At 37.8% G+C, this 53,058-nt stretch overlaps 3 protein-coding genes and 2 pseudogenes across 17 annotated transcripts; 2 read left to right on the top strand and 3 right to left on the bottom strand.

Moving 5' to 3' along the window:
• Positions 1 to 8,294: 8,294 nt before the first annotated feature.
• LOC104609176 (protein FAR1-RELATED SEQUENCE 5-like) lies at positions 8,295 to 30,612 on the top strand. Of its 13 annotated transcripts, none has more exons than XR_016079390.1 (5): positions 8,295 to 8,597; positions 9,296 to 11,468; positions 16,410 to 16,533; positions 27,237 to 27,405; positions 27,671 to 30,612. XR_016079390.1 is itself a non-coding variant. In XM_010275414.3 (3 exons), the coding sequence occupies exons 2-3, from the start codon at positions 9,299 to 9,301 to the stop codon at positions 16,460 to 16,462; spliced, it is 2,223 nt and encodes a 740-aa protein (XP_010273716.1). In that variant the 5' UTR covers positions 8,295 to 8,597; positions 9,296 to 9,298; the 3' UTR covers positions 16,463 to 16,851. The 13 variants fall into 13 exon arrangements, 4 of the variants coding, with proteins under 4 accessions (XP_010273716.1, XP_010273714.1, XP_088749015.1 ...); XR_016079387.1 differs by having other exon boundaries at positions 8,296 to 8,597; positions 16,424 to 16,533; XR_016079392.1 differs by lacking the exon at positions 27,237 to 27,405.
• On the bottom strand, positions 23,875 to 25,829 carry LOC104609174 (ubiquitin carboxyl-terminal hydrolase 14-like; annotated as a pseudogene). Its single transcript, XR_016079707.1, has 4 exons — positions 25,698 to 25,829; positions 25,012 to 25,417; positions 24,564 to 24,676; positions 23,875 to 24,476 (listed from the first exon to the last, which is right to left on the bottom strand). The product of XR_016079707.1 is annotated as a ubiquitin carboxyl-terminal hydrolase 14-like (transcript).
• Positions 29,882 to 33,082, bottom strand: LOC104609173 (putative folate-biopterin transporter 6). Its single transcript, XM_010275410.3, has 4 exons — positions 32,131 to 33,082; positions 31,931 to 32,026; positions 30,691 to 30,864; positions 29,882 to 30,609 (listed from the first exon to the last, which is right to left on the bottom strand). Exons 1-4 carry the CDS (start codon positions 32,809 to 32,811, stop codon positions 30,007 to 30,009), a joined length of 1,554 nt encoding a protein of 517 aa, XP_010273712.1. The 5' UTR covers positions 32,812 to 33,082; the 3' UTR covers positions 29,882 to 30,006.
• A 9,646-nt stretch (positions 33,083 to 42,728) lies between these two features.
• On the bottom strand, positions 42,729 to 46,394 carry LOC104609172 (Tetratricopeptide repeat (TPR)-like superfamily protein). The gene has a single exon (XM_010275409.2). The coding sequence runs from the start codon at positions 46,003 to 46,005 to the stop codon at positions 43,210 to 43,212; it is 2,796 nt and encodes a 931-aa protein (XP_010273711.1). The 5' UTR covers positions 46,006 to 46,394; the 3' UTR covers positions 42,729 to 43,209.
• A 4,551-nt stretch (positions 46,395 to 50,945) lies between these two features.
• LOC104609171 (mitogen-activated protein kinase kinase kinase 20 pseudogene) lies at positions 50,946 to 52,848 on the top strand (annotated as a pseudogene). Its single transcript, XR_016079885.1, has one exon. The product of XR_016079885.1 is annotated as a mitogen-activated protein kinase kinase kinase 20 pseudogene (transcript).
• Positions 52,849 to 53,058: the final 210 nt, after the last annotated feature.

The raw sequence follows: 53,058 nt of genomic DNA, 5'->3' as shown, positions 1-53,058 counted from the left end.
TGAACTAGCAAGAAACCCATCCAAGCTGCAGGAACACTACTTGATGAAGATATAGAGAACAAGAATCAATGGGGTACCTTCTTACGAATTTAAGTTGAAGTCGATATCACAAAACCGCTAGCTACTGGAGCTAGTGGTGTCATGAAGAATGGATCAAAATTTTGGTTCAATTTTTAGTATGAATGTCTTGCCTCTCTATGCTTTTACCGTGGGATGCTGGGGCACGAACACCATAGATGCATAAAGAAGTTTGAAGATGAAGAAATTGCTTTGAAGGATGAGAAACCATTCCAATTCGAACTAGCAATTAAGGATGGCCCTCGAGCTTATGGACCTTGGCTTTTACGCTCCTTTATCCCCCTCCTCACCCAGAAAAGAATCCCAATAACCTCAAGCTGTGGCAGATACTCAGGATGGGGAAGAACTCCCCCCCCCCCCCAAATCTCCATGGAAGTGGTGTCTAGTCATCCAACAGATGGAGAAGGATTAGTTGGCCGTCGCCTATGGAAATCTCACCAACGAGAAACTCAAGTACCATCAGCGACGACAAAGGTGGGAATGACAACCTAGAGGTGGGCCTCTCGAGGAAGGAACGTTGACAGAGCATGTTGACCCAGTGATTAGAGCTAAAGCCGAAATAACTGCTTTCCACATTACCATTTCAGGAGGTTACTACTAAGGGAAAGATGTGCATGAATTATCAGTTATAGGGCATGTTGAAAATCATCCAGACAAGATCCCTAGCACCTGTAACCTACAAGATGGACACAAATCTCAAGGTCATATGGGGTCAAACTCAGGAAAATTAGAGATCAAAGCTAAGAGTGGTGAGCCCTTCTTGGCAAACTTAGAAAAGCAGCAAACGATGAACACTATGTGCTCAAACAAGCAGGTTGAGTTCATTCCTTCCTCAACTTCACATGACATGATCGATGTTATATTTGGAAAGAGCCCAAGTCCAATGCATGTTGATAGTCTTTCCCCAAGAAAAGAAAAAGCTATTGGTGCAGGCACAAAAACCAAAAACTTGGCATGTGCCAAGAGAGCTCTGTTTATTCTTGATGAAACAAACTATGAGTAGGGATGTCAATGGGTCGGGTTTGGCATGGGTTTGCCTCAACCCTAAACCGACCCTATAATGCCTCAACTCGAACCCAACCTGGCTCGCCTTAAAATACATACCTTCTGAACCCAGCCCGACCCTATGTGGCTTAACCCGATACTGACCCCACTTGACCCATAATATTTCAATTGTATTTTTTAACATGTTTTGAAGACCTAAAATCCATCAATTTAAGTTTGGAAATTGTTTTATAAAATCTAAGATGTCACTTTTTTCATTTAAAAAAAGAAGAAAAATCAAAACCAACCTATAAATAAATCTTAAACTTTAAAGCTATAAAGTTAGAAGTCAAAAAAGTTACAAGAATACTTTGTATATATGCAAGGTATCATGGCCCGACTGGGTGGGTCAGCCAAAACCCAAACACGACCCGTACCCAACTTGGGATGAATAATCAAAACCCTAACCTGACCCTAAAACCAAATATATTGATCCCAGCCCAACCCTATAGGGTTGGGTCAAGCTGAATTTACCATTTAACCTGACCCATTGACATCCCTAACTGTAAGCCCAACTTGAATAAGAAAAGAACCAAGTTAAACCACATTAATCCAAAGTTGACCACCCTAAACTAGTCTAAGATCAACATGGACCAGCCTCAAGGAAACCAGGTACCTCTCTTTCAATTCTATTTAAATTCTAATGGTTATGATAAATCTAATTGTTATTCTTTCTTCTAAAGGCGAAAAAAATAAAGAAAATAAATCCTAGCTCCATTAAATGGAAAAAAAAAATATGCATCTTTCTGTGGGTATTCAAAAACAAATAAAATGGGGTCTAAAATATTAGGCCAGAAAAATCCCATTACTCTCTTGGAGCTTAACTCTATAACTAAGGGTGGATATTACTATGGCTCTATGGAATGCTTCATAATTGAATCTCCTTATGTGTTCTGGTATGAAGAAAGGGTTCTGGCGGTTGTCCCTCAACAGCCCCACCTGGATCAATGATGCTTTTGAGTTGGAACTGCATGGGGATGGGTGACCTTCATGTAGCTCGACTTGTTAAAAATCTCTCATGCTCCCACAAATCTGATATAATTTTTCTTTTCGAAGTTATGTTGGGTGTCTCTTTAGCAAAAAAAAAAAAGTCTTTCTTTTCTTAAGTCTTGGAACTTTGATGGTTTTGATGCTTTTGGGAGATTGAGGGGATTGATTCTTTCTTGGAGTCATGAGGTCAATTTAGCAGTACTTAAAGTCATTGAATTCCTCATTCATGTAGTCATAAAAGAACCAAACGGGTATGAGTGGTTTTCCTCGTTTGTCTACAGAGGACTTGATCGCAGGTGAAGACAAATTTTCTTTATTCAGCTTCAAGACTGGGCAAGCATAATTAGAAGTCCTTGGCTCTATGTAGGCGATTGAAACTATGTAACCAGTAATGATGACAAAAGAGGGGGGAAGGCCTATAAGTGCTAACTTGATTACTGATTACAATTCAGTGCTCAATGACTGTGGTCTTCAGGATTTGGGTTTCCATGGTTTCTCATTCACTTAGTGTTGAAAAATAAATGGTAAATTGGTCATTGAAAGGCTTGATAGAGCCTACGCCAATTCTAACTAGCTCCTTAGATTTGAAAATGTTTCCATCCTCCACCCCCAAAATTCCAAATCAAATCACTGCCCTATCCTTGTAAAATTCTTGTGTGAGCCACGTGTGGAAGCCCAAACCCTTTAGGTTCGAAAAGGTGTGGTGCACTCACAAGGACTTTGAAGCCAAAGTGAGTGAAATTTGGAGTGGCACCCTGAGGGGATCACAAATGTATAACCTTGCAAAAAAAGGTTAGTGCAGTTGGTCCGACTATGAGAACTTGGAATAAGAAAGTTTTTGGGAATATATCTCAAGACATACAAAAAGCTAATGAAGCTCTGAGAAGAGCCAATGATAGTCCAGTGATGAGAGATGATGTTAAAAAAAACCATAGAAAAATGCTTAGATGATGAGTTCAAGAAAAAAGAAATTCTTTGAAACAAAAATCCAGAATCACTTGGCTTCAACAAGGTGACAAAAACACCAAATTTTTTCATATCTCCACTCTCCAGAGAAGTCATAGAAATATCATTCTAGGAATCAAAGGCAACGATGGAAGATGGATTAGAGAGAGAACACAAGGCTATTGATAATCATTTCTATTGTTTTTTTTTTCTGTGGTCTTTTTACTATTAATGGGGCTAATAGTATGTGTGAGCTCTTAAACAACATTACTACTTGTCTCACAAAATAACAAAGCATGTTGTTGGATCAACAAATCACAAATCAAGAAATTTTGGAAGCCCTTAATCAGATGTCCCTGTCCAAAGCTCCAGAGCTAGATGGCCTCCCAAATTTATTTTTTCAAAAGTACTAGAAGATTGTAGGCAAAGATGTCTTAGAGGCAATCCATGAATTTTTCAAATTGGCTAGGATGCTTAAGGAACTAACCCTCATCACTCTCATCCCAAAAGTACAAATTCCTCAGGTGGCTTCACAATTCAGACCCATCAGCCTCTATAATACTCCTTATAAGATTAAAACCAAGGTTTTAGCTAATAGACTTAAAGGGGTAATCAACAAACTCATCATTCAAAACCAAAGTGCCTCCATTTTGGGTAGACAAATTAATGACAACATTTTACTGACCCATGAAATTTTGCATACAATGGAGAAATTTAAATCCAAATGCAGGTACATGGTCTTCAAGCTAGACATGATGAAAGCTTATGATAGAGTAGAATGGACTTTTCTTGAGGTTGTGATGAAGAAGATGGGGCTTGTTAGCAAGTGGAGGAACTAGGTTATGCAATGTGTAAGAATTGTATCTTATAGAGTACTCATCAATGGCTCATCAGGTAAGACAATTCAGCCTTCTAGAGGTGTAAGACAAGGTGACCCGCTCTCCCCTACCTTTTCTTACTAATTTTAGAAGTTCTCTTCTCCTCTCTAGTAGCTAAATCCATAAACAATGAGATCTCTAGTTTTAAGCTCAGCTGCAATAGCCAACTATTACTCACCTCTTCTTTACGTATGATAGTTACCTCTTTACTATGGTAGATTTGAATGAAGCTCATGAAATCTTGAATATGCTAGAGTTGTATGAAAAGGCTACAGGCCAAAAGGCAAACATCTAGAAATTAGAGGCCTTGTTGAGTAAGAACACCCCTGGAAGGTTCTAGAGATTAGTAGCTCGAAGCCTTGGCATGAGACGTGTTGAACATCTTAGATTCTACCTTGGTCTCCCCTTTGAAGTTCAAAGATCAAGGAGGAAAACTTTCGGCTTCATCACTGATAGAGTTACAAAGAGGTTACAAGGGTGGAAAAATCAAAATCTGTCACTTGTAGGAAAAGAAGTTCTAATTAAATCTGTTATGTCAGCCCTCCCAATTTATTCAATGTCCTGCTTTCTACTCCCACGATCAGTTTGCAACCATATTGTGGAACTTTAGAAGGTCTTTTATTGGGGTGATTCATCTCAAAGAAAAAATATTAATTAGGTTAAATGGAGCACTGTGTGTAAAAATAGGAATGCCTGGGGGTTGGGCTTTAGGGTAAGAGTGCCTTGGCAAATTCTAAAAAATCCAAATTCTTTGTTGGTTCGTGCTCTCAAGGCTAAATATTTTCCTAATGTTTCTTTTCTTTTTGCCAAAATCCCTAAAAAATCTTCTTGGGGCTGGCGTAGCTTTTGTGTTGGAAGAGATCTTGTAATAAAAGGATGTGTTCTGATAATTGGTAATGGAAATTCTGCATGTATTTGGTTAGACCCTTGGATCCCCTCTAGTAGGAACTATAGGGTACCAATCCCCTGCTCTTTAAACTGGGTGAGTGAGCTTATTGATTAGAATTCAAATTCTTGGAAAACTCAAACTGTAAGAGACATCTTTCCTAAAGTGGTGTAATCAGAAACCTTATATATATATATATATATATATATATATATACACATATGTATGTATGTATGTAAGTGTGTATATATTCCTTCGGGTGACCACCAAGATAGATATTGCTAGACCCTTACCAAATCTGGAGATTTCTCTGTTAAAAGTGCCTAATGGCTAGTCAGAACCTCTGAGAACGATTTAGCATTAGATATCGGAGAGGTTGATTCAACTGACACTAAGCTTTGGAAGCTTGTTTGGAAATCCCATCTCTACCCAAAAATTAAGTCTTTCATGTGGAAAGCTCTTAATAATGGGATCCTAGTAAGAAGTCTACTAGCAAAAATGGTCCATATTGCAGATCTGACCTGTCCCCTCTGCCATCGGTGCCCTGAAACTATTGAGCATGCCTTCTTCTTTTATTCCGAGTCTAGAACAATCTGGTTTGCCTCTAGGATTAATATTCGTTCCTTCAAACAATGAATTCTCTCTTGGATTCTGAACAGTTCTCTCTCAAAATCAAAATTATAGTCAATTTTTAATATGTTAGCAGCTATTTGCTAGTGCATCTGGTTGAAGAGGCAAACTGATTTTTGATGAGTCTCTTGACGACCCCTTCCTCATCCTCTCTTGTTGATAGGATTATCCAGGACTCCTCATGCATTCAAGCTCAAACTCACCTAGCCTTGGTGACAGGAAAGAGTAACAACAGTGATGATTGTGGTCCCAGTACTCCCCATGTTCGTTTTGCCTCAATCTGGATCGATGGAAGTTTCATTTCTGATTATTATGCTGGTTGTGGTGCATTTGTTCTAAGTCTCAATGGTGGTTTCATAGCAGCAACAACCTTGAGAGAAGTGCCTCGATCTGCTCTTTTCTCTGAAGCGAGAGTTATCCTTCACAATTTAAAGCTGGCTAAGCATCTAAAGCTTGACAGAATTCAGATTTTTTGTGATTGCTTGACTACAATCAATATCTTGAAGGGCAACTCTTTTGATACAAATAGTGAGATCTGTTTTCTACTTAAAGAGATAAAGGGGGAGATAACTAGGGGTGTAAACGGTATTTGAAAATCCTATTTTGAATTTGATATTCGATATAATTGAATCGAATTCGAATTATTCGAATATCTAATCGGTCAAATTCAGGTATTCTATTCTTACCGAATAGTTAATCAAATTCGAATTCAGATATGACCCGATTCGATTCGATAAATATCCGAATTCAACCGATTATTTAATTCTTAAATATAATATATAAAATATTCTATATAATTTATATATTTAATAATAAAGTTATATAAATAATTAATATATTTATATATTTTATATCAATAAAATATTTATTTTATATATTTATTAATTATCTAAAATAATTAATTAATCGAATTTGAATCGAATCGAATATTCGAATATTTAATCAAATTCGGATATCAAATTCAATGTTTGTCGGATATCGAATCGAATTCGGATATCAGATTTTCTAATTAGACTCGAATTCGGATATTGCCTGGTCCGATTCAAATTCAATCTATTTACACCCCTACAAATAACATGCTTTACTGAAGTTTATTGGAACTTTGTTAAGAGGACAAACAATTGTATAGCTCATTTCTTGGCAAGCCCCTCTGGGCCAAAGGGGGATGCATGGTTTGATGTGATCCCAAACTTCCTGAAGTCGAGGGTTGAATCTTTTACCTCTTCTCTTTGTAATAGAAACTCTATTGACCTTAATGAAGGTTACAAAAAAAAAAAAAAAAGGTTATTAATATCAAACTACCATAAGCAAGCTTTAACGTGGGTCATGCCATGCTAGTAGGGCATGGATTGTACATGGCCTAGATGAAATCACATCTGTGCCCAACGCCCCACATGCACATCTCATCGTCCATTGGGAACATTTCCCGAAATTGTCAATAGGAGATATTTCCAATACATGGTTGAGATATGCTTTGGGGCATTTTGTGGGGCGCCCTCTGTGGGTGTAGATGTGAATTGGGCCTAGATGCAATCCATGTCATGTCGTGCCAGGCCTCATGCCTTGGACCATGCCTAGGTGGCACAGTCCCCATCCCAGTCATGCTGTGTTGGACTTGAGGAACCATGCCGTGGTAGGCTGTATTTTTTTTTTCCTCTTTTATTTCTTAAACCAAGAAAAATAGAATAAAATGAAAAAAATAACATGTAACACTAGAAAATCAACATGAATAGATAATAAGTTAAAAAAGGATGTGAAAATTTTATTTCATTTAAAATTTATTGTATGCAAAAAATATAAAAATTGCATTGAAAAATAATACGATGGAATTGAATATGCCAGACTAAGCATGATGGGGACCATATGGTACCATGCTGGGGACCAGGTACGACATAGGAATCCATGCCATGTTGGGCTTGGGCTATGGAAGGGACTAGGCCGCCAAGGCATGGCCCGATCACTTGTCAGTTGACACGTCTCAAAATGACCCAATGGCATGGGACGACCTACAGGCCCAACAATTATATTTGCCTTTTTAGGTATTTTGACTAAAATACCCCCCATAGCTATAAACTGCTACTAAGGATCATAAGAGGCAAAAAAGATGAATTCAATATTTTTGTATTCTTGTAAATTTTTATTTACCAAGGGAATGCTAATAAGAGGGGGTCTTTGTCTAATGACCAAAATTAAAAGGGTCTTTGTCACAAAAGAAGTGTCGAGTGTCTTTGTCATTGACCTCATACCTTATAATTTATCCAAAAAAGAAAGAACACGAGGATGGATTTAAAAAAAAAATTAAAATTAGATAGGATGTTTTTACAAGTTCGATGATTCTTTGCTTTGTAGACTTTTGGAGTATTGAAAATTGGAACATGTTAATGGCATATACATATGTAATGTCTAATGTTGATGGGTGATGGGTTCTAGAAAAATTAAAATTAAAATTAAAGTTAAGTTGGATAGAAATGATTTAACTATGGGTTTTAGAAAAATTAAAATTAGGTTGCGTAGAAATTATTTCTTTGCATACTTTTGGAGGCTGGAACCTCGTTAATGATGTCTGATTCGTCTTATACAAATCAGAATTCTTGAACTACGCTTTTCAACCGAGTCAACAAAACACGTTCCAACCCTCTATAAACGTAATCTTATACCATACATTTCATATATGGCGGATATCAGTTGTGCGGTGTTAGATCAAATTAGTAAAGGGTTGGAACGTGTTTTACAGTTGGACTACGAGTGGAGTGCGGATCTGCTTCTCACAGCCTGGCGCCTCACTAAACGATATAGCGCCACGCGTCTCAAAATCGTGTGTGATTGTGTGAGCAAAAGACGAGTGAGAACGTGGTTTTTCTTCTCCATTCCCGCCCAAACCACTACCCCCGCCTCTTTTCTCTCTACCAACGAAACCCTAGCTCCCCTCCCTCCACTGCTTGCAACCCTCTTCCCGGCGGCCAGAGATCTCACTGGCGATAATAGACACCGGCGACTCACACCAGGTAAATCTCTCCTAAAATGGTTGAACACAAGGGTTTGAAAAACCGGTCTCTCATGCTGGGGTTTTTCCTTTTCATCTGAGTAATTTCACCGGCGATTATTATCGGAAGCTTACTATCACCGGAAACCACGACCAGGTCTAGGTATTTTTCCCATTTCATGGTTCGAGTTACTGTAAATTTTCCTAGTTCCAATGTCTGCGTTTTTGTGTTCCTAAACAATTGGTCTGCTTGGACTGAATCATTTCTTGGTTCATGAAACTAAATTTTCTTGGTTGGAATGACCTAATTTCTCTTACTTCGAATGACTGTATTTTTGTTTTTCTAAACAATTAGTCATGAAACTAAATTTTCCTGGTTGGAATGACTGTAAAATCTCCTAGTTCGAATGACTGTATTTTTCCTAGTTCCAACTGGTAAGCTTTTTTTTTTTATTCATCTTCTTAGTGGTGAAAATTACATTTTCCATTATTATATATATATATATATATCTAAATAAAAAAGTAAGTTTCCTGGTGATTCATTTTCTTCTTAAATAATAAGTCTGTTTCCTGGTTTGGGTGTATTGATTTTTTCATCTGAATTGCTTTTCTCATTTTTTTTTCCAAGAAAAGTACGTGGGAAGCGGGAAAGCTATTGGATATGTTAAGTGAACACATCAAGTCTGAAACATACACTAAGAATCTGATTTTCAACAATATGATTTCTCACGAAAACAATTTTGGTTTTAGATGTGACATATTCTATTACTATTTTCATCATGTTGATTTTATTTTTTATTCTCCATTTTTCTGATGCTATAATGTTTTTATTAATTGGTTAAAATTTGATATGTGTAACAGGAAATGGAGGATACCCCACAACCCAGAAGGTTGGCTTTTGAACCAGATGGAGATATAGGTCAATCATCGAACCCTTCACCTAATACATGTGAAATGGATGGTACTAACACTACCAACAATGAGAATGGGATAAAACCTTCATCCAGCATAGTTGAACCATCCACAGCTAGTGATCGTTTACCTACAGTTGAAGAGGGTAAATCCGTTGATACAACCATACAAAATAAACTCAAGGAAAAGTTAAACCTCGTTCCTGAAGAGTGGACTCCGAAGGTTGGCATGATATTTCAAACAGTAGATGAAGCGTATGAGTTTTATAATACATATGCTGGGCATGTAGGATTTAGTATTCGAAAAGAAAGTAGAATATTTGACAAGCGGGCTAACCAGATAAGGTATAGCAAGTTTTGTTGCTCTAAAGAGGGGAGGCGAGCTGTAGATAAGCGTAGAATCAATTCCAAGAATCGCCGACCAGAGACAAGATGTGGTTGTATGGCAACTATGAAGATAAGTCGTGTGAAGGATGGCTATCGCGTTATTGATTTCAATGAGAATCATAATCATATGATTGCTACTCCTATCAAGCCACATGCATTGAGCTCTCAAAGAAGGATCATTGGGGTACACGGTACTCAAGCTGAAATGGCAGATAATCCAAGAATAACTCCAAAAGCAGTGTTGGAGTTGAAGGCCAATGAAGTTGGTGGTCGTGAAAATGTTGAGTTCACTTGCATAGATTTAAACAATTATTTGCGTTCATACCGGACTAGGAATATGGAGAAGGGCGAGGCAGGTGGCATTCTACAATATTTTGAAGATAGACAGTCTCAAGATCCATCATTTGTATATGCAATACAACTTGACCAAGCTGAGCTAGTCACAAATCTGTTTTGGGCAGATGCACAAATGATAGTGGATTATGCTCATTTCGGTGATGTTGTTAGTTTTGACACAACATATAGAACAAACAAGAAGAATAGGCCATTTGCAGTATTTGTAGGGGTGAATAATTATAGGCAAACAATAATATTTGGTGCTGCATTATTGTATGATGAAACCGTAGATTCATTTGAATGGCTGTTTAAGGTGTTTCTCAAAACAATGGGTGGTAAAAAGCCAAATACAATTCTAACTGGTGATGATGCAACTATAGAAAAAGCGATCAATTTGGTATTTCCAGAATCACACCATCGGTTGTGTGTTTGGCATATGTTCCAGAATGCTACGAAACACCTTAGTGGGGTATTTGAGAAGTTCAGTTCATTTTCTCAAGATTTTCGAAGTTGTGTGTATGATTTTGATGATGTTGATGAATTTGAAAATGCATGGAATGACATGATCAATAAGTATGGACTTCAAGATAATGATTGGTTGCAAACATTGTATGGTAAAAGGCACAAATGGGCACTTGTATATGGACGACAAACATTTTCTGCTGGCACGAACACAACACAGAGAAGCGAGAGTTTGAACAGTGGCCTCAAGAAATATCTCAATATCAAGTATGATTTGTCAAGCTTTCTTCAACACTTTGAGAAAGTGGTTGCTGATAAGCGGTATGAAGAATTAAAAGCCGAATTTGCAACAACACAAAGCACCCCAATCATAGCAGCACATGTGGGAATATTAGATTATGCTTCTCATGTGTATACACCCCCTATTTTTTCAATGTTTCAGAATGAGGTGTTGCAACAATTGGACTGCAGAATTGAAGAAGATCATGTTGTTTCTGAAACAATAGCTGAATATACAGTTGGATTGTATGGGACAAATCGTCGATTCAAAGTCACATTTGATTCAAGAAATAATTCAGTTAGTTGCAGTTGTAAGAACTTTGAATTTGTTGGGATCTTGTGTAGGCATGCACTGAAGATACTTGATTATAGACGTGTGGATATCATACCCCCATGCTATGTATTGAAAAGGTGGACTATTGGTGCAAGAAAGTCTAGGAGCGAAGCATCTCATGATTCTAATCAGTGTTCTGATCAAGCTACAAAGATAGCAACACATAGGAAAGAGTTGTTTCATTTGCTCACCCAAGTAGTAAATAAGGCTGCACTTAGTGATGATGTGTATAAGATGGTTATGCAAGCGGGAGAGAAGCTTTTGGAAGATGTGACAGGTTGTTTAAAGCAGGCATCAATAGAACAGTCATCTGTAGCATCTGATGGTATGAAAAATTGAAAATGATAATAATAGGTCTTCAATGTTGTATTCCTAATTAAAAAATCGGGCTTGATGGAATACTTTAGGAGTAGCAATCCAGAAATGATTTAGAGATCATATGGTTATAATTCATCTTGCTAATTTTTGTCCATATGATCTATAGCATTGAGAGGATTGCACCTCATCACTTTTCTGTCATGGCTTTTTTGGTCTTTCTTTGTGTTGTAATGTTTTATTGAATGCTTTAACTATATTTGTTTGATGATACTAATATACTAAACAATTCAAGTTATCCAACCTTGGCTGAAATGATTGATCCAAAAAAAAGAGAAACTTGGCTGAAATGCAACTACATATTTGGAGTTTTTATCCTGATTTAGGAAGGTTGTTTGGAACACTAGAAAACATCTATCTTGGATGAAATACAACTACTTATTTAAGGCACCATTTTTTAGAACTTTAAAGAATGTTTCTGGTGTTCCAGGAGCAAAAAGCAACTGTCTTGTGCTCCTTGGAACACCATAAATGTTCTAAAGGACTGCAACTAAACTTATTCTAATTGGGTGGTGAAAGGGCATACCTCATGCAAGGAACCCCTTACTGAATCACAACCCATAAGTGCATGTTTGAGCTTGGATTGGAGATGCTGGATGCAAGCATGGGAGAGTTTTTCCTTTATCCCCTTTATCCATCTATGCCTAGGGTTAGTTGGTTAGATTGGCAAGCATAGAAGGAGGTCCATGGCTGAAATACAAGACAGTCCATTACCCAACATTGGTCCCAGCTATTTGGGTCCTAGGGACAAGTAGCCTAGATTTTTTTATCTTAAAGAGATTTTAGATTTGTAATGTTTAGTTAAGAAAGAGAATTAGATAGGAAGAAGCATAAGATCTGATATAAAGGAAGTTACAGCAGGGAATATGCAGTTCAGAGTAGGTAGGAGAGAGAATTTGATTGGTTGTTGGGGGAAAGAGAGGATAAGAAAGAGAAATAAGGAATAAAGGGAGAACTGTATCAATCTTGCCACCTCAAACACATTTAATTCATATTATGTATCTGATACTAGCCAATTAAAGACTCCCTAATTTATAGATTTGCCATTTCTACCTACTTGGCACATTTCTAATCTCTTCTCTGAACACTCCAACTCCCAACCAAATAACACCCACGTTCTCCTAAGACCAACCACTATCTTCCTTGGATCTCTAATAACTACTTTCCTAGAAATATCGTGCTCATTAAACTACATAAGAATAACCTCATTACAGTTAGAATGCTTACAAGTTCATCAGAAAGGTATCACTTTTCATATCAAAATGGAAGACAAAAATACATTCATTTATTAGAAACCCTAAGATTTTTTTATAGCAACTCAGAATTTTATTAAAGCTTGAAAAAGAAGAGAATACAAGTTGTTAGACATAAAGCCCTTTACAACAAAATCTCAACACCCCTTTAATATTGAGCCCAAAACAAATGATGTCTATTTACTCCTTGCTTTGCTAGTCCATCCGCCAACCCATTAGTGGACCTCCTAACCCATCTTACTTGAATTTGCATTTGTCTTGACAACATCTTGAACCGCCTGAATTCATTTTTGAATTGCCATAGTACCCCTTCTCCTTTTTCAACCAACCAATGACAAATTTTGAATCCCCTTCTACAATCAGCTTTGTAATTCCCATTTCCTTAGCCTTTTGCATTCCACAATAATAGCCAAAAAATCATCTCTCACTGAGTCACCCTGATCAATAGGCCCCGAAAGCAAGCCATAAATGTTCCCATTCCCATTTCCATTTCCTTAGCCTTTTGCATTCCACAATAATAGCCAAAAATTCATCTCTAATCACTCCAATTTCAGAAGGTTCCGTATTTGCCAAAACTACTACCATCAAAGTTAAGTTTCATCCACCCATCACTTGGAGGAGACCAAACCTCCAGTACTTTTTGTTTCCTAGAGGAGGAAAGCGCAATTGCCGCCCAATTTTGAGAGAAGTCTTCCATTGAGAAATCCGAAAATAGTTTTAAAGTCTTTGCCCATTATACTACTCTTATTGTAATAGTCTCCAGGACTGCCTCCTTATTTCGTTCTCTTTCCTTGAAGTTTCTTAAATTCCTTTCCTCTCATATTGTGCATACAACTGCTGCCCTTACACACTAACACAAGATTCTTCCCCTTCTCTTTGTGCATCTCAGGAAAGATGGGCTAAAGAGCCTTTCCAAACTCACAGGAGGGATTCACTTGCAACCAAAAAGAGAGCAGAACCATTTCCAAACACAACAAACAAAGGGGCGGGAGGTTAAGAGGTGGAAATCACTTTCACCATTCAACTTACATAAAATGCACCAATTAGGAGACAGCTCCAATTGGCATTTTCTTTCGCAACAAGTCATTTGTGTTTGATGCATCCATGGTAAGGCATTGACTTTTGGGGGGAGGATAAGGGCATGCTAGATTTCTTTTACATGAAAGGAAGGGGAGAGGAAGTGTCCACAAGGGAAGAAAAAAATGATTTGCAAGTGAACAATCCAGAAGGGTTGAGGGACATGCCTATTAACCACTGACTCATTAAAAACCAGACTGTCCAAAATTTTCAAAAGGTTAGACACTGAAGTGACTACAGACTCTCTAAAGATTCTCACAAATTCCAAATTCCATCTCATCCCAGGAGAGGAAGAAGACCCAATGAAATCAGACACAATCTCTTTAAGACTTGAGAGAGCATATAGAGAAGGAAACACATCTTTCAAAGGTAGATCCCCAACCCACACATCTTCCCAGAATCTAATTCTATTATCAGAAGCAAATCATACATGATATGCTCAAGGAACTGAGGGAGAATGCCATACACTGCGTTCCACGGTGTTTCTTGATTGACCCTTTGCAGAATATTGGCAAGCCATCCGTACCTAGAAAACCCATGAATACTTGAAACCACTTTATGCCAAAATCTATCATTCTCCAAGGGAAAGTGCCACAACCACTTGCTTAACAGAGACAAGTTCTTACTATGATGCCCATATAAATAAACTTGTCATAAAATCACATCCTTGTATAAATGGAAGCTCTTCACTGTGCCATAAAATCATATAAAAGGAATCATATCTCCTCACTGTGTTATAAAAAAAATTAATCTCTAGGAAACATTCAAACTAGGAAACATACTTATTATTTAGAAACATACTTATTCTTAATTGATAAAAAAAAGGAAACACACTTATTATTTAGGAAAAAAATTATTGTCACTACTAATGGGATAAAAAAAGCTTAGCAGTTGGAAACTGCATTTTTTTTTACAACTAGAGAGCTCTCTCTGCTCTAGTTCATAAAAGCTTTAGCAATTTTATTCCTAAAACATATATTTTAGGAACTTTTTTTAGTTCTAGTTCTAGTAGAAAAGAGATGAATGACAAGCTATAAAGATAGAAAAACAAAAAAATTGATAAAAAAAGAAACATTAAAACAATAAGTAAAAACCCCAGGAAAAATTACAGGAAATAGACTGATTGTTTAGAAAAACAAAAATAGTCATTAGAACTAGGAAAAATTGTATTCATTCCAACCAAGAAGATTTAGTTTCACGAATTAGGAAAAAATATAGTCCAGGAAGCATACTAATTGTTTAGAAAAACAGAAGTGTAGTCATTGGAACTAGGAAAAATTAGTCACTCGAACCAGGAAATGGGAAAATACCTGGACCTGGTTGTGGTTGCTGGTGATAGAAACCTGCTGGTAATGGTCACCAGTGGGAGTGCCCTGCAAGTGAAATGGAAAAACTCCAGAATGAGAGACAGATTTTTCATATCCTTTTGTGCAACCGCTTTAAGAGAGATTTACCGGTGTGAGTCACCAGTGTCTATTCTTGCCAACGAGACCTTCACCTTGGTTGCTGGGGAGAGGATTGCAAGCAGTGGAGGGAGGGGAGCTATGGGTTCGTTCCTAGAGAGAAAAGTACCATTTTACAAGAGATTTACCTGGTGTGAGTTTTTGGTGCCTATTTTCCAGTGTCTATTCTCACTAGTGAGATCCCTGTCTGCTGGGGAGAGGATTGCAACCAGTGGAGGGAGGGGGAGCTAGGGTTTTGTTCCTGGATAGAAAAGAGGCAGGGGGTAGTGGTTTGGGCGGGAATAGAGAAGAAAAATGAAAAAAAAAAACATTGAATTAAGCTGGGGGTAACAGATTTGGGAGCTAACGTTGTAACCTCCCTCTCAATCGTGTTTTGCTCTTACATGATTTTGGAGACATGTGGCATCACAACGTTTTATGAGGACGTTGTGAGTTCCCTGGCTATGAGGAGCAGATCCGAACTCCTTGCATTTGGTTCTTTGATTTCATCTATTCTTTCTGTACTTTTGGTCTACTAGCTATATTTCTGTGAAATAATGAGATTTTGTAGTAATATTGCTTGTTCAAGTGTTTATCATTTTATAGCTTTTCATAGAATTTATAAGTTCTAGGAAGGCTAAAGTGGATAGAATTTGATTGTGGTAACTATCTGATTTTTCCTGCCTGATGACTATTATTTACTTTTTAGCTTCTTAGGATTCTGTAATGGCTGTTATAAACTTAAAATGATATTAGAACAGAATACTAGTTGATTAGTTGAATCATACATATAGCATAGGACATAATGCAATCAACATTATGAATGATAATGCAGGGAAAATGAGGTTTCAATTTCTCAACTAATGGTTTCTATATTGTGTCATTCTTCATTCAAACAATTATAAAAATGTACTGAGTAATTGGATATGAACTCTATTTTGTTTTTTTTTTTTTGATAAATAATATGAACTCTATTTTGTTATTTAATGGTTTAGTTTTTTCTATTGTTTGTCTACTACATTTATGCACTTTTTGGTATTTGTACATTTTAAATGACAAGTAGCTAGTTTGGAATTATTGCTTAATGGACAAGTTTTGACTTTTGACTTTTGACTTAAGTGAACTTTTTGCAGGTTCTTCAGCCAGAAATTTTTTCCAATGTTGGCTTCTGAATTTTGCATCCCCACTTTAAAGATATTGGGTTTGTGCAGAACTGCAGATGGGGATTCATCTCCATACAGAGGTATGTCTGGTTGTGAAATGCATTTGAATCCCGAGGCTTAAACAGTGCTGCAAATGCGGGGTTATGTACTAAATCTTCTTTTCCAAGTAAGAAAAGCTTAGATTTTTTTTTTAACTAGAAGGTTTAAAAGTTATTTTCAGAAAATGTAAGTAAATTAAATTCCTTAAAATTGCTATCTAGGCACTATCTTTACACATTCCTCCTGGATTTACTCTTATATAAAATAATGTAGTTTATGGGAGGAAAAACTTTCTATTAAGTGCCTAGAGCTTCCAAATGCATATGTCCTAATCATGGACAAGTTGGTAATACCATATCTATCTGGTGTTTCTAATAAGAAAACATTCCAGTCAACAGTGAGGACCCAGAAATGGATAGGCAGTTACTACAATAATTTTCATATGTTTTTCTCATCCATCAGTTGTATGATTGTTAGAAAATATTAAAGCTTAGGAATATGTGGAATTAATTAAGATTCCTTTCATGTGCATGTAATCAGGGTTCAGGAATTAATTTCTAAAGTAACTTAAGTGATTCTCAGATAGTTAGAAAATTAATGTGAGTTTTAATTTGCAAAAACAATTTAGTCATAACCTCACGTGCAACCTGTTCTGTTCCCACCCCTATCATGTCAAAATACAATTGAAAGGTCAATTATGTGCTGGATCAGATTTTTGAGACTACTGGAAAGAAAATAATCTGTCATCTGTCTTTAGCAGATTCTAGAATCATTTGCATTTGCATTTGATATCCAGAAGTAAGGGAAAGCCAAAATTCAAACATTTTATTGTGTGTCATCCAAACATGTTAAAATCCAACACAAGCTGAGAAACTTTGGGAATATAGAGGTTCTCGTATTTTGTATTCACGAGACATTACAGAATTAGTACTATCAGAATCCCCAAAAAACTTGGCAATGGAAAACCAAGGAAATTTAAATAATCTTCCAATATTTACAATGAATAAATTGAATCAATTTACAACTAGCAAAAAAAAAAAAGAAAAAAGAATTACAGAGACCTGATATAAAAGTGAAAGAAGTGGACAAGTGACTCGGTAAGCTTGGAAACCTATCTATTTGAATTATGATCCACATTGTTTGTACCTATCCATAAAAAAACCTTGCCATTTTGTTTAATTCCTTAACATTAGTACTGCAACGTTTAATTCTTTTTGTACTTTCCATCATCACTTTCTTCTGAACTGCTACACTGCACTTGACCCCTTGCTGCTGCTAGACAAGCCAACTTTCTGCAATGAATGGATGAAGCAAAAGCATGTCAGCTGTCCACCTGAAGTCAGCATTCCTCACAAAACATCTGTTTAGGAAATCCTTCCCTTATTTCGATATTTCAACCGGTATCACAGATGATTCAGGTCCAAAGCTCCATGCTAGCTTCCTAGTTACCATCTCAGCCACAACGCAACCAAGAGCCCATATGTTACATGGAGGCTCCTGAGAACTGAATGTTAACAGCAACAGATTCTGGTGACATATACAGAGGTGTGCCCTGTCTGACGGGGTGGCCCCTTGTTCTGTAGAGCCTTCTTTGCCAATCCAATGTCGACAATCTTTGCAACATAGTCTGAGGCTTTGTTCCCATTCTTCGTCTTTCTCAAAAAAAGATGGTACAAGGAGGATGTTCTGTGGCTTTATATCGCAATGAACATATAGCCACATGAATGAATATGAGCGAGACCCTGAAGAATCGACCTGGTATAAAGCTTGACTTCTGATTCAGGCAATCCACCATTTGAATTATTTATTCGGTCTGTAAGGGTGCCTCCAGAGCCATGCTTCCAGCAACACGTTATAGATCATCTGGCCATTCTCGGTTGTGACCTAATCTCCAAACAGTAAACGATGTGAGGACATCCATTGAGGTTGGAAATAATTTCTTTCCTTCCGACTGATGAGAATACGATTCAAAGACTTTTGCGCACTTCACGGCCATTACAGGAGGGAACGGGTTTCGTTGCTTGTTGGGTTTCCTTCTGGTGGCCAAAGAAACTGTGCCAGAAGCTTCCTTTTCCAATTGTCGCGCCTCTTGTCCACATTCCACCATGAACCTCCATTATCTATTGTCTCTTGCAGACTGCCTGCTCCCTTTGATCAAAATTCTACTCTATAGTGAGAAACAAAGGAACCCACCTCAAATAATCATACAAGGATCCCGTTCCGGTTATGGATTACTTACAGAGAGGATCAAAGAAAGAACCTGGTTACAGAAAGAAGAGAAAGGGTGTTATAGATTTAAGATAAGAGCAGAGAATCAAAGTGAAGAAGCCCAATTCAGTAAATGGAGAAACCCCATTTAGATTATATTACCTGACATGAGAGAATCGAAAGAAATTAGCTTAGTTAGAGGAAAAATATTGTATCTAAAACGCAGTCCTACTTATACTCGAGGTCTGAGAGTTTCTATAAAGTAAAAACTGCAGCAGTTGGAAGTTGGATTCCCGCGTTCCATAACATCAAGTCTACGTACGCAATTAGTTCCATAATGTCCAGTCTACGTGGTAGCTTTGTTATTTTGTTTTCTCATGAATTAATGTGGGTTGCTTCGAGAAGGATCTCGTTTGGATGGTGAGATTTCAATCTTTAATAAATCGGTCTATGCAAATTTGAGCATGGTCTACAATTTGGGTGGTAGGGATTAAAGGCCATGATGCATAACTAATCAACTTCATTAAGATATTGAAGACTCATGTGTCAATTAAAATCAATCAAGAATCGTTTGATAACTGAAGTTAGCTTTAGGCCATGTTTGGAGCCAATGCCATTTTCCCAGAAAACAACGCCATGTAGGAGTTCAATGCTGGGGAAAACATTGCCCGTTTGATTTGGTCTGAAAAAAATGCCCTTTTCTCATTTTTATACCATTGCTAGCAATGGTTAGTTAATGCGATATTGCAAAATACCTAGGTGGTAGTAACAGTCCCGAAAAAAGCTGCTTTCTAAGAAAATGACACTTGAGAAACGACAGTGGTTCCAAACACATTACCTTATTGAATGGCTTATTGCTGTCTTTTAGTGGATAAAATAATTAAGTAATAAAATATTCATGATTATGATAACCTACCCAACATCAGCTTCAGCCATTAAGGAAACCCCAACTTTCTTGGCCCTTGAATCACTTTGAAATTTATTCACCCAAAGACAAATCAATAAGCTTTTCAGTTCAGCCACTTAAATTGCTATCAAATGGTTGCTTATGTGTGCTTCAATTGGTTCTAAAACAGAATCTTTTTGGGTGTTCAAGAAGCAAAATTGGTAGTTTTAGAAACCACTAATCCAACATTTCTGAACATTGAATATCGTCAATCTTTTAACATGCCAAAATCTCGTTTTTTTTTTTTCATAAAAATTAAAAGAAGTCTTATGAGCAAGGTGCCAACCGGTTTGTTAATTTCTAAAACACAATTTTTTTTTTCCGCCTAACAAAGGCGTAATATCTTGTAAACACATGATGTCTAGTGAACAATGATATTTAGTAAGCAATGCAGAATTTGGCTGTAGAATACAACTCCCGATCTCCTGTCTATGATATTTAGTAAGCAATGCAGAATTTGGCTGTAGAATACAACTCCCGATCTCCTGTCTATCAAGACAAACCCAAAACTGAACCGATAATTAATCGGAAAATTGAGTCTGACCTGGCTGGATCCAATCATACTTGACGCCTACAATCACCAATGGTAATAACACCTTAAAATTTCATATTTTTTAAAAAATAACATATTGCTTATACTTTTACACAAATTATAACAACAATTACAAGAAAATCAGGAGACCTCTATATAAAGACAAAATTGATATTGTAATATGTTTAAATAGATTTTTAATGCTAAAGTAACAGAACGGGTATAAGTCCCTTTATCCCTAAACGTCAGAGGAAGTTTAAGGGCATATGGAGAGGCGAGGTTTAGGGGATTTACCCTTTTAAACTATATAACTAGCGAGGGGCACCTGTGCTAAGCACGGGCAAATAATATTGAATAATTGGGAGAGTAAAATATGAAAAAAAATTGAAAACAATTATATTGGCAGTCCCAGTTCTTGATTATTCGTAATAGAAATGATATAGAATAAATGGCAGCAGCGTAAAGAATCCAGGGCCCTTTGGGATTGGAGGAATCTTCAGGAATGAGGAAGGGATTGTTACTGCTTTATTCTCTGGCCCTATTGGAGAAGGCGACTCTCTTAGGGCTGAGATCCTTGCAGCGTTTGAAGGTATTCGAAGAGCAAATGAATTAAATATTAGCCGCTTGATTCTGGAAGGTGATTCGAAGGTGGTGGTTAGTTGGTTGAAGATAGAGGACAGTGGTTTGTGAAACTTTAACAACGAAAAAAAAAACAGTTCTTATGGCTGGGTAGGGACATTGAGATTCAGTACAGCTGGGTGAAAAGGAGTGCCAACTCATTTGCGGATGAGTTGGCCAAGCAAGGAGTGAATAGGGAGACTGTGTTTTGGGCTAGTTTTTAATATTTTTCTTTGCATTCCCTGTGTTTTCTGTTTTTGGGGAGCTAAGTTATTTTATCTCCCCCTTTGTATACTTATTCCCTTTCTTATCTTAATTTATTGAAAATGATGTTATTGATAAAAAAAATGATATAGAATAAAGAGAAAATAGTTTATATATAAAGGGATACAAATTTCTGAAGGACAGAGAAGATTATTCATCGGAAAAAGAAAGAATTGCAGCCTAATATTTCCATTTGTGTAGGTCTCATCCTCACCCCTATGACATTGAAACAACTGCAACCTAATATTTCCATAAAAGAAAATATTAACAATATAACTTTCAAAAATTCCAAAATGGTTCTCAAAGAGGATAAAGAACACAACAATCTAAAACATGCTTACTTGTCATTTGAACATTTCAATCAGATATCCTCATGTTGCCATGATTCAAAAGAGAAGTGAATCTCTATATAATTTCTGTAGGACAATGTGCATTTTTTGAGATATGGAATACCAGCCGTGGCTCCTCCAATCTGTTGCTAACAACAATTGCCTCCTATGTACAAAAAATGGTCCAAATATTTAGATTAACAAATGGCAATTAAGATCCTTAGTTTAAAAATAGGTTACCTATGTTTATTTTGTATTTGAGTATGACTGAAAGTCCCTTCAAGGGTCTCTCTCTCTCTTATATGCATAAAAGTCATTCCCTATCTCTCTTCCTGAACCCTATTATAAAGATAAAAAAATCTTCTTAGAGGAAACAACACGAGTCTTTTTGCAACTAAATTCCCAATAGCTAAGAAACAATTTTATTGATATTAGTGAACGCATTTGGTCTCCTCCTTGTTTACCTCATTCAACATGAGTCTCTTCTCCATGTTCTAGCAGTGTTGGGCAATCAAGATATCAGCAGTTGAGACCATTTGTTCTCTGGTGAAGAACTTACTATAGTTTCCAATAGCAACATTTTTAGCTCTTGGATCCTCCACATCAAATTAATCCATCTTCCATTAAGACCATGTAGATGGGAGCACCACCCCCCTCCCCCAAGGATAAAAAAAGGCCCTGCAGGTGTGGCTCCTAAATATGGATGGGTTATTCTTGGGCAGTTCTATTATCCAACATAAATTTCAAGGTATTCTTCAGGACATTAAGCAATGGCATATTCTCCACTCATTCAAGTACTTCTAATTGGGACCACCTTCTTCCCAATTCCCATTGATGGTTATCTTTTCAAATGCAGGAAGATAACCTTGTTGAAAAGCATGGAGAAACATGGATGGTTTCTACATGCTTGTCTCTATAGTGATTGTTTTAGAAAAGATGGAAAATGATTTTCCATGGAATGGTCCTGGCAATCAGAAGTTCCACCTTGTGGCATGGTCACAGGCAAGAAAGCAAGCGAAGAGATGGGCGCCAGGTCATTAAGTGCTATGAATAAAGCCCTCCTAAATGGTTTTGGTGTTTTAGTGAAGAACAAGAGCATCTATGGAGGAAAGTTTTCTGTGGTAAATATGGTTTTCCTCAGTTTAGGTGTTACTCATGCCAGGCAACAATCCCCCATGGCAGCAATTTGCGGAAAGGAACAATGCAAGTTTAGGGACAGTTCCTCAAACACATGACATCTAAAGCTGGTGAAGGCTCTCACATTCTGTTCTGGACAGATTCTTGGTATGGTGATGGACCTCCTGCTGAAGCCTACAAGAATCTGCTCCATATTGGTGCAGAAAAATTTGCAATGGTGACTGTTATGAAGTAGAGGCTGACCAGGTGGTGTGGACCCAAGGCTGAGATGGAACATAAATGATTGAGAGGTAGCCACCCTGCTCTCCTTGTGAAAAGAAGCATGACACAAGAATCTGGAAGCTTACTAAAGATGAAGGTTTCTTCATTGAGTTCCTTCTAGAATTCCATAATTGGCCACCTTCAGGACTCTTCCCTTGAAGGTTATCTGGAATGCCCATGTCCCGTCCAAGGTACCATTCTTCTTGTATACCGCAGTTTTGGACAGGATGCTAACAATCAATCACCTGATCTTTTTTTGCTAAGTTCAATCACTTGATCTCTAAAGGCATGATGCTGACCAAGATGTGTTGCCTACATCAGCAAGATAGTGAATAAGTTCCTTAGTTTCTGATTCATTGCAAGGTGACTTATGAGGTTTAGTGTCACTTCAGCTGGCTCTTTAGAAGCCCTTGGCTGATCCCAGGAAATCAAATACTGTTGCTTTCATGGCTTTCAAAAGGATATTTTAAAATAAGTACAATCCTTTGGAACCTTCTGCTTTTCACAATATGCTCATGAATCTGGAAGAACAGGAACAGTATTATCTTTGATCTTAAAAGCAGCACCATAGAGGTTTTAATTGGGAGATTTAAGAACCATTGATTAGGTGGTCACTTATTTCTAAAGACTTTTATGAATATTCTAATGATCACATCAGATAATAGATCGATGACTTTCCCTTCATGGAGACATTAATGGGGATTAACTGTTGTATCTCTTTGTCACAGTTCTAGCTCGGCATCTATGCCAAGTTCTACTTTGAGGGCTGATCCTCTTGTCTACCTTGTTTATTCTTCTTAATAAATTCTTCATTTAGTACTTTGGAATACAAAGTAGCTAAAAGCCTAAAACACTTGTAACCTGTTTTAAGTTTAATAAATAAAATTACTTTTCCAATCAAAAAAGTTACTGCCAAATTTAGGTTGAAATACAGAAAGAAAAGGCATTTGCTTCAAATAGCAGCAGTAAACTTCTGTAGATTAATATTTAGATGCCTAGATCTTAATAAAATTGAAAGAAAGAAAAGAATGGTTTCCATCAAAACATGAGACACATAGAGATAATTTTCTTCGCAAAACCAACAGAAAACAGGGCTATAAGAAAATTTATTGATAAAACATAACTACTTATCCATGGATTGAGATAAATGAGATGCTCAAAAAGAATTAGCAACAGTCAACAATAGAAGAGCTTTTGGTTTATAACTTTACATTCTCTTGTAATGTGTCTACTGGAAATTCATACCGACTCCTTTTAAAGCACAATGGATGGAAACACATTTAGAAAAGCTATTCTAACACTATAGGTTGGGCTAGATAAAGTGCCGTTGCTAAAGACACATGAATGCATTACCTGCTCCTTCCAAATCAGCAGTTATAGTGCCAAGCTTTACTGCAAGGGGGTAATTAGTTTCTTTGTAGTGTTCAATAGCATGGTTGTTTCCACCACTATCATCCCAATTTCCCCTCCCACAAAGGATCATCCCATCAGTTAGATTCAACCATAGATTTTCAGTCTTGTCACACTTAGCACATGTCCACCCAGATGGAGGGACAATGACCCATTGCCAATCTGTTGAAGATTCATGGCATAAGCACTGACTTGCTTCTTATCAGCTGTCCAAGCTGCTACTTGCTCTTTCCGCTCAGCACCTTCAGCCATTAATATAACATCAACTGCCAATCTGACCTGCAATTTCGAAGCATAGGCATGCCTTGGCAATTACAACCAAACATATTCTCTTTGATATAATAAATAATGAGAAACTACAATTACCTTTTCTGGTAACTCAAAGGAAGGAAACGAAAGCTAGACAAATTCTGGCAATATGACAATGTTATGGAATTCTTCATATTCAGGTTCATGGTTGTCGAAACCACCCTCCATACCTGAAAATAAAACAGAATAATGTAGAAAAGAGTGTTGTTTTTCATAGTCGAGACATAGCTTCCACCGATAAACAGGAATTCATCCATGGCTTGAATAAAGAGAAGGAAAAGTAATAAATGTATGTTTGTGTACAAAGAGCTTATTTGATAGCAATCCAACTCCACCATTAGAATGCATTTGGTTTCTACCAGAAGTTTCAAACAATTCGAATGGTAGTACAGTAACAGCAAGGAAATAATAAGCCTGCAAGATATACGACTGACAGCTTCTAAATGCTATAAACCTCATCCTTTTTTTAATATATGCATAGACGTGTACAGACTTAAATATATACCTATTGCCAGAACAGTCGGTTTCTTGAGGGGCCTATCTTCAGGAACCGGTTTTTTCGTCTGTTTTATGTGCAAATAAACCGGGTTCCCAGTCTTTCCATAATTCCAACCCACATAATCCTTCCCAAACGCAAGAAACGAGTTCATGTCGATGCACAATCAGCCTTCGGATCTCTGAAACTCGCAAAGAAAAATATCAAAGAAATTAACTTCTTTTGGTGAAAAAAGAAAATAAGCAGAACTCATGGTGCTCGAGTACTCGGGAGCCACATAACCAAACTCTCCAAAATCCCCATGGATGAGAGAACTATCGTTAGAATCAGCAGACCTCATGAGCCTTGCGAGTCCAAAATCAGTAATCCGAGCATCTAGGTCTTCGTCGAGGAGAATTACATTGGAACTTATGCTCTAGTGCAGGAAAGGGGGTTGGCAGCCATGATGAAGCCAAGCGAGGCCCCTCGCCACACCCTTGCCAATCTTAAGCCTCGTTCTCCAATCCAATGAACTGTGCTCAATGTTTGTAATGGCAGAACCGTGCAACAGAGAATACAGAGTTGCGTTAGGCATGTGTTTATAAAATAAAAGTCTCTCATCTTCTACTAGAGTTCCGCCAACTTGACCTTCATAAAGGGTTTCTGGAACAACAAAACCTGAGCAAGCTTGCGAGCCCTCAAGTGCTCCACCTAACTGCTATCTTCATATTTTCCAGCCCCATACTTCCTCCTGCGAAGGCGACGACTTGACCTCTTGCTAAAACCACCACAGTTGGACCCAAGAGGCCTACCGCAGAGCCCGTTGTTGCCGTCGAAGCCAGCGGCATCGAAATCGGAAAAGGAGGGAATCGTACCGGAGAGACGGTTATTAGCAACCGAGAACTTCTTGAGACGAGTAAGACGGGAGAGTTCATAAGGGATTGAATCGGAGAGACGATTGTTGGCAAGTTTAAGACCATTGAGAAACTTGCAATCGACGAGCTCAGGAGATGGAGGCGAAAATCATGGCAGAGAGGAGGATAAGAAACAGCTGGGATCGATCTCTCGATCTCACCTTGGCGAAAGCGAGTCCTCGTCCTCGAGCAGTTCAGGTTGGGGCTAGGGTTTCAATATGGCAGTGTTGATGGTAGCGAGTAGTCGAAGAACAGAAGTAGCGGCGAATTGACTCCATTTCTGAAATCAGGAGAGAGAGAACGCGGGGTGAGGACTGAGGAGAGAAGTGGAGAAATAGAGTGACACACGTTATGCTTCAAAATGGAGGGAGAGATACTTGTCTGCATTATTCACACGTGCAATTAACTGATACAATGCTAACTACAGTACTAAAACAGTAAGATTCCGTTTTGGGAAAGGGGAGAGAACCCCTTTCGTTTTATATAAGATAAAAGATTGGTTCGGAAGAACAGGTACTGGTCCCAACCCAATTATCTGTTATACCACATATACATAATATTATCTTATCTGTGGACCAAATTTGGTTTGTTGGCGATATTTGGTTAAAATAATAAAATAAAATTTACTAAATATTTGAATTTAATAAAATACATTGCTAGCTGAGGTTAAACCAAGGTTTTTCAAATTGAACCGGACAACAAACCGGTTAGGGGTCCAATTCTTGGGTCAAATGAATGAAACCATGGCTAGGAATGGCCGAAATGGGGTAGGTCAAATTTGGGGATCCCCGTTAGGAATGGCAACAGGGTGGGTTTGGGGTGGAGACCATATTCTACATCCTCAACCCCGATCCTTGTCGGGGAAAAAATTTAGCCTTTATCCCTGACCCCCGATGGAGATGGGTTTCCCATTGGGGACCTGAATTCCTAAATTTTTTAATTAAAGCCTGTTGTTGAAAAAATTATTTATTTAAATAAAGAAAAATATTAAAATATAACTAGTATTTTAAATATATTTATACTATATATATATATATAGATAGATAGATAGATAGATAGATATATTATGGTGGTATAGCCCCTGCCTATGTCGCCTTTGTTGGCTGGTTGCTTTGCTTTTCTGTGTACATCATCTCATCTACTATTCTCTATTAATGGATTTCAGTTATCTTCTTTCAAAGTAAAAAGACAATTTTCAATCACTTAAAATGAGCAATTTATACTCAAAGAACACCAATGGGTAATTTGATACAATTATATGCATTCAGTCATTATGCTCAAGTTCTTCCCTATTAATTTGAAAAGTTGTCCTTTTTGACACTAGAAATATTTTCATTGCAGTTCCAAAGGGGGTTTGTGAAGTTTTCCAATAACATTGATGTTTTGAAATCTTTAGATTTTGATGGTTTGGACCCTGATCTTGTTAAAAGTTCTTTCTAGAAAAAACTGTGATTTGCTGAACAGCTGTGCAAGTGTTGGAAATGCTAGTGCTCAGTACTTGCTTGCAAAGGTAATTTCTTCCATGTTTTTGGGTTGTATTTTTGTTTTGATAAGTTTATTACTCCTTAAGATGAATCTTTGTTCCCCTTCTTATATTTTGGGTATTTTCTTTTTCTATGGTGCATTGCTATTTTTTTGGGTTGTATTCTCTTTTGACAAGTTTATTACTCCTTGAGATGAATCTTTGTTCTCCTTTGTATTTTGGGTATTTTCTTTTTTCTATGGTTCATTGCTCTATTGATTTCTAAATGTGCAATTTTCTCATCTCTAAGCAGGTCCTTCTCTTGAGATGGCAAGAGACGGGAGAGAATAATCCAGAGTGGCAGCTGGTGAGGCCATTTTTGTCTCAGTGCAGTATGTGTGATTTCTATAAAATGGGTCCAGTTTTGTTCCTTTATTTGGCATGCATTTATGGCAATAACTTTATTGAAGAGATCTTTCCTTATTTGTATAAGATGAAAACTGGTTGTAGCAAACATCTGGAATTTGAGAAATCCATCCAATCAGTTAAACATCAGATATCAAGGTTTTGTGCTAGGAATATAAAGCAATTGTAAGGGAATTGGACGAGTATGAGAAGATCAAGGAAGCATCTGCAAATTTTGAAGAAAGTCGACCCAGCATATATTCTTCCTTTCAATTTATTGCAGAAGGCTGTACCAACCAAGTCTTGCATGAAAGCTTTTTACAATTCTTGAGGTTGTTGGTCTCTCAATGCAACATTCAAGACTTCTTCAGATTGTACCCAAGTATGACTAATTTCTTTGACTACGTCTATGGTCCTGGATTACCTGAGCAAGTTAAAGATCTCTACTCTCATCTGAGTGATATATACAGAAATTGTGGAGAAATATATAATGGGATATGGTATGATATCTTCCAATTTCAAAAACTGGTGCATCAAATGGAAAATTTGTTTAGGAGGCATGGCGAATTGGTAAAGGAATTGGAAGTAAACAAGAAGAAGAACAAGAGCAATGAAGTAGCTGCAAGGTTTGAAGTAAAACCATCCAATATAATTTCAGCTTTTGACCATAGGAATTCTCATTGTTAATTTGATGGAATGTGCAGCAGTTGGTTTGGTGTTTGTTCGAGGTGACCTGTCCAAATGACCTGTTAGATTTGTTTTGTTTGCTTGTCTATTATCTACATATTTAATGACCTTACTATGGTTTTTTGTTTCTATAACCCAGTGATTTGTAAGGGGCCCAAGCTCCCATTAGCAGTAACCCCATAGTGATGTACAAAGCAAACTTGTTTGGAATCCTATATACCAAGAAATAAAAAAAACAGTAGAAAGCTTTTATCCAATTTGACACACCAAAGCTTCAAAAATAATCCCCAAAATCCCTACTAAACAGATATCATTTTGATACAGGATGAAACCAAGGATGATGATCTTATATCAAACTCCCTTTCCCCTTCTACTCACTCTACAACCAATTGCCAAAAGCATTAGGCACACCAAAGCAGTCAAGAGAGCCAGACTAGATACTCAGCTTTTTCTGTTTCTCTTTCTTTTATTTGATAATGCCCCTCTTGGAATTTTTTTGCATGATAAGACTTTGAACCCTTGGGAAAACCATGAAGTATCAAGTTGTGACCTGTATAGAGAAATGGGATCGTTGGTGTTACTAAGGCTGTGTTTGTTTGCAGTGCAAGATGTCACTGCCGGTTCGGTTTTGTCGACGTTTGTTTGCAGTGTAAAACGGTCACTGCTCATTCGGTTTTATCGACGTTTGAATGGAGTGAAATTTTACATTGCAAATCAATGTAACGTTTGATTATTGATGTAGTATTACATCGATGGTCACGTTTTTCGATGCTTAACGGTTCAGAAATTTCAAACAGTTCGGTGTGAAGCTCTATCGATGAGGTTTTACACCACAAACAAATGCAGCCTAATGGAACCACCGTGGTAAATGAGACTACAACAGCTGAATGTTGGAGCTTGGGTCATGGCTGTATGTCTGGTCTCATGGTGCAACATTGCCAAGCTAGAAGTTCTATGTAACTCATAACAGGATAACTTGTAGGCACAGGAGAGATAAGAATGGACTGAAAGGCCCTAGGTTCATCTATTTAATTACTTCTGTGGACTTAAATGTATATACTCAATTTTAACCGAACAGCTCATCTCTAGCCCACTAGAGCTGTGCCCATTGGCTTACCTTTCTGCATATGTACTCACCCTTCAAATGGCTCAAAAGTCTTCCTTGGATGGTGCTTTGTGGGCCTTTAGCTCTTCTTTTAATGCAAGCTACTGACCCAAAGAAAAGTTGTGTTTCTCTTCTTATCTTAAGATAGCTTGGATAGTTTCAAATTCTTAGACAGTTCGATTTGTACTAATATTTTCACAAGTTGTGACTCTCTTTGCTTCCTAAGATAGCTTCCCACTCTTGCAGCTGCATAGAGGCTTGTCTCATCTTTCTAGTTTGAATTTTGAAAAGAGGGAAAAAGGCAACATGACTTCAACTCATACCATGAGACCCTCCAAAGATGTCAAGTATAAGATTAGAACAAGAATTCACATGATGTTTACAAGATTTATCCCTTCTCAACTTCTTACACTGTATAGAACCCTTGTATGATTGTCTGTCAAGGTACCTACTTAAGCTTCAAGTTTCTCATTCATGGACACAAGTTGTAAGCCTTCCTCTTCTGCATCTGAAGACACGGCATCTGGAGCCTTAGTCAGTAGGTCAGATGGTATCAGAACATCGGATTGATCTGCTCTAGGAACAAGGAAAATCAAGCTCAATGTAGCAAATCTCAGTATATTCCTGATGAAGAGTACTGACCATAGGTTTGTGAAGTCTGTTCTTGTTACATGAAACATATGTAGAATTATGCCTCCACCCCACTTGGATGAGAGTGAGCCAAGGCTGTCAATGCACATCAACAGGGCAAAGAAGGTTCCTTCAATGCCTAGAGGGCAAAGTTTGGTGCTTAACACAATCATGGGCATCCATCTTATTCTGCTCACAATCCGAGAGACACACTCTTCCAGGATTACAAAGAAGTAGTCGGGGATCCCTAGTTTGAGGTTCCATCGAAGGACAAAGATAACATCAAGCATGCCTGAGGTTGCATAGAGGAGTTGGGCAAAGAAGAGCAGATTCCTGAATGGGTATTCCTTAAGAACCTTGTGGTAGACTAGGACCCCAACAATGGAAGCCATTGCACCAATAGCATATATCATCCCAACAAACTCCTGCATTGTTTAAGGTGAAATCAAGGAAAACTGTAACAACTATGAAACTGTGCTTACATGGTTTGAGAGAGATATACCAACCTGAGAAAATGCAGGGCCAGCGTTGGGGTCAGTGTACCAGTAGAATTGGCCTTCATGGGTGCTTATGCTTAGGGCCAGAGACAGGTACATGTAAAGAGAAGGCTTCCAAACTTGAGGATACTTAATGGTTCTGTACATGCCACTGATTGCTCCCCCTAGCTTGTCCAGTGCCATCTGCAGCATAGGTACAATCAGTCCAAACTGTCCAATGCACTGGATGACTGGTGAAAGCCCACAGATTAGCTCATGAGCACTGAGCAGTTGAATATGGATCCACTCAATCCAATCTGATAATATTTAAATATACATGCTTGTATCTACATATTATTAAGATCAATTTATTAGTAAAGTTGGATTCAAATGGATATGCCTAGATCCAAATTTGATCCATTTATATTCAGATTGGGTTGGATCCATGGAAAATTCTACCTAGCCCTGTTAAGAATTGGGATCTGCTCTTCACACAGCGCTCCTCACACCCACCTCACAGGCACATCCCACCGTGCATTGGGAACATCTCTCATGACTAATAACACACAAGTATAGGAGATGTTCCCGATATATGGTGGGATGTGACTGTGAGGAGCAGATCCGGTCTCCCCTGTTAAGTTAGAATCTCTATAGGTCAAAAGGATCTCATGTGGATGTTGTGGGCTACTGAATGTGCCCCAGTTGACCCCAATCTGACCAAATAAAGAGGAAATATCAAACCCGACCCGACCCATCCCAGTACACCTATACTCAACCAAGATATTTCAATGCTGCACTGTTAGATGGGCCAGGTTTAACACAGGTTTACCTCAACCCAAAACCTGGTCAAGGCTAACCCATCTACTTCTGTCTCCATACGAAGTAGACATTCCCGCTCCTGCGTTACATGTCAGGAGTAATCCAATATTCTATAAGGTTTGCATTTTGGCACAAGCAGGTGGTGAGCATCAAATACTGGGCCAGTTCCCAGCTGCCACAATAGAACACTGTCTACATACAAACTCCCCTGGATGTTACCAATGCCCAAAATAATTCCGAGGGGGGGGGGGGGTAGCAGGTAGCTGAACTCGATGACTTATATTATTAACTATACCCTAAACATTTTATTATATGATTTTTTTTATCAAGTAAATGACAAAGACAATAAGGCATTCAGTTTAGCTTTACTTCAGCTGTTATCCAACAGTCACTAATTAAAGACCAAGAAGTCTCAGGGAAAATGAAACAAGAGAAGAAAAGGAGAACTCACCTTCTTCTCAGAATGGCCACTAGTCTTCAGTTCATAGATCACAAATCCCAGCACTACCAGCAGAGCAGGTGGGAGTGCCAGAAGTCCCAGAGATCCCTACAACAGAAATCATGAATACCCATTTCAACTTTCAGAAAGAAAAGGGAGGTTTGAACATCAAAACAAGTGACTGAATCAATAGATAAGAAGAAACCATGTACCTGAGCTCCCAAGTGATGAACAAAGAAACCACTGGTGGAGTACCCAACCAAGGCCCCTGCCGACATGCAGAACCCACAGAGGCTCTGCATGTCCGGCGCCAATGCCGGAATCTCAATGCTATTCCTGGCAATGCATGCATCAATCGTCACATCAGCAATTGCCACGCTTGCTGCAATCCCAATTAAGCAACCCAGTGCCATCACAATTGACAACTTGGCATGAACAGCGATAACCAAAGCCGGAACAGCCCCCAGAGCACCGGCGAGAATGAAGTACGGACGGCGCCGGTAACCCCTCACCGGGAAGACATCGGTGAGTAATCCCCAGATGGGTTTCATCACCCAAGGGATGTAATAGAGCCCATAGTATAACTGGACGGCAGAAGGCTGCACCTTCTGCACATCCTTCCAGTAGTAGTCGGAGACCACCCGGAAGAACGACCCAGAGAAGCCTTGGCTGAGGCCATACACGAGCACCACCCCAAGCACAAAGCTTGTGTTGAGTTCCCTGCAGAGCATCCGAAGCCAATGAAATGGCTGTTGGATGATGGAGAGAAGACTCTTGCTTGGGCGTGTGTCCGGCACAAGCTGCTCGATCTTTTCATCATGAGATAGGAGTTGTTCTTTGGAGGGATCAGGTGGAGGAATCTCTGCAAGCTCTTGTGTCTCTGTGGTACCCATCTGGAGGTTGAGTTGCAGAAGGGATCAGCAAGCAAACAAAGAACATGAACGACTGAACATAGATAAAAAATCTGGGCAATTAACTAGCTTTTGTTGACTTGGGAATCTGGAGAAATGCTGCAGAAATCCACCAAAGTGGCTTTCATTTTCCATTTATTGAACACTGTTACCCAATCGAGAAAGATAAAAACAAGTGAGCTGTAATAAACATTAAACAAGTTGCCATGCACAGATTTTTCTTTTCTCCTTTCATTGTTTAAGATTTCTTTGGGTTAGATATCAGACAAGTTGGTGATATTTTAATCGGAATTAGAATTATTTTTTAGAAACATAAACCCGGTTGGTGATGGTTAAACCGATCATCTCATGAAAGGTCTATTAATGGGTCGTATTCATTGATAGATATCAGAAAAAGTTACAACCAGTGTTATAAAAGAGGTGAGTAATCAGGTCGTATTCATCAAAATTCATGGTATGCTTTCATTGTTCAAATTGTCTTTAATACCACGCCTCTCCAGTATTATAGATTTTTTCTTTTTCTAATATATTTTAAAAAGGGAAATTGTCTAATATATTAACCATAACTTTTCAAAGCCTTTAGAGAGAACCCCATGTCAATAACTTTTTGTTTTTCAAAATTCACCATCTGATAGTGTTTGGAAGTTGTTTACATTAGCATAAGTGCAATTTTTATAATCAAATTGTCCCTGAATGGCATGCTAGTCATATTAAACATATTTTTATGTCAGTCTAATCTAACCTCTGATAGAAGTGGATGTTGGGTCCTATGGAGCCAATGTCCTCTTCTTGACCATAGGTCTTGTCTTTCATCTCTGTTCTTGTTCATTTGAAATTAAAAGGGGCAAAGTGAATTGTACTGTGAAAATAGATATGTAGCATTAGATTTGAATCAAAAGCATTTTTTTTTTATTTGAAACTCTCTTTTTTACTTAAATATGCAAAATGGGAAGAAATTTTTTAGACCGAAATATTTCTGTTGTTGTTTTACCAAAGTTTTGCTTTATTTTTCATTTACAACAGAACAAAGGTAAAATAGTAATCTACCAATATTTGTTAGTATTTAACGTCAATTTATTGACATGGGGTTATTTGGATGTTTTGAAGAGTTATGGTAAGTAAAAGAAATGTTGAAAAGTCATGGTGAATTTTAGACAATTTCCCTTTTTGAAAATTCAATAATAATTAATTTAAGTTGAAAATTGGTTCATCGATCTGTCAAAAAAAATTTGGTTCATGGGTTCCAATGTATCACTTCTCTTCTCTATAATAAAAGAAGTGTCCTAAACTTATGGGTCTAGATATTGCAAAAATACACTATGCATGTAGGAATATCATGACTTCGAGGGGTGGGTTAGCGAAACCCCTACCCGACTAGAACTCAATTCGGGTTGAGGAATGAAATCTCTAGCCCTAAACCCGTGCGAAGCTGACTCTAACCCCACCCTGTAGGGTCGGGTCAAGCTAAGTTTTCCATTTAACCCGGCCCATTGACATCCATATTCCATAGTCCATACCAATGTTTTAAAAATTGGCTTAGAACCAGAACCACTCTGGCCATTGGTTTCTAGATCAATGGTTTGATGTTGATCATCTAGTGTGAACGAATGGCTTGTTGTGATTTAAACAAAATAAAAAAATAATTAAAACACAAAGTGGGTGTTTGGCATTGATGTTGTTTTTTGAGAAAACGATACCATGTAGGCACCACATCAGAGAAAGCGGTGCTTTAGAAAACGCTCTCATGTTTGGTACCTGATTGAGCGCGATCTAGATGCTCCAAGCTGAAGGGCAGCTCGGATGTCGGTTGCTTAGTTGGCTAGTCGAACTGTAAGAAGATGATACTTAGGGAGCCCAGGGTGGCTTACCTAGTGTGGGCACTTTAATGCTTAAGTTAGTATTTGATAGTGTGAGCTGAGAGCTTGTATGCTAGTAGGCTAGTGAGCAATGAATCACGTGTATCTTGTATCATTGGGCTGAGGTGCCCAATGTACCCAACGTGACCCAACTCGCTGAGGTGGCAGGGAATGCCAAGTCAATGTCCAATCAATAGGTTGCTTCCACGTGTTTGTGCACGAATAGGTCATGCCAAATCACCCATCATCAGTACCGTTTTTCTAGAAAAATGTTGCTCCAGACCATGCCTTGGAAATCGGGAAAATGTGGTCTGGAGCAACGCCAAATTCAATGTTTTATAAGAAAAATAATGCATTGTTGCTAGTAGTGCAATGATGTGGCATCATCTTAGACGTTAGATAATATAGATCAATGCCGAAAATATTTCTATAGCATTAATACTAAACAAAACCTGTGTTATTTTCTAAAAAACAGCCAATGTAGCAGCACCTATTCTAAAAAAAAACAAACACCATTTTCTGCTTACAACTCCACATGCCCAACAATATTTGAATGAGAAATGGTGCACTATTCGAAGCACCAATACCAAACACCTACAAAGTAGCCAGAAAACTGTTTTTCCGAATGATGGTTGAAAAACAATGGTCCATACTTAGTTGCAAGTTGACTCAAAACTACTCTAGCCGTATTTTTTTTTGGTAAAAAAACTCTTGCCCTTATGTTCTTGTGCCGACCTGCCAAACCATACGAACTTTCGGCTGTTATTCCACTACACAGACATAGTTTCAAGTTTCAACTCCAAAAGTATTAAATCCTTTGACTAAGGCGCAATACCCCACTAATTTGCCACGTGTCCAATGTACAGATGGAGGAGCCCATGATGATGGGATCTGCTAACAATAAAAACTGTCCCAATACGGTCGAGATCGAAAGTTCCCACAGCATATTCCCACCGTGTATCTCCTAATAACAAGTATAAGAAGAATCCGGATTATGGGGAGATATTCGCAACATAGGGTGGGATGTAGTTGTGAGGAGCATATGTCAATTCGTATTGAAAATGTTTTTAATGCATGCTGAGATTTGCTCTTCTTAAAACGCGCCTCACACTAATTTGCTCTTCTTAAAACATCTCCAATACGCAATTTATGATTCATTCCATATGCAATGAGGTTAGTGTGAAGGTGCTCTATTAGAAGCTAAACCCGAATTCAATACCGTCTCAACTCTCAACATGATCAATGTCCCCACGCCTCACTGTAAGATTGAACCCATCAAGACCGGATCTGCTTTTCACACAGGGCGTCTCACTCGCGCCTCACACGTACATCGTATTATACATTGGGAACACTTTCCGTATTTATAAGTTATTATTTACGGGAAATGTTCTCAATGCACGGTGGATGTAAATGTGAGGCGCTCCTGTGTGAGGAGCAGACCCCGTTCCGAACCCATCATGTTATAACTTGTGCGGACACAGATTAAGTGGGAATGTGTTGGAACGAATTTTTTTGGGAAGCATATCCCGGCCCCTATGTCATGCCCTAATCTAATACCGTAAAGCTCGCAAAATGTTGATAAAAAATAATCCATGGATCAGATGGCTTTAAACGAATTTGATCATGCTGCTGCCTTTTTGCTGTATACATTTGCTTGTGTAGGACCCATTCAATGCCATCCATATCCTATTGGAGACAGGATGGCCCATAATCCCAAAGTTCAATGGGTCCCACCAAGGAGCAAAGGAAGACCCGAAATACTTCCATCCATACTTGAGAATGGTTCTGACTTCTGACTTCTGAATTTGCTGGGACCAGCCAAATCAGGGCAACTCTTTGACCAAGTGAATGTCCTCGACTCCTCGGTGAGGCCCAATTTCTATGTTTTAAGCGTTCATTCTGATGTAACACAGATTTGCATCTCCTGTTCCTGCTTTGAATTTTGATTCCACAAAATCCCAGCCACTGTGCCAACTACCTTGGGTCCCATCGTCATTCGTTAATACAATTGTGAATAGGACCGACCAAAAATAAGGAATTTTTCATTGACCAAAAAGAAGGAATTTTTCATCGCTCCTGGTGAATTGTCCTTTCCCAGAGCTAGAAAAACTGAAAACCTGCAAACCCATCGCTTCTCAAAGTTATGTAGATAGATTTCTCTCATTGGCTGAAACTAGCCTGTTTTAGATTTGAACAGTGTTTTCAGAGGATGGAGTTTCCTTCCAGCACACACATACAGATAGAGATAGAGAGAGAGAGGAGTTAATGGAGCTTTAGATGAATCAACCCATGATGATGTTAGAAAATTGTAAAGGCTTTGGGGAAGTAATGAACTCAAATCAAAACCTTCCTTTACAATAATCTACTGGGTGGGAGCTAAATTGTCTTGTTATTAATATTTCTTACTCGACAATGGCAAGTTTGGTGCAATGTTAAAATCTCACTGTACAGTCATGAGAAAGAAGTCTATGAGTCAGAGTGGCCAATTCGTTCAAGAAAATGCTCAAATGTTGGGTTCGTATCCAGTCCACCCCTCACAAGAACCTAGATATCTGGGAGCAACATTAGGTAGTATTCCTTTTTACTGTAATGTGGGAACTTATGGATGAGTCTTTAGAACTAACACAGGTCATTTTGTTTCTATATTTCTGTTGCAGAAAGAGAAAGGACAAGCAATACCAAATTTATCTACATTTGGTGCAATTGCTGAAAGTTTTAGGCCATGTTTGGGAGTGCTTAAAAATAAGTGCTTATTTGGGTGGGGACCACACTATTAAGCACTTATTAGAGTTTGGGAAATAAGCCCGAAATAAGTGCTTATTTTTTAAACCCAAATTTCTAGCTTTTTTTAAGTGCTCATACAATAAGCACTTATTCAAAGTTTTACTCCCAAAATTATCCATGGTAAATTTTTAGAATACCAATTATATCCTTTTACAAAAGCAATTTTACATAGGCACTTATAAAAAAGTAATTTTATAAAAAGTACTTTTATGAAAGTAAAGTATTTTTACCAAAGCACTTTTAGGAAAATACTTTTATGAAAGCACTTTTATAAAAGTACTTTTACATGAAAGTAATTTGATAAAAGTACTTTTACATGAAAGTAATTTTATAAAAGTACTTTTAACGAAAGTAATTTTATAAAAGTACTTTTATAAAATCACTTTTCTGAAAGTACTTTTATGAAAGTATTTTTATAAAAGTACTTTTACAAAAGCACTTTTATGAAAGTATTTTTTTTATGAAAGCACTTATGAAAGTACTTTTATAAAAACACTTTTATAAAAGTACTTTTACAGAAGTACTTTTATAAAAGAACTTTTATGAAAACACTATAAAAGCACTTTTACAGAAGTACTTCTATAAAAACACTTTATAAAAGAACTTCTATAAAAGTAATTTTATTGGAAGTACTTTTATGATAGCACTTTTATAAAAGCACTTCTATCAAAGTACTTTTGTTCATTCACTTTGGATTGGATGTTTTTGAAAATTAAAAAAAAAATGAAGGACAAAAGAGTCACGGTTTCTTATTTAAGTGCTTATTGGAGAAAAAGACCACCAAACGCCCAAGATGAAACAAGTGCTTATTTAAGCACTTGAAAAAGCTGAGTGCCAAATGCAAATAAGTGCTTATTTGAATAAGTACTTGTTTTTAAGCATTTATTCAATAAGCACTTACTTTTAACATAAACACTCCCAAACATGGCCTCAGACTTAGAAACCTGAAGTGGAGATAGATAGCTTGAACCAATCATATTAGATACTTCAATTACTACTTTACTTCCATTTCATGCTTCACTCTACCCAGAAGTCATCAAATGATTTGTCTTTTGAGATATAGCCCATGATAAGCGGTAACTTTTCAAGCAAGTACACTACCTCTCTATGTAATCAAACAGTATTTTGGGCTGTAAATATAAACACAATATAACAATCGAAGGAAAAAATGGAACTCCATAGTATAAAATGCAACTTTAACTGAAAAGAGGAGAATGAAAGCTTGTATGTGGTTAACTCAAAAATGTATTAAAGAAGCTACAGAAACATTCATTCACCTCAGAGCGCATAATTGCAACTACAATAATCTCAAAATTTACATGATAAGTGATCTAGATGAGTCACAATGGGCTCTACTACTCTAGCTCACTGAATTCTAGTGATGGGCCTGATGGCCTATGGGAGGCTGAGGCTTGTGACTCCAAATATGGGTAACTATCTGATCTTCATCCTTTGTGTCCCCAAGGTTTATGCATTCAATTTTAATGTTAGTTTCACTCCATATAAGTAGTGATGAGGCAAGCCTTAGTGATTATATATATATATATATATAGGAATTGAATAAATCAAGGATGAGTTTAAGAGGGTTAGGATGGGTTTAGGAGTGATTGGAGGACAAAAGGCAGATTTGTCCCAGTAGCCAGTACAAATTGCCATTATCATAAGAAAATCCAATATCATCTAGTGACTGCGAAATTATAAACATAACTAATCTATCGCTAGACAAACCAAAATATGAGGGTGGACTTCACAAATAATATGTAAATGACCAAAATACTCCTATAATTTGAAAATACAATACAATTCAGTTTTGGCTTGCTTCTTTACTCCCGCATCACCTAAATTCCTGTTGGATAGTGAACACTACATTAAAGAAAAGGCTTGCATAGAAGTTAGAGATTGGACAAATAATTTCTTCTACTTTTATCATGTTCATGGTGCAATGATTCTATTACATGAATTTTAAGTTTTATAGTAAGCTCTCAAATATTTCTAAAGCATGCACATTTTATTGCTAGATTTTTAAAAATGTAAAATGAATTATTTCTGAATATTTTGCAGGTCGTTATTATGTTCATGAACTTTCTCAACTTTCAATCAAAGAAACTAATGAAAGGGATCTAGTATATATAAAATAATAAAACATCTAGATTGGAATGCAATTTTTCTCATGGGGGTATGGGAGATAGCCCCTCCCATAACCCCCCAACCCTGGTGGCAACAGGATTTGATCCCAGGTCTCTTCTACAACTAGTCAGACATTACCAACTGAACCACCACCAGTTGGCCAAGAAGGCACAATTAAAACATCAGTCAAAGCCGAATTTTTTGAAGGTCACATATATAGATAACAAAGACTGCTGCTCTGAAAATAAGATCATGTTAGAAGAATTGCTATTTCTGATGAACATCAATGGTTGCACAGGTATTTAAAATTTTCTTCCAACAAATTGGAGTCTACTAATGCTTTTCATCATTCACCTGATTGTTGCCATATGAGAAAAGTTGACCACAAAACCAGGTAGCACCTAATTTCCAAGTTCTCTCATGCATATGATTCCATAACAGCGGAAAGCACAAGACAACAAATTTAAAACTAGCTCTCTACCAAAAATATAAAAAATTTAACCAGAAAAGTATTTTGGATTTGTAAATAAAAAGCTAAGACAAGTGTGAAAATGCTGGTTTGAGGATGAGATTATCCATTTTGTGCAAAAGCACCAGAGTTTAGGTAGATATTAACCCCTCCCAAGACTCAGATAGCTGGGACCAACATTAGGTAGTGGTCCTTTAAAATCACAAAGCTAAGAAAACTAAACTCTAAAACTAAACTAATTAGCTAAAGTTCAGAAATTAATATAAAATATCCCTGTGCCATAAACTAAGAAGCAGATCTAGGTAGGAAAAATTACCAAAATCAGGTATTTAGCAGAAAAATGAATTTTAAAACCTGTCCCAACCAAACTGGTTTTCACTGGAAATAGTAAATTGCAAACCCAAAGTCAAATATGGATCAAGCAACTATGAAGACCCAATAACCATGCCATATACTGTTAAATTTATGGAGTTTTAGTATCAAGAACTCCAAATCAATGCACTGACGACTTATCTGAATAGTTGAATAGTTTCTGGCTATATGGTGAGTGAAAGACCCATGCCATAGGAAGAAAAGTTGATTGGATGTGACAATGTCATTCTGGTTAAGAAATATAGTAGACTGTTTCTTGTCATGTTATCAGTTAATATCTAGTTTGTGCCTCTTCTTAATATCCAAATGTTGAAGTACAACATTAACAATTTCAAATTCAGAACTTAATATCAGATGAGAATACTGTTCTATACAACCAGAGTATATAACTCATTTTTCTCGATCATAAAGCACTAGGTACTATTCTAACTCTACTTATTGTTAACTCAGAGATGATTTACCATACCCAAAACACCAAATAAAGAAACTAAATCAGAAATTTTGAACTAATGTAAGGAGAAAAACAAATCAATAATAGTATCTTCCCTAAATACAAAGACATCCAACCAAGTCTCCTAATCCACCAAAGATGGCTTAAACTATCCCTAGTATTTCCATATGTGTGTCTCAAACACTATACAAAGGTATCCACAATTATATCTCTCTAACAGTTAGGTTTAAGGATCACCACTACTCTAACCTTTGACCAGTTTTGTTGATAACCTTTCTATCATTTGAATACCCAAACCTCACTAATTTCAACCACGGATATGACTCAATATTTTGAATTTGCAATAAAAGTTTTATTCGTTTCAATAGAACAGCTAAAGTAAAAAAAAAAAATTGATACTAGAATGAGCATATGCTTTGCATGAATGAAAAATCTATTGACAATCATAATCAAAAGAAAGGGACATGAATAAACTTTTTTTTTGCATCACAAAACAGATTCAAACTGAAATATATGGAACAATAAAAAATATACAAGCATTCGAAATCACACACAAAAAAATGAAAAGAACAATAAATGGAACCAGAACTGTACTTTAATCCTGCCCCAACTACCAATAAAAGATAAAAAATGCTTCCCATTTAAAAATACTAAGAAAACCACAGAAACAATGATGAGAGAGATTGAGAGTAGCAACAGATCTAGAGAGGTCAACAGAGAAATTTAGAAACATCCGGTTCTATTTGTTTGAGCTGCAAATTCATTTGCACTAATACAAATGCATTAAGGCTCAGTCTGGAAGGAGTACAAATACAAATATGTAGAGTGCAAAGCCTTGTATTTTGTATGTATTTGTACTGTACATATTTGTATTTGTACTCTTTCCAAACTGAGCTGTGGAAGGAGTACAAATACAAATATGTAGAGTGAAAAACTATGTATTTTGTATGCATTTGTACATTACATACTTGTATTTTACTTTATTCTGTTTTGTCTTAATTTACTTCATTTGTACTGCATTCAAACAAAATAAGATAAAATTTGAAACAAAAATAGGTCAGAATTTACACTCAAATCATTTGCACTGCCATGGTTTTGCATCAGTGCAAATTTATTTGCATTGCAACCAAACACAGCCTAAAGTGCAAATGAGAAGAATGCAAATTCTAGTCCATTTTTGTTTTGGCTACTACTTTACTTTGCTTGAGGTTTTATTTTACTTCATCTGCACTGTAAACAAACAAAATAAGATTAAAAGTTGAAACAAATATAAATCAGAATTTGCACTCCATTCTTTTGTACCAGTACAAATGGAATTGCACTCCAAACAAACTGGGTTAAAAAATAAACTTAGAGGGGAATAGATAGAGTAAGAAAAATTTACTGGCAGCAATAAAAAAGGAAGAAAGTGGAGGCATGATGTGTTCAGACTTCAGAAGGTGATGGCAGGAAAAAAGCTTCCTCTTCCAAGACCAGTATGTAAGAAAACTCCTTTCAGAATCAACAGGAAATGAGTTGAGCCTAGATAACTTAACAAACTATTTTCTTAATTGAAATTTTGATACCCTTGTAAAATAGTGGGCTATACTGAATCTTTTAATCCCATTTCTTTTCCAATTGAGGCCATTTGATTCAACATAAAAGGGACAGAAGACATTTTAAGTCTGAAACATTTCAATACTTCATCTATATTTCTGCCCCTTTTGTATTGTAATAAATGCTCCTTTATGTTGAAAGAATGACCTAAAAGGGGTGGATGGGCATAATAATCTAATTTCTGCCTCATGAAAGTCAAAGCAATAATACCCATAAGCACTATTCCGGAAAATATGCTAAAATGGAACAAATAAAAGAGAATAAACATGATTATTAGGTAAAAATTATAGGGCTCCAGTGGAACTTCACTTCCTCTTTTTCAACTATACAAGCAGAAAAAAGTTCACAAAAGCAGCCTTACAAGGAGTAATAAACCAAATCAGAATGCTGGTTACAGGTGGTCTACAAATGCCGCTCATATTATTTTCTTCTATACACATTCGAGGAAGCAAATTCACTATTGCATCTATACATTGAAGAATAATCCTAAAATAAAAGCAAATCTATAGTAAGGTAACCATCTTAGCACTCTCACAGGATTTTTTTATCAGTTCCTGTAAACAGGATTTTTTCCCCAAAAGATTTTGGAACATTTTAGGCACTGAATACTTAGAATAAGCACATGCAAAAAGAGTTCGACTGAAATTTAATGTGATGGGAAGCATCAATCTACTTCTGAATATTTCAAGGCAAAGGCAGCTGATGACAAAGAAATCAAGTCCAAATCAGCATTTTGAATTTGACATTCTCATCTGTTTCATCCATAAGGACCACTTAACAGCCTCTAGGAAGTTATCATTCTTCCTTAGTGCATTGATGAGATTAACATAAGTTATCTGATCAGGCTCAATCCCGTTCTCTCTCATTTCCTTCACCACACCTACAGCCTCTTCAACCATTCCAGCAATCCCATAAGCCTTTATCAATGTATTGTAGCTACACAGATCGGGCTGCAGTCCGCATTCCTTCAGTTCAGTCAGCACGTTAGCAACTTCTTCAATCCATCCTTGCTCTCCATAAATATTTATCATAGTGTTGTAAGTATAGTGGTCAGAATCACAGCTTGATTCCCTCATCTTTTGCAACACACTTCTGAAACTCTCCATTTGACCCTCTTTCCCATAAGCATCTAACATGCAATTGTAAGCTTCTAGAGAAACAGAAAACCCATTAAATTCCATTTTTTTAACTGTTGATGTCATATTATTGAAATCCTTGCTTTGTCCATAGGCTGCTATGATCGTATTATAGGAGATAACATCAACTAAACCCCGTTTCTTTGCCATCCAGAAGACCTTCCTGACCTTCTTGAAAAGCTTGGCTTTTCCAAAAACATCAAGCATGACATTGAAGGTAATGACATTGGGTGAAAACCCACGTTGAATCATCTCATTGAAAAGCCGAGAAAGCTCATCCACAGGCAAGGCACGAGCACAACAATTTATGACACAGTTATACATTTCCTGATCCCATGTGATTCCACTTTTCAAAATCTTGTAGTACAAGTTTGCCAACTTTTCTACCATGCCACACTTTTGATAAATACGGAGCATGTCTAGGAACAAAAAATTGTCTGGAACAATGTCCTTCTGTTTCTCCATTTTGTCTAGGACCAAACAAGCTTCGTTCAAAGACCCAGCTTTGGCATACATCCTCACAACAACACTATAGGCAATCATGTCCAAGGAAGTTCCTGAAGATTCCAGATTCAGATAGAGATTTTTTGCATCTGCAAAACGGCCCATGGCACCATATATGTCAATCATTGTGCAAGTAATGTGCAAGTTTGGGATCCCTTCCTGTTTGGGCATTTCAGTGAATATTTTAACAGCATTCTCATGATAACCCAACTCCTTGCAGGAGCAAATTAGAAAATGGTACAGGTTGTCTTCAAAGTTTGGATCCTTCCACCGTTTGTCCTTTAGGACATCTAAAGCATCATCCACCAGGGAACACTTAACATAGGCCATGACCAAAATCGAGCATGAAGTCTGGTCAACCAAAACATGTTCATAAAATTTACCTTTCAGTATGAGAGGTATTTTGTCTATTCTTCCAACTTTCTCATATGCCCGTAGAACACTACTGAGGATGGAGGAGTACTGGCAGCCTATCCTACTCATATCCTCAAGAGTCTGCATTGCACCTTCTTCATCTTTATGTTTTGCTTGCAAGTTTATCATTGTGTACAAATTCGATGAGTTAGGTTCAAACCCTGACCGTTTGAGTTCATCATAATACCACCTGGCTTCTCTGTAATTGTCAGCTCTACCCCATCCTTCAATCATGGATCTGTAAGTTGTTTCATCAGGCTCCAAGCCAACATTCTTGAGGTTTTGGAATAGTCGTTGGGCGCCATCCATATTAGAAACCTTTCCATACCCTGTAATCAACGTGTTGTATGCAACAATATTTGGGCTAAACCCCACTTCTTGCATTGATCTCAATACTTGTTCAGACTTCTCTAACTTGCCCTGCTGGCTGTAAGCATTAAGCTGAACCAACCAATTTTCCAAATTGGGAATCACACGATCTTCTTTCATGAGGCCAATAATTTCTTCTGATTTATCGTATAAACCTAAACGGGTATATATAGTGATCATTGCAGAGTAAGCAGAATGACAATGCAGCTTGAAGAACCTCATCTTTGCAAACGCGGACTCTGCTTCTGCAACATTGCCACCCTTCTGATAAAGGTTCATGAGCATCCCAAAGGTAGCAATATTTGGCTGAACCCCATTTTGCAACATCAAATGGAACCACTTGGTTGCCAAATCAGTTAACCCCCTTCTATAACATGCATATATAAGCGTATTAAAAACTTGAAAATTGAGTATGCATTCAGAATCAGTACTCATCTCACGAAGAAGTTTTTCAGCTGAATCCCACTCCCCCTTCCTGCTTAACACTCTGAGGACTAAATTATAAGCAAGACCATTCTTTTTCAGTTTTCCGTTGTTCCGCATCCACTCGAAAAAGCTCAACGTCATGCGGTCGCTACTCCTCTCAAGCCGTTTTAAGATAGAGTTACAATGTGCCACACTCGAGTCAGACCCAATTGCAGAGACAGCAGCCTCTAATCCCTTATCCATAACAGAAATGGAATCACTACCATTTCCCTTATAATCAAATTTGGACCGTTTCTCTTGTTCTTGTTTAATCCTTCTAGTACCACATTCCGAAGAAGCAACTTCTCCACCTTTAACTTCTCTCTTCGATCCACGAAATCTCCTCCAGAGGCTCCTTGCACTCTTCCTAACCTCACTGCCAAGAACTGGGTTTTGTAAATTCGAACCCTCACCAGCTGAAGCTTCTTCTCTCACTACAATATCAGCTTGGCTTAACTCAGATACATCGGCAACTTCCGTGGCAAGCCGAGAAACCCTAACCTGTTTTAGGCGACCGAAAGGGTTAACGTTACGGGCTCCATTGATCTGAGCACAACCCGTAAAAGATGGATTCGAACGCCGATCAGACCATCTATCAATGTTACTTAAAACACTAGAATTCAAGGAGGCCATGGCTTACACTGGCCTCCAACCAAGCACGTACAATGAATTCATTAGAATTTCAACTAACAGGAAGAGTAACTCAATACATAGAAACTAGAATTTGAGTCAAAGAGAGTGTCTGGAGCGGACTGGAGATGATCAATCGAGAGATTACAAGAAACATGTGTCAAATTTCTCGAAATTCAACTAATTAAATAAAATTTGGATCGAAATGATGGAGCAAAGAGAGATTGTTCTTGGCCTACCTCTCTTTTGTTCTTCGGATAACGAACGTTGAAGCAGTGGCGGAAAATAACTGAAATCGGATTTGATTTGATTTTGGTTTCTCTTTTATATCAAGTCGGAGAGCCTGGGAAGTGGGAAGTGAAGGCGGTCGTTAATGCTAATTTACGCAGTGGTGCGTACGGATGGATCGGAAAACATAGACATCTTATCGTCTGAGTAGAGTAGGGGGACCCACCATTTGATCAAGGGTGGAGATTGGGCTTCCTCTTCTAAAAGTCTATGAATGATAGAATACATTTTACTCCATGATAGGATAATAATTGGAAGAACCATTGAATTGGAATCTTTTGTTCTGATTCTTAGGCATGTTCTCGAGCAATAACCCAAGACTAGAAATCTGAATCCAACGGTCCTGAGAAGGAGGGCAGTTAGTTATTGACCGTGTTCCACTAACGGCTGAAGAGCTGAACTGAATGCCTTCATTGCTTTCGCTGTGTTTGTTGCTGGTGTAAATCTGAATTAGATACAAATTCTGACTTGATGCAAAATTTGTATTTTTATCTCATTTACTCATTGGTAGTACAAATTTTACATCTCAAAAACTGATGCAATATTTGCATCACCTCATCGATTATTCTCTTTTATAAAGTGGGACCACGGCATCTTTCTTCTTATCCCATTCTCAAACAAATAACTTTCCTACCTCCATTCTCTTTCATATATGTGGAAACACTAATTTATTTCTTACAAGCAAGTAAGACAAAGGTCATATCCCATTGCCACCAAGGTTGGTCAGTGTTATGAGTATTAATTAATGAGGGGTGATTTGGCCCTTTACTGACCTGGCAACACGTGGCATCCGTCTTTGTCGCTTGACACCTCACCACCACGTAGATAGACACATATTTCGCCAAGTCAAAGAGATGCACCTCGAAATCAATCCAAGACACCTCATACATAGCAAGGCGGTTAGCAACACCTCGTCCAGGGTCAACCTATGGTACCTCATCGTTACTGGTTCAAGAGACCTCGGCGTGAGAGCAACCTTCCTCAAGGACTTGAAGACCTATGGTATCTCGTCAGTACCGATCTAAGGGACCTTGACATGAGGAATGATTTCTCTTGAGGATTTGCTGACCTAACTAAGGTCTAGGTGGCAACCTGCGAGATGTGCTCGCCGACTTCCTCTATGGGCATCCCACCATTCCAGGGTCCTTTGGAAGTCAACTCCCATACCAAATGTTGTGGAGAAAGGCACAAAGCCTAGTTTGCATGCGAAACTATCTCTAAGGACTTTGAACCAATCAGCCACATCCTCTTAGAGACCTTGGATGTAGTGCGTGGAGTTCACACCAAACAATATCTATATAAAGGTCTCATTTCCAACTTCAAGAGATATGCACAATTTAACACTCGCAACTCTCTAACTCTCTCCAAAATCCCCGGTTTGTTGATTTAAGCATCAAAGTGCCCACACCTAGTAAAGCATCCTAAACACTCTAATCTCTCTTCTTACAACTCAACTAAATGACCTACTTAGCCCAACTTCCAAGATGCCCTCCAACAGGAAGTTGCTACATCGCACATCATCTAAGTATTGGGATTGACTTACCCCTTGTTGTATAACTTCAATAAACCAAATAATACGACAATCAAATATGAACAAAATTAGGTAAGAATATACATTTAGCCTATTTGCACTCCCATGCATCTACACCAGTCTAAAACTATAAATGGAATTTGCACCCCGAAGCTCAAACAGACTGAACCTTTGTCTTGGTTAATTGACCTATCGACTTAGAGGATTGAACCGTTGATGATCTATTGTGAACAGGTTTTTGTGTTATTTATTTTTTTGAAAATTTGTATATTTGATTACATCAGGGATTGATCCATCGACCCAAATGGCTAAATCGCCAACCATTGGTCCAAAAGAAAAATGGTTCAACTTTCGGGTCTGGTTTAAAACACTAATTACAACAATATTTATGTTTTTTTGGTGTTGCAATAGAACAGTATCTACGTCAGACATATGAGACAAATTGATTCTTATTCTTGTCGGGCGGGTTGGGCTGGCTTTCTGCTCTACCCAAGCCTAACCCTAAAAATTAGGGGCAGGGCTTGAGTCCGACTTGAGACCAAGGTCAAGCTTAAATTATTCAATCCAAGCTCAGTTCGTATTGAAATTTGATATGAATGAATATGTACATGGTATATATGTGTGTATATGTATATATGCCAATGTGTATTTATATCTAGATGTAATTGAATCAGGTTCGGACTGTGTAAAGGCTAAGTCCAAATGCAACCCAAAATATAAAGAAATTCAAACTTTTGAACCAAAGTCCAGTCTCAAGGCCAAAACTCTAACCTGGCCTGTCCAAATTCTGGTTAGGTTGGTCTGGGCTCGAGTTGGGCGATCCAACTTGACCCTAGAATTAAATGGATTCTTTAAATAAAAGGGCATGAATTGAGTAGTTCTGACAGTCAAAAATGCATTAAATTTTTGCATGAAGATCTGAGTAGCTCGAAGCTAGTTTGGCAGATACACGTCGTTTCATGTCTTTTTATGCAAGAATAATGCATAAAAGACGGGGGAAAACTTCATTTGAAGTTTCATGAAATCAGCCCAAAATGAACTTCTTGCATCTTTTCAACACTCCAGCTTTTGACGGCTAGATCTTCCGCGAACCAAACGGGAATAGACCGAAAATCTATCTGCCCGATTTGTAAACAACCAAAAAACCATACAGAAAAACACGCCAAACGAGCCTTACATTAGCTTAGGAATAAAAAAAGAAAACCCTAATTTGAAAATTCCTCTCCATTGAACATAATTGAAATGCCAACGTTTCAGTGGATTCCTCAGTCATCTAAACGTTTATGGGCTCATGGTAGTCTTCTCATCCAAACTCATTGATTGAAGAATTACTCTTTTGAATTTTTCATACATACACAGTTGAGTTGTTTATTAATTACCCACTTGAGCAGATCCCCCTACCCTTCATAAACTGCAGTAACCAAATAGTTACCTGGGTTTATGTGGCCCCAAAAAAATTCCAAATCAACGCTGGAGAGGGAGAGAGATGTTGACATGTTGCTTTCTCTGAAAATATACTTGACTTCAACACGAAGATTATTCCCAAGTCCATGAACCGTTAACCTCAAATTACCAATAAAATTTAATTTAATAAAAGACTATCATGCACCATAATTCATGCCAATGAAAAGAAGCTTCAACAGAAAGCCTTTTTCATTTTTTTGCTGTTTTGGGATTTCCACCAAACAGTCCTTATAGGCTGTCCAAAGGGAGGTTCAGTCATGAAGCAAAAAATTGCTATTTAAAAGCCCTCCCAAACAGGCATCAAAGCTTTTAAGGATTAGAACATGACTTTAACGCTGTGTGTGGTTTGATAAAAAAAAAGTAAAAAAACCTATAAAATGCCTGTATAGATTTCTTTACCTTTTATTTCAAACCAAACACAACCTAAAATGTTAAGCTGAGCCTTGCAAGAGTAGCACACGTTTCTGTTCTGTCGCTTGTTGCAAATGATTTTTGCGTGTGAATGCTGAATCCTTTGCTTGTTGCATACTTGCATCAAAATAAGCTAAACCTATTCAATTTAACAACCTGGTGTGCACGCAGGGAGGCAACTTGAATCCAAATCCAACTCAACAACAAGGAAATAAAGGGTTAGGTGGGGTCTGGTCGAGCTTCAGGTTAGGGTTAGGGTGGAACCTGAGTATAAATTCTCATATTTATTCTTTTAAATTAAACCTAAAAAAATTAAGTTAAAATTTGAGATTCGACATACATGAATAAATTTAAATATGACTTGATTCGATTCAATAAATATCTAAATCAATTATATATATATATATATTATTTCATGTATAAATCAGATATTTTTTGGTCTTTTTGAGTTGAATTGGCAAAATGCTAAACCCTAATCCTCAATATTCAAGTTAGAGTTGACATACGGCTCAGGCAAGTCAATGGTTCAACCCCTAGAGTCGGCTGGTTTTTGATAAAGTCAATGTTTTTTAACCAAAGAATATAGATTTGATCATCTGGTTCAAATGGTTTGAATGGTTTAATCACCCAGATCAACACCGTTTTGAAATGTTGTTTTGGAAAATGGGTGACTCAACAGTGACCCAACCCAACCCAATTTCTTTTCGGGTCAAGCACCTTCTAGCCAGGTCATTAGATAGAGGACTCTAACCCGCTTTTTTTGCGAGTTGGGTCGGGTCATGTTTGTGGGTTGGATTGAATTTTTTGCCACGTAACCAATCACGAGTGAACACGCCAGTTAATTATTTATTTTTACCCATTTACCCCAAGATTTTGCCTCTTGATTTATTTTTTCCAAGTCAATGATAAATCTGCACGGCAACAGTTCACTAAACGAAATGGTTAAATTTCCGTTAGGGCTATGACTGAAGGGGCTGAACTGGATGATTTATTTCTCTGTCTTTTAATGGAAAGGCAAATTAAGCTACTTCAGCCGTTATCTAACAGTCCACGTGGCAAGTTTTTCTGTTGGAGTTCCATAGCGAATAATGCGTCCCTAAACACGGTTTTATAGTCAGATTGGAGTCTATTAAACATCGTCCATAATGACCTTCTGCGAAAATAAGTTCTATCTGATACCAATCCAACGGTCAGATGGTTCCCCCAAGAGTGAAGACACATCTATTATAGTGACAGTTAACACGAAACGCGCGCTTGGTCGGTTCGAAGACGCATAACAGATTGCCGCTTCTCATCCATCTGGTTTCGGAAATCGGGGCTTGAAGCCTTGAGCTTTGCTGGGCTTACTGTTTCTTATTTTATAAGTTTGCTTATAACTGAAATTGTTGTAAAATGCGATCGCTCTTCTCTTTCCATTGTCTGCTCAAAGCTCTCAATCCGGGTGGCTTTTTCTTCTTTTTCTGCGATTCTCTGCTCAAAATCCCCATTAGCTAATTGGGTTTCTATCTTCCCTCTGATTCGCCTGCTCACAACCCAAGTGGGTTTTCTGTTTCTCTCCGATTCTCTGCTCAAAACCCGAAAATCTAATTTGGTTTCTCTGTTCTTCAAGTGGGTGTTCTTTGTCAATCTCTGGAATTCAAGCGACGATGAAGCGAAGGCGGCGACAGCAGAAGACGATGGAGATGGGTAGTGATGGAAGGACATGGACGAGAGGAGCTACGATCGGGAAAGGAAGTTTTGGCACGGTTTCTTTGGCCAAGACGACGGGACCCAACAAGCGCCGAAGCTACCTCCCGCCTTCAATTGCAGTGAAATGGACCGAGGTCTCTGATTCGTATTCTCTTCAGAAGGAGAAAGAGATTCTTTCCAACTTCAGTGGATGCCCTTACATCCTTCATTGCTTTGGGGAGGAGGTTACAGTTGAGAATGGTCAGATGATCTACAATGTGTTGTTGGAGTACGGCGCTGGCGGCAGCCTGGCCGATCGGATAAGAAATTCGGCTGGTGGGTTACCTGAATCCGAAGTCAAGCGATATACAAGGTCGATTCTTCGTGGTCTCAGTTACATTCACGCTCAAAGTTACGTCCACTGCGATATCAAACCTCAAAATATTCTTCTGGTACCCGCTTCTTCTCTAATCAAGAAGAGGAGGAAGGGTGAGGACTATGTTGCGAAGATTGCCGACTTCGGAGTGGCGAAGAAGGTTCAACAGAAATGGAAGAACGAGACTCCTTGCTGGAGAGGCACTCCTCTGTACATGTCGCCGGAATCAATTGCGCATAACTCACAGGAGCCTCCCTCTGATATTTGGGCTCTTGGGTGCGTCGTATCTGAGATGATCAGTGGGAAGCCGGCATGGAGTTGCAAGCCAGGTGAGACTAGAGATGATCTTCTACAGCGTATAGGCTGGAGCCATGAATTACCCAGAATACCGGGTGATTTGTCGAATGAGGGGAAAGATTTTCTGAAGAGATGTTTTGTGAGGACTACTATGTTCAGGTGGACGGCGGAGATGCTGCTGCATCACCCCTTTGTTGCATCAGATGGTGAAGATATTGGAGAACTGGAGGGGATTCTATCTCTATCTGCTCCGGCTGCAGCAGGGCTGGTCTGGTCCTTGTTGTCGTTGTCTGAAACTGGCAATCGCATTCAGAAACAGGAGATAGGAACAAGAATCAAATTGTCCTGCTCTTCTAGTGATTTGACTACCGTCGGGGGAGAGGATCTGCATATTTCTTCGGGTTCAGAAGAGGTAGATGAGATGAATGCTCCAACATCAGGCAGCAGTATAGAATGCACGAAGCTGATCAAAGTTACAAGCTCCACAAGTTCTATTGAGGATGGAACACTCGAGCAACTCTCACAGGCTTCATTGGATATAAGGCAGAAACACTGGCATGAAATTAGCAACTAAATCTGATTCTTTCTTTCCAATGCTTTCAGGAGTATAGGATTTAATTGTAAGAAATTGGAGGAACAATGATTTGTAGTCAATTTTTAATTAATGAGTAGGTTGGTACAGATGAGAAGGCTTTCTTGTCTATGTTACATCTGCATCAGGTCAGGGTTCTGTAATTTTCTCTTCATACATTGATTTCCGATAATTTTTTATTTGTAAATATTGCAGAATTATAGTGCTCCATTTGTAGAATTCTTACTTCTCTCTTATTTTTTATTGGAGAAGATTTTAGTTTCTTTTCCACGACTGTTTTCTACTTATTTCTTTTTGTGTTATAACACCAATCCCTTTTTCCTAGAAAGCTTAAGATCAAGAAAATGGGCTGGGTAAAAGAAGACTCCATATAGAAGCATTTAGGTTATAATAAATCATCAAAAGAAGATTCACATTATTACTTCTACT

Source organism: Nelumbo nucifera, chromosome 8 (genome assembly GCF_055504915.1).
Source record: "Nelumbo nucifera cultivar China Antique chromosome 8, China Antique-T2T, whole genome shotgun sequence".
NCBI lineage: Eukaryota > Viridiplantae > Streptophyta > Magnoliopsida > Proteales > Nelumbonaceae > Nelumbo > Nelumbo nucifera.
Note: the sequence above shows the minus strand (reverse complement) of the source record. Positions and strands in the feature narration are given on the sequence as shown.

What these genes read in the sequence shown, in the direction of transcription:
- LOC104609176 (XM_010275412.3), top strand. Translation starts at nt 9,299, where the DNA reads ATGGAGGATACCCCACAACCCAGAAGGTTGGCTTTTGAACCAGATGGA. An exon ending in GTCATCTGTAGCATCTGATG is followed by an intron (nt 11,469 to 16,423) that starts GTATGAAAAATT and finishes AACTTTTTGCAG; the next exon opens with GTTCTTCAGCCAGAAATTTT.
- LOC104609173 (XM_010275410.3), bottom strand. Translation starts at nt 32,811, where the DNA reads ATGGGTACCACAGAGACACAAGAGCTTGCAGAGATTCCTCCACCTGAT. An exon ending in TTCATCACTTGGGAGCTCAG is followed by an intron (nt 32,027 to 32,130) that starts GTACATGGTTTC and finishes TTTCTGTTGTAG; the next exon opens with GGATCTCTGGGACTTCTGGC. An exon ending in CTGGCCCTGCATTTTCTCAG is followed by an intron (nt 30,610 to 30,690) that starts GTTGGTATATCT and finishes TAAACAATGCAG; the next exon opens with GAGTTTGTTGGGATGATATA.
- LOC104609172 (XM_010275409.2), bottom strand. Translation starts at nt 46,005, where the DNA reads ATGGCCTCCTTGAATTCTAGTGTTTTAAGTAACATTGATAGATGGTCT.